Raw genomic sequence first — 72089 nt, 5'->3', positions numbered from 1 at the left:
TGCAATGTTGTGAACGCTGAGGTCTGGACTCATAATACCAGAGCCGCAGCCGTAATGCAAGTAACTGATGAAGAAAATGGAGGTTCGATAACTGACCCCGAAAGGCTAACAATGATAAAGCACCTTTTATGCAACGTGCTCAAGGGTAGCAATAAATCGAGGGAAGCCAAGACGGTGGTCACTCATGGGGCAACTCACACTGAGAGAAGGCTTCACCAGATGATGTTTGCTGACCGAGATTACGAACGGATGGGTGAGGATTCAATTGATGAGAAAGAAAGGCCAAATGTGAATGTCATAAATTGGCATGATAAAGATTACTCGGTGGTCACCATTCGGTGCAAGGATAGGCCGAAACTTCTCTTTGATATAGTGTGCACTTTGACTGACATGCAATATGTGGTATTTCATGGAAATGTTGATGCGGAACAACCAGAAGCATATCAGGTATGATGTTTTTCTAACATAAATGGATAAAACTTTGTTTTATCTTAGCCTATGCTCTGAAATAGCTTTTGTTCATGGGTTCGAAGGAATACTGTATAAGGCATATCGATGGATCCCCTGTAAAATCGGAGGCAGAGAGGGAAAGGGTTGTTCAATGTCTGGAAGCAGCAATAGAGAGGAGAGTATCTGAAGTAAGTATTAATCTCATAACATCTTAATGCAGTTTCTAATGGTTTAGATTGTGGCACCTTTTGGTTGATAAATATACCGGCTTTTGTCCAATGTTACAGTGACTCATGCCTGATATTCTGGATGTGCCTTGTATGTGCTGTTGGACGTCGTGTAATTTGTGTATTCTTAAATGTTTGATGACATTTATTTCATATTGTAGTTTTGTCTAGTTTCTATATCATCCTGTTGCTAGGTGAAGTTACAGAACTTGGTTTCGGTTCGAATTAATGTATTTGTGCCAATCGGTGCGAGCCACTAAAATATTACTAGAAAAATACTCTTCACCATAATTTATGTTGTTTCTTGCGTGAAAATGGTTCGTTTACTCTTTTTATCCGCAGGGCTTGAAGTTAGAACTATGCACGACTGATAGAGTTGGGCTCCTATCTGATGTGACTCGAATCTTCCGCGAAAACAGCCTATCCGTAACCCGAGCCGAAGTGGCAACAAGAGCAGGCAAAGCTGTGAATACGTTCTACGTCCGTTGTGCATCAGGACATCCTGTTGATCCCAAGATAATAGATTCCATTAGGCAAACGATAGGACGAACTATACTCCGAGTGAAAGATTCCCCTCAAGAGATGAATCAAGAATCTCCAACAAGGTTCCTCTTTGGTGGCCTTTTCAAGTCCAGATCATTCTGTAACTTCGGCTTGGTTAGATCCTACTCGTGAATCGCAAATCCAATCAAATATTGTCCTTGTAAATCCGAAATCCTTCTGGCTTTGTTCTTGAATCTTTACCTGAGAACAGAAAGCCTTAGATATAGGCGCGGGATATGTATATACAAGCTCTGTATGCTCGTGCTGCATTATACCGGTCCGCAGCGTCGTCCATGGAGTCATTTGTAAAGTATATGTTCTGCATTCTACTCATCATCGCTCAATGGAATCACTAGTGAGTCTACTTTACATCTACCTCCCCTAGTGTGGCACCTTGACTCAATTACGCTCAATAGTTGTTGAATCTTGATAAGATTTATTTTCGTGTGTTTCTATAGAAATAGAAATGGTCCAAACATCTAATCGTAGCAGCCAAATTGAAAAAGTAAGATGATTTAAGTTTCTTTTTGACCAGACTCAAAATCCAAAATGTGAACAAAGATGAAGGATATGGAAAAGGGGAGAAAATTGCTTACTTTTCAAGCCAAAAAGGCAGCTGGCCAGTCTAGTAGTCAACTACTGTATTATTGGCCACCTTTTTTAAATCAATATAAAATAAATAAATAATACTATATTATTTGGTATATTGTCATAATTGGTCGGTGGACAGAGATGGTGACATGGGGTGCTGCCACTTGGATAATTCTTATCCCAATTCTACGAGTATATTTGTCCAAATTTCTCATCAATGTAAATTCTTTGCACATATACATACACATATATATATATAATATACACACACACATATGTGTGTGTGTGTGTGTGATCTAACATAATACATAAATTTTACATATATTTGAACCACCTACTGATACATAGGTGTAAAACATGTTGATATTGCATAAATAGGGAAGAAAGTATGCAAATGGATGATATGCGTGAAATGAAGTAATTAAAACATATTTGCTCATCACGACAAATACATCGTTACTACTGAGCAAATTCAACACGCATCCCTTTTATTTCTTTATCTTGGACAATCCAAAATAAACTAAAATCAATTTAAATATTAGCAAAATAAACTAAAATCAATGAAAAGTTTATTAATCATAAGTAAAATTATGTCTTTTCAGACAAACACCTTAAAAATCTTTTAACCTCTTTTGAGAAACAATAAACACAAATAAATAGAATATTCGTCTACAAAAATCGATTCGTGAGCCTTTCTCATAAGATTTTTTTTATTTTGTGAGAGTATGATACCAGCAAACCAAGTTTGTTGGTCTACCAATTCAATTTCTAAAGGCATCTCTTCTCCAACTAGAGTTGCGCTATTTGCAAAATAATCAGCTCCATTTTCCTACTCGCCAAATTTGGCGTAGGAGTAGCTTTTTTTGTTTTTGTTTTTTTTTTTAATTATAAATATTTATATTATAAATAATTTATAAATTTTATTTATATAATAATATTACTATATTATTTTAATTATTATATATTTTAATAATTAGGTGTAATTATTTTCGCAAATATTCTTTTTTAGAGTAAGATTTGAAATAGATAGGTTGGAGATGAATATTGTATTTGGTGTAGAAACTGCACTATTTTAAAATAGAGCTGCTTTAAAATAGAGTTTTGAGTTGAAGATGACACCAAATAGGTTGGGCTACCAATTCAGTTTCTAAGCGGCTCTCAGTCTTAATAAAATAGGAAAACGTGATGAAGATAATTAAAATTATACAAAAGTTTTTGTGAGACGGTCTCACCAGTCAATTTTATGATATAAATCTCCTATTTGAGTCAACAATGAAAAAAAAATATTTTTTATTTATGTAAAAAATATTGTTTATTATTCTAAATATAGTCACAGTTGACTCGACTCACGGATAAAAAAATCTGAAAGTCATATTCAAACGGCTTATGAAATAAGTAGTTAAAAATTTCTAATTTAATGAATAGCTTGTCCAGTACAAATGGAATAAAATGGTTTTCTATACTTATATTATGGTTAGTTGTTGCAATAAAAAATTGACCCTGTAAACGCCGTCGTCGTCTTTTTTAGGTTAATTAAATTCTCTGTTCAATCAGATTCCCCATCCCCAATTTCAAACTTTAGGGCTTCAAATCTCAAGCCGTACGTTACACGATTTTCATCCATCCCTTCCGCGCCTGTGAAGTTTTTCTCATGTATTGGAAATATTGGCAGTTAAACATTTCGGGTTTTCGCAGGTAAATTTTCGATGTTTTCTCGAATTTATGTAGTCTGTATTGCCGTGTGCTTCTTAGTATCTTGATTTTTTTGGGAGTTGGTATCGATCAAATACGTGTGTTGGGTGTACAAGGGTTTCCGGATTGGATTTTTGAAGGCGGTTAGTGGTTGATTAGTGTCTGAGCTCCAATTGATTTATTAATGATGATGAATAGATTTTAGTTTGTAAAGAAAATTTGGGAATCGGGAGTTGATGGCATGGCTTATCAGCTACGACATAATTGGTGGTTTTGAATTTAATTCACTTTTTCCTGATCACTAGTCCTTAAGTTGCGTGGGTGATTTCTCTTGATATGTAAACTTCCTCTCCTTATGGATTGGAATATGACAGATAGAGATCGACATAGGTGGAGCTGCTATTAGGGCCGTGGAATCATATTAAGAACATTATTGAAGTGTACTGTGTATTAATAATCCCTCTCCCCATAAGCATCAGCACCGATTCCCATCTTGTTATTTGCTAAATGTTGATTTAAATCCACTCTGAGTCTGTCTGAAAAGTAGTAAAGTTTGTCCGAGTTTCTTTTATGCTAATGATCTGTAACATCTCCTCAATTTTATTTCCTGGAAATTACTTGAATGACGCACTGACTAGTTTTGATTCAGGAAGTGAAAAATGAGAGGAGCATTTACCGGCCATTCACATTCTAGACCCTGTTTTGGGAGGAAAACATTGAGAAGGTGCAGGAATAGTGAGGAAGCTGATGATGTTATTCTGATTGATGTTGACTCTGATCACTTCGACAATGTCATTATCATCGACGTTCCTGATTCTTTGCCGAAGAAAGGGCAAGGTTCAAATATACTCAGGAAAGACAAAAACGGGCCATTGCAGACTATAATATACATAGATGATGATGATGATGGCCCAGACAAAATTAATTCTTTTGCTGGTGCCTCTTCTAGCAGGAGTTTTAAACCTCCTGCGGAAGGCTTTGAAGTCGTGGATGCCGAGGAAAACCCATTTATTCAAGATAATGTAACTCCAGTTAGGTTATCAAAATGTAAGCGTACCTATTCAGGGAAAGCTTCTGCTGGAAAAGGATATGGTTTGAATCTGGACTCGGAAAACAAGTCATCTGCTAACGATCACCCTGATTGCGAGTTAATGGAAGATATTTCTGGAAAGGTTCAAGAACAGTGGGAAAAGGCATTCTATAGGAGAAAAAAAGGTATTATTAATGATCAATTGGGCATTAGAAGTCAGAATGGAGCTTCAAGGATTATGAATGATAGTAGCCATCAAACTGTTGGAAGAAAAGGTGAGAATGATAAACATACGAAGGCTCCATATCATTTCCGTACAGGAAATTTCAGTAATGAAGACGAAGGCACTTCTCCTCCTAGTGAAGAAGAGGATGCATTTTACACCTACGTATCAGTAGATGGTTCAAGTTATAGAGGCCAACATTCTCCTTCCATTCATACTGAGCCGGAAGATCACCAATATTTTGAACCAGGAAGTTCCAGCTGTCACAACGGGAAAAGATTCAGAAAATCATCATCTTATTCTTCTCATAATGAACAGGAAACTAAGGAAGTGGAAAAAGCTAAGTCGTGTTTTGATGGGAACTCTAACAATGGCAAAGCTAGTTCAGTTAAAGATGACGTTGCCATCAGCAAATGTCAAAATTCCGTTGAAGTTGAAGCTGACCCTCTCAATCTTTGCCCAACCCATGAGTTCTCCCAGGTTGCTGCTACTGGATGTGTTAATGAAATGGAGCATTTGGAATCATGTGATCCACATGAATCTGAAAGTGTTGAGAAGACATATAATTTAACATCTGTAATATCTTCGTTTATGAGTTGTACATTACCAGATAAACAAAGAAATTACAGTTTCACTCCTGCTAGTGATGCAGTTGAATCTGTCTCTGCAGAGTCATCCTGGTTCCAAAATTCCTCAATGGGATCAAGAGATGGCATCAAGAAAGGGTGTCGTGGGGAAAATAGGCGGGCAGTTGATGTTATATCGTTATCTGGAAACATACATGTACATATTAATGAAGCAAAAGTTGGATTAGATGAATTTGTTTTAAATTGTGGAGAGGAGGATAAAGATGATGATTTTCATCCTGAAAATGGACACACAGTGGATTCTGTGGAGAGTTGTATGCTTGGCGAACGTGAAAAGTTTAAGGAAACTGATGAATACAAAAGAGCTTTGGAGGAAGAATGGGCTTCCCGGCAACAAGCACTAAAAATCCAGGTTTATATGCTTTTATGTTTCTTATAAATCCTCTTTGCTGAACATTGTTTGCAGATGTTTTTGTCCACTTTTTAGTTTCAACTTATGTTGTGATTCAGTGAATAAAGTTTTACTTGTCCAATAGAGAGAGTTTTGCAGATGATTTACTCTTTCTTCTTTTGTAGGCTGAAGAAGCTCAACATTTGCGCCACTTGCAGAAGAGAAGCAAAGATGAAAATGGACACAATATGGATTCTGTGGAGAGTTGTATGATTGGCGAACGAGAAAAGTTTAAAGAAACTGATGAATACAAAAGAGCTATGGAGGAAGAGTGGGCTTCCCGGCAACAAGCACTAAAAATCCAGGTTTATATTGTTTCCTGTTCTTTATAAATCCTATTTACTGAACATTGTTTGCAGAAGTTTCTGTCCACTTTTTAATATGACATTACGTTATCATTAGGTGAATATTGTTTTACTATCACTATAACGATAGTTTTGCAGAGAATTACACGTTCTTTTTTGTAGGCTGAAGAAGCTCAACACTTGCGCCGGTTGCTGAAGAGAAGAAAAGCTGAAAGTATGCGTTTGATGGACATGGAAAGAAGACAAAAGGAACGTATAGAGGAAATGCGAATTACTCAAAAGAAGGTTTGCGAGATCTTGTTCTGTTGTAAAATTCCTTTTTATTTGTTCACTTGTTATGTTTTTTGTGTGTTGTATAGTAAGATTTATATGAAGATTGTATCTTAGAATCAATGAGGGTTAATTAACTTGCTTTCTAGGATGAGGAAAATATGAACTTGAAAGAGGTAATTCGCGCTAAAGTTAGAAAGGAGCTCAGTAAATTGGAAATGGCATGCCAAGATATGGCTTCTCTTTTGCATTCCTTTGGAATCCAAATGGAGGGTTGGCCTAATCCATCGCCACAAGAGGTACTTTACCTTTATACGACTAGCACATTAACTTGATTACATTTCTGAATCCTTGGGCATATGGATGGTGCTGTGTTGACTTAATGAGTATGTCTTTTCCTTTAACATCATTTTAGTTCCCTTCTTAATTCTGATTGAAAGTTTTTCAACAAAGTTCGCAATATATGCATGCTTTTCAAATGATAAACTTTTGTGGAATAAAACATTTGATTTTTTGCTTTGTAAAATCATCTACTTTTTGACTGTTTTATGTGACAGTTATTTTCTTTGGAAACTTGAATTACTTTGAAACACAGAGCATGGATTTGAAATTTAACTTCAATCCCAAGGGGATTGTGCGTGCATAATTTAGTTGATACTTCCATCAAATAGATTACTCGATGTCTTCAACTTTTTCAGGTACAAACGGCATACAAAAAAGCTCTGCTTGCCCTTCATCCAGATCGAGCCTTACGATCTGACATCCATCAGCAAGTCGAAGCTGAGGAGAAATTCAAGCTTATGAATCGTTTCAAGGAGAAATTTTCATCTGTTCTATGAGACTTCGGTGAGTTTCAAACATGTTTATATTCACAATTCACCAAATCCTTTTGTTTACGCTTTGGCGGTAGGGATTAGAAACACGAGGTTCGATTCAGCTATTTCGGTTAGATGCCTCAAGTTCTGACATCCTTTTTCCAGAAGAGGCTGTATTAATTGTTGTTGCAAAGGTTTTTATTTCCCCTCCTCTGCTTTATTTTCTGTCAGAGTAGTGAATTAATTGAGAAATATTTTGAACTTTGAAGACATCAAACGAGATAAAGTTTTGGTAGTTTTATTGTAACATAATTTTTTTTTTTGCGTAGATTTCGTATTCTATGCAAACTGGTCAAGGGGTGGAAGCAGTTAATAAAAAATCGGAGATAAAAATATATGAAAAACGCAAATAGATGAATGGAATAATTGAAATTCAGTATGAATATCTAACTTAGGAATATAAATAATGTTCACATTATGCAAGCATGGGGTGCTATGTAGGATATGAAATAAAATAATGAAACCAAATGTTCATTCTAATGTCACTTCGTCTGTTCCATATGCTATTCGAAAATATTTCCTGAGTCTATTTAAACTATTACTCGAAAATTTGAAAGTTCGAAAAGATCGAAATATATTTATTTAGTTTATAACTACATTAAGATTATTAAAATATTAAAGTCCGCAAATGTTTTACGAACTATTGCTTAATAAATTGAACATATTCAAATCAAGTTTGGATTCAATAATTTCAAATTCTAATATTTTTCGTATTCAGATCAAATAGCGTTTGAGGCGTAGTTTCGTGCTCCTTTCAGTGTCTTTCATTAGTATCTCTGTTCAACTTGTGAATTGGTTCATCAATTGAGGTTGGACTTGAAGATATTTATTTATAAATATATTTCCAGTTCCTCCATGAGTTCGATTCACAAGTTTTAGATCATAAAATCTAATGAATATGCTTCTTGTACGACGATCTTACGAATCTTTATCTGTGAGACGGGTCAATCTTACCGATATTCACAATAAAAAGTAATAATCTTAGCATAAAAAATAATATTTTTTCATGGATGACCCAGATAAGAGATATGTCTCACAAAATACAATTCGTGAGATCGTCTCACACAAGTTTTTGTCAGATTTAATTTATTTACAAAATCAATAATATAATTTTTATATGATAATAACAATCGTAATATATATATTGATAAAATATTTTTAAATATAATCTAGAGCTGGCGAGTTCATAAACAATAATTTGCTCACTTACGCTTCTATTTGATAGTTTTTACTTGAGTATAGTGATTTGAAAATCATTGCATAAATAAATGACATCCACTCATAATCCACTATGGACTAGGAAAGTAGAAGGAGAAGGGAGTCAAGGGACCTTTTCATTAAAAAAAATCTTAATTTTTTGTTGGACATTTTCTTAGTCTTCTTTGAATAGAAGTAATGCTCAATAATTGTTGCCTATAAAATCAATTTTTCATACTTAATATTATTTTATCTATTATTTTATCAATAGCTCTTTTATATTAGGATTGAATTAGAGTTTAGAGAGTGGCTGAATAAACTATTTAAAAGATTTTAAGATTAAAAGAGCTACAATAGTTTGTTTTTGAAATGCTCACAAATAAATCGAGTACCGAGAAATTAAATCGAGTTTGGTTCTAAAACCAAGCAGAAAAAACTTAAAATAATCCCTCTAAAAACTGATTAAATATTTTGAAAAGTATTTAAAAAATTATGTAAGTTGAAATGATAAGAATGATTTGGTCAAAATATTTTATCAAATATTTTGTATTAAATATTTTGGTATTTGAAAAACACATAAAATTCTTCAACTATGTCTGCCAAAAACAATAGAAAAAGTAAATAAATGCGATAATGAATTTGTTTATGGATGTTTGGAAATTAACAACTCAGACTTCATCCTTTCTTTCCCTTGAAAAGAATCATTAGAAAACTTTGATTTATACAACTATTTGTACAAACTCATTTCGACTTAGGACTTATCTCTTTCCTAATCGAAACTCCTAGCACATTTTTTATTGCAGATCACAACCTCATAATCCGCATAATGTTTAACGTCTTTTATGTCAAAACTACAAACACAATTTTTAATATCTATGTGTGAAGACTATAAGTCAACTAAACTTTGAAACTCATCTCTTTTGTATATGTAAGTGATTTTGCGTGTGAGAAAATTATCTATTACAAAAAGCATATACTATCAAGTGTATCCTCACACATAAGGAGAAAAACTCTCTCAAAGCTAATATATCTATTTAGACTCCTCTTATTGGGCATGCTCTCATTTGAACTAATTTCTTAATGTAGGATGCTCATGTTTTGAATTCCCTTTAAAAGCTTGTATCTGATCTTCAAGATTGTATATATAGCCTCCAATAATGATATATACATTAGTCACAAGAATATGATCGTTAGAAAAAAGGTTCTGTACAGTTTCTGACATTGCAACGATCATATTTGACTTTCTGGCAGGTTGCTTGTGCGGATCCGGTTCCAGGAACAAAACGGTTGAATAAATGAACAGTAGGATGAGCAAAACGGTTGAATGAATAAAAAGGTTAAATGAGCAAAACAATTGAGCAGATGAGAAAAACAGTTGATTGAAACGTGGTTTGGTCCCGTGAATATATCTCCTGATTCATTGATTTATGGGAAAAGTGGTAAAATTGAAAGTTATAAAAATTTTCTTAGCTTTCCACAGAATAAAAAATCACTCAATTTAGAGTTCATATGAGAGAGTTATGCTCAAAATACGGGACTATGTACACACTTGAACTATTTCTACAATCTGTGCAGAACCATTTGGTTCATCACGAGTTATTAGCTTCTTAAACTTTGATTTAGACTAAAATCTTTGAAGATTATTTTGTAGATAATTGTCTTATTTTTCCAATGGATATTAAATCGTTCCATTACGATGATTGAGTTGAGAGATATTGTCAAAATAACAGAGCTGATCATCGAACCGCGAGGCTTGAGAATGTTTGGCCAGTTGAAAATTGCGACCGCCATTTCGCCTCGATAACATCAGAATTCACTCGACCAGCCCGATATAGGATTTCTAAATAATTGAGTTGTCATTCCAACCATTGTGGCCGATAATCATTTGGATTACTGGTTTATGACATATCATCGAAATACTTGATCTCATCAGATTTTCATCTTGACTTCATCTAAGTTCCAACTTGTTAAATCTATCAACTACACAATTGAGTCGAAGAATTTCTCTCGATTATTCCCAATTTGTATCTTTGTTATCTAATTAATATACATAACTACTTTAAAATAATCATATGAAAAAAGACTAGAAAAAACAAACAAAAATGCTAATAAACTTTATTTTGAAACTAAGTTTCACATATGAAACAAACAGCATAGTGTCTTTGTAGATCTTTGCTTATTTTTCTTCTTCTTCTTCTTCATTTGGATCGACGAATCTAATGATATATAACGTTCTCATGCTTATGAATGATGATTTTGGCAAAAACTTGTATGAGACGATCTCACGGGTCGAATTTGTGAGACGTGTCTCTTATTTGGATTATCCATGAAAAAATATAATTTTTTATGCTAAGAGTATTACTTTTTATTGTGAATATGGGTAGGATTGACCCGTCTCACAGATTAGTATCCGTGAGACGATCTTACATGAGACCCACTCGATGATTTTAGCGCTCCTAACATGGCTATTAACGTGGTGAATTCACAAATGAAATATTAGGTCTTTCATAAGATAAAATGTTCGATTTAATTTATTTAAGTAGGAAGTAAAACTATTGAAAAACAAGATATACTAATTATCTCGTTGCTATTTATAAATATTTGCAGGCAATTGTTGTGTGCATTACCTTCATCAAGTTGGAAAGAATTAGATATACCAGGCACTGTTTTGATTCATCGAATATATTAATCGACATGTTTAGTTTCGAAAAATCGTCTTTCACGAATTTTTTTTTTACACATATCGTATTAACTGAGAGTTCCAACTTTGAAAGATCGACTCAAGTGGATTAACAATTTTATAAATAATGATACATTAGTGAGGAATATAAACTAATTATGGTAGGAAAATGCATGTTGTAAATTGTAATATAAAAAAAGAAGTGTATTTTCGTTTGTAACAAAAAATGGATTACTTAACCTTTGGTTCACCTCCAGGGACATATATTTTTTTTAATTAAAAAACCCATTTTCCTTGGTGGACTTTTTTTGGTCTACTTTGGTTGTACCCACATTAAAGCAGAGATGCTCAATAATTGTTACTTAATTCCAAAGAAAATAACATAAAAAGACTTTGTATGACTTGTGCTTAATTAATGTTAAGTTCTTCCATTCATTGGAACAAGAAATTTAATTAATTGAAAAACAGTTTAGAAAATAATTTTAACCATGTTGATTATTTTATAAGAGTACGGCTTTTGTTAGACAGTCTCACGAATCTTTATCTGTGAGACGGATCCACCCTACCGATATTCACAATAAAATTGGATCTTAAATCGGGTCAAAATGATTATTAAAACAACTTAAAATTTTAACGATAAATATTTGACTGTTAATCTATCCTTATTTAATCCACTCAACCAAACACACTCTTAGCATACAAATTAATATTTTTTCATGGATGACTCAAATAAGAGATCTGTCTCACAAAATACAATCCGTGAGACCGTCTCACACAAATTTTTGCAATTTTATAAATAGTTGAAATCATAATAGAACAAATTTAAAATTATTTTTGCAGTTTATAATAAATCATATTAATTATGAAATTATCTTAATTTAATATTTTATGCAGACAAACAAAGATCTTACATTCATGATCAATCCAAAGGATAAAAAGAGGAGACACTGAATCAAACCAAACACGGTATATTACAGCGAGAGGTGATAATCAATCCTCCGTAGTCCGTACCGATTAACACAGCTCATCACCGGGATGAGCCCTCAGTTGGCGAAAATAACCTCTCGGATCGCTCTCGAATGCGCTTCTCGGCATCCTGCAGTTCCTTCCGGGGGCTTTCATCATCCTCACATACCCACGGCGGCGGCAGCAGAGGCGGCAGCAGCAGCAGCAGAGACAGACAACCGCCGTGAGAACCACGGCGGCGATTAGGAACGGCAGGGCCACGTGGACCCAGTGTTGGATCTTCTGTCCTCGAGTGTCTGGCGGGAAGACTTTGTCCAACCAGGCCAGGGCGTCGGCGCCGATGTTTTCTATGGCAAGCAGCGCTTCCTTCAGCTTTTCGAGGAGAAAGTTCATCACTTCGGAGATGCCCATGGCTCAGATCTGCAGAGAAAATGGCTGCTTCTGCTTGGGGATTTGTGATTTCAGAGGAATCGAGTGGGAATATATAAGGAAAATGATCAGTATTTTGCTTGGAAATTTCAGTGTATAGAAGTACAGTGAGTACGTAATGAATATATATATATATATATATATATATATATATATATAAATATATATATATATATATATATATACTCCTAAGAAAATTAAGTTTTAACGATAAAATTATAGTTTTACTCTTATTAAACAAGTATTTTGATATTATATAAAAAATATTGGAAATAAATAATTCATTTAGGAGACTGGTAAAAAAAATAACACTGTTTTATAAAGATTTTAAAAAATATTAAAAAGTAAACTTAAAAAAAAAAATCTCTTTCAGCCTCATTCATTGAATGTTTTTTTAAAAAAAAACATGTTGAAATCATCTGTGTTAGGGAACATGGATTTTTAATTGATGGATTCCAATTATAGTTTAATTGTTTACAGGGAAAAAATTGATCAAATTTTAAATCCACATATTAATTATTTATACATTAGTAATGCAAAGTAGAATGTATGTCAAAAGAAATTATCATTCGGTGAACTTGAAATCCATCCTAATTAATATGTGAGGAATAAATTTAAAATTTATGATCTTATTTCTTTAAACAACAAAAATACATTTGAAATATTTGGATTCGAAATCCGCAAAACAATAATGTATTTAGTGATCTTAATTAATTTAATCTTCACGAATGAATTAGTGTATTTATGCAATGTTAATTCCGAATATCAGATTTTATAGAAAATCGATAACAAAAATTAGATGTTTTATCTCCTTAAAAGAAGAAGATGAGATCCTACCTATGTGAGCACTACTCTCATTTTATTTCAACGGATAAGATCTTGTCACACATACCCTTAAAGATAAGTGAATGCAGTGAACAATATTTTCGAAACTTTGAACCGACTTATATAAGGTGATAGCCATAAAATATACTCGATACTCCACAGTCCAAATACGTACTAGGGAAGTCGAAGTGCTTTTGTCTTCAACTTTTTCAGACCGTATTTCCTAGCAATGGAACATTCAATCGAAAATTGTTGGATATTTCCAACACTAAACTAATAAATATAAGAATTAATAATTTATATTTTCAAAATTGAATAAATTAGTAATAAAAAAGTAAATTAAACAAGAGTATATTTGTTAAAAACAAAGAGAAAATTGCTGGAGTATTTCATGTTCGCACAATCTTGATTTGGATGTTAACAAAACTTGTTATTATATTTCTAATATATTTACTCAAGTGTGAAGTTATTAAAACAAGAAGCAAAGTGAAACTGAATTCTGCATAAACTGAATTTTTGGCAAATTTCGGTATTTTGATGATATCTCTTAACCGGATGATCCAAATGACAATCCGCCAACATGGCTAATCAGAAAACTCAATTTGAAACAAGTCGTATTTCACGTCAGTTGGGCATATTTGGATGTTATCAAGGTCTAACTGATCACTAAATTATCGAACGGATTGCACGAAAACAACAATTAATTTGGTATGAGCAGTTGCGGTATTTTGGTCATATCTTTCAACTCATTTATTAGAATGAAGCGATTCAATATGCGTTGGAAAGATAAGGCGATGATCTACAAATCATCTTCAGAAGTCAAAGTTTAAATCGAAGTTTAAGATGTTGATAAATGACGATGAAGCTACTGGTGCTGCACAAACTGAAATCAGCCAGGATGATTTCAGCACACCAGCTGAACTGAACTGAACCAGCTGCTGACCAACTGAACTAAACCAACTGCTGACCAACTGAAACTGAACCAGACCAACTGAACCAGCTGAACTGAACCGAACCAACAGCTAACCAACTGAATTGAACTGAACTGAACCAGCTGCTAACCAGTTGAACTATACGACCAGTTGAGTTGACAAGTCGGGAAAAATTCCAGCAAGGCGAATTTGATCGTTGCAATCTCAGAAACAGTACAGAAACTTTCCAAACAGTCATATTCTTGTATCTAACGAATATATCATTGTTGGGGCTTATAAATACAACATCTTGAAGATCAAACAAGAGCTTTTGAAGAGGATTCAAAGCTTGGGCAGTTAGCATGAAGAAATCAGCTAGTTGAGAGCACAAACCCTTGTGTGATGATACATTTGAGATGTAAACTGTAAATGATAAATTCCTCACACACAATTACTCACACATATACAAGAAAGTTGAATTTCAAATATTAGTTGATTGAGTTTTTACACAAAGACGTAAAACATTGTGTTTGTAGTCTTTGCATATAAGACATTAAACAATATGCTGATTGTGAGGAGATGCCTACAATATTAAGTGCTAGGAGTTCTAGTTGGGTGATGCCCTTCCGGAGTGGGTTTGTACAAAGAGTTGTATAAATCAAAGTATTCTAGTGAATCCTTCCCAAGGGAGAAGAAAGGGTGACGTTTGAGTATTTGAAGTCCCCGAACATCCATAGACAAATTCGTATCTATTTGTTTATTGCATTACTGTTCATTTCCACTGTTTTAAAAGAAGAATTGTTGAAGCATTTTATGTGTTCTTCAAATACCAAAATATTGCATACCAAGTGTTTGATAAAATGCTTCAACCAAAATATTTTTACTCATTCAGTTTGCATATATTTTAAGTGCTTTACAAAATGTTTAATCGATTTCTACGAAGGATTATTTCGAGTGTCTTCCGCTTGGTTTGAAAACCAAACTCGATTTAATTCATCGGTGTTCAATATTTCAAGAACGAAGCTATTGTAGCTCAATGATGATCCCCTTAACCGATCCATTCAAAAATAATACTAAATATGAAAACTTGAATATTTATTTTAGACGAATGAACAAAATACAACTCTTATATTTGGGATGAATAATATATAATTTGATTAAATATTTTCATTTGATATATGAAATCGACTTGAGATCTATGATATATGAGATACCGGGAAGCTTCTGGCTAATCAAATCATCCTAGGACACAGGTTGGAAATGAGTCGAAAAGATACGGGAAGCCAGGGTAAAAACCAACCTGAAGGAAGGGGGTGCTATTTTATAAGTCATCTTTGGGTTGGCAACAACAAGGGAAACTGACCACAAACAAGCTCGAGCTCTCAGCTTAGCCAGAGCATTACAAGAAGATTTATTGAATCAGAGACCTCGTTTGTATTATCACATTGAGATCACTGCCCAAACATTTCAGAACATGCATCAATCCTGGGCCCACAGATATTGAGGACCATACTTCGAAATATTGGCATGTCATTCAGTGAACGTAAGGTGTAATGTGACAAGACCAGAAATGATATGAGATGTCATTTGTACCAGTGTCAAGGGGCAAGACATGGGCATCCATCCTGTCATGAGGAGTGACCAATATTGGAAACAAGTTCATCATTGACTTATCCCCATATAAACACCCAGATTTACTTGATCATAAAACATTCAATTTACTTAACATATTTGCACAAGTACTTAATATACATTATCTATATTGCACTTTCATGTGCGAAAAACAATTGAATAACTTGAGCGTCAAAATGGTCACGCTAGAAAAACTTATGGCTACCCACTAATATTCTTTGCTCTTAAGGCGTAGATATGGATTCCATCCGAAAATCAGCACGAATGAACTATTTCTGGATGCAGACCACGGATTCATAGGTCCCTCAAGAGAATCCCCCCTCATCACACATTCATAATCAATCCAGAACAGTTAACCCAATAGATAGTTGTTGCCGTTTCGAAAATTATTGCGGAGAAATTACCTCTTGACAACAGTCATATGCACTGAGAAGAAGAGTTCTAGAATAAATCATTTCCTTGGGATAAAGTAAAGCTAGAGTAAAACTCCCAAGAGTGTTTCAAGGCCCCCACTATGGTCAAGGAACTGGAAGATTAAGGAAGAATGTTAAAAAGTTGGAAGGACAGACCGGGTCCTCCCGAGCTCCCCGAGTCTATCCAAGAGGATGTCCTTTCTGCACCCAAATAGTAAATGAGCCTTTGCCTAACAATTAAAAGTCGCCAAAGTTGGAGAATATGATAGGATCGCCGATCTCGAAGAACATTTGGCCTAATTCGAGAACACGGTCATGTTAATTGTTATGAAGACAAAATCAAGTGCAAAGCTTTTTTAACCACGTTGGTGGCCTCAGCTTAATAGTGGTTTGACAATCTCAAGCTGCAGAGCATACATTATTTCTTTGACTTCAAGAGAATTTTCTTGCACCACTTTAGTGGCAGCAAGAGGTACAAGAAAACTGTTTTAAGCCTATTTGAGGTAAAACAAAGCGAGGACGAGTTATTGCAGGTGTACATCCATAAATTCAACAAAGCAGCCCTTGAAAATCCTTCATGTGCCCCGCGAAAAAAATTAGTGCCTTGATGCAGGGATTCCAAGAAAGATATTTATACTGGTCCCTGGAAAAAAACTGCCGCTGTATTTTGAGAATATGTAGTTCCATACGGAGAAGTACATTAACATAGAAGGGGCCCAGAGGCATAAGAGAGAGGCCATGAAGAAAGAAAGAGGTGATCGGCCAGAGCGGTTAGAAGACCAAGCACAGAAGGAAAACCCCTTGGGGCTATTTTCTCACTACACACCCCTGAAAGCTTCGAAAGATCAGGCGGTACAAATTTGTGATGAGAAGAAACTACCTTACCAGCCCTCGTGTTCCTCTAAGGACTCGAGGGTAGCCATGAAATTTTGTACTTATCACTGGGCAAAAATGTGTTATTTGGAAGTAGTAATGGAACATAAATAGTGTAGTCGGAGTGGAGTGTTGCAGAATCCAAATCCGAGGATCCATGAAGGTTCGCTCCAGAGGTGGAATAAGTAGAAGTAGACAGTATAAAAAGGAAGAAAGAACTTACGGCATGGTAAGAGGGGAGAGCTGGCCGTAATTAACGACGTGAGTTCTTCGGAGAAGAATAAAGGACGCTAGAATTGTAAGAACAAGAGCAGGACTGCGAGAGTGCAAAAGTATGAAATGGAGAGAGGCGGTCGATATTTATAAGGGCGAGAGCTTTAATTAGAGTCCTTGATTTAAAGGATAAGTAGATGGTCATGAATAATCAAAAAATGCACCAGGTAGTTGAAAAAATGGGTCCGGAATATGAAACGATGTCTGTCAAACACTTGTTTTTTTGTCTTATATGGGTCATTGGATCATCCTTGGACTCGGGCCGGGGATGGGTCAAAAAGATAAAGGAAGCCGGGGCAAGAACCAACCCGAGGGTAGGAGTGCTCTTTTATAAATATCCTTAAGTTCACAACAACCAAAGAAGCTGACCACAAACAAGCCCGAGCTCTCAGCTTAGCGTAAGCATTGTAAGGAGACTTAGTGAATCAGAGACCCTGTCAGTATCCTCACATTGAGATAACCGTCCAATCACTTCTTAACAATCATCCATCTGGGCATATAGGTATGGAGGACCATTCAGAAATCATTGGCATGCCATTTCAACACACATATGAGTGATGTGATAAGACCAGAAATGATATGAGTTATCAGTTGTAATAGTATAAAAGGGCAGATCATGGACAATCATCCTGCCATGAGCCATAGCCGTGCACTGAAAATAAGGTTTCTCATTGACTTCTGCCCTATAAATACTCGTGTTTACTTGATCATAAAACATTCAACTCAATTAACATTTTTGCACAAGTACTCAAAATACATTCCCTATATTGCATTTTCCTTTGCGAAAGCCACTTGGGTGACTTGAGTATCGGAATGATCACGTCGAATAATTATCTGGAGCACCACTAACATTCTTTGCTCTTAAAATGTACATATTCTTCAGCTCAGATATCATCTCTCCGATCTCTAGTGTGCTCGAGAAGAACCTACCCGACCCGATAAATCGTCCATCCAACTCAACCGATTTATCAGGTAATCATCAATATACACTTATATTTTTGCATACACGTTGCGTATACAAAACATTGGTTAAAATATAAATTTATATACTTGATTCATATTTTTTTTACAATCTAAATTAAAATTTACAAATTATTAATAAAAAATATATACCATAAAAATAAAATAAAATTTTAGATGATAGATTGTTTCAAATAATTATTAACATCTACTCATTTAAAATAGAAGATGAATTTTAAAAATATTTGTATGATTTTAGGTAAAGCAAAAAACATTTTACGATTCACATCCCTCCCTTAATTAATAGTGTCAGTCCATATGAAACTATAGCCATACATGGAACTACAGCCTGTGATGGATCCCACCTATTTTGAAGTGGGTCCATTCCAAAAACAAGCCTATCCAAAAGCTGGAGTCCCGAAACTTTGGTTTAGGTTGGTTTTTAATCTTATAAATTTCGTCACAAGGCTAATATGATGTTATATATATCATCCATTCTAATGTCATATCAGTATTTTTCATCGTCATAATTATATTCCTGACGAAAAAACAAAAAAACTAAGTTACATGATTAAAATACGATTTTGACAAATTAGAAAACCAAAATAAAAAACATAGAAGACTAAAAATATTATTTTTTCTATTTGTAACATATAACATATATGTGTGTTTTTTAAAAAGTATTAATGTATACATTTTTTTTATTTTTCTTATCATGTAATTATGAATGGATTTAATTTTTGTTCCAGTCGGACCCCTCAATTTTTTAGGAATTAAAATTTAGGTTTAAGAATTTAAATATTTTATAACTTTTTTTATTGAACCCCTCTAAAAAATTCAAAAAGTACAAAATGTTAACAAACTCTGATATAAAATATCTAATGCCTTGAGATGCTTATTGAAAAATGATTTTTTTAAAAGGAAGATAGCACACTGTTTGCAAAAAAAAAAAAAAATTCAATAATTAAAATATTATTAGTTAATGTCATTGATGCGACGAGAACTCTGATCTTATGAAATAGCAAATTAAATAAATATGTTGGTGCAATAATTGTTTCTACTGGAAAAAGTGATCGAACCGTGGTGTTTGAGTTGTTGTACGATTTAAAATATTTGAGTTAAACAATTACCACCAGCTATAACTTTTGGTAAAGCGGCAAGCGCTCGATCTTACAATTGATATCAAAATCAAGGTCATGAGTTCGATTCTCATTGATTGCAAGGAGTGCAATTATTGGGATAAAGATTGTTGATTGCAATAATTTTCCCTGCTGGAAAAGGCGATCGGATCGTGATACTTGAGCTGTTGTACGGTGTAAAAGACTTGAGTTACACCATTACCACTAGCTATAGCTTTTGGTAAACCGACAAGCGCTCTGTCCTACAAACTATTTAAAAGAAAATTGTGTCAAAAAGTTGTGAGGATGTCTCGATGAAGTCCAAATGATGCTCAAGACATTATATTAAAAAATCATATAGGTAACCTAATTTGTCTCTCCACCGAAAAAATTTCTCCATTTGTATATAATAAAACTTTATCCTATTTCTTAACTTATCCTATTTCGGAAAAAAACTCATTTTTGTGCGTGCAAAATATATTTATGAACCAAATGGTAGCTAATTTAGTAGCAGAGATTTTATTTATAACTTTTCCAAGTTTCAATATTGTTTTGTTCAACAAACATCTAATATTCATTTATCATGAATCCATAATTTTTAGAAGGGCACAAGATTTGAAACACAAGGGCAAGAGATGGGACTCAAGGGAAAACAATGGTCATAAAATCTTGCCTTTAAATGCTTGGTGCATAGGTAAAGAAAACAATCAAACCAAATGTCATGACTAAGATTAGATTGAGAAATAATGGGATATGAAGACACATGCTAGGTTGGCAATATTATAAGACGACGACACATGTCCGGCATCTATTGGTCGATGAAGTGATTGATTCATTTTAACTAGTCAAGTGATAATCTCATGTGGCAAGTTAAGTCCATTATGTTTCCTCTTGGTTAAATCAATCTAGATAGTCATTCTTGGAATCATTTTGTTCTAAGCAAGTTATGTCTCTTAGCTTATTATACATTTAACTTGTGATAATTTGATAGAAACGAGTAGAACAATAGATTACTCTTAAGAAAAGAATTTATTAGATATCACATCTCAATTCTAGGTGCTCCCTTGGAAAAATATGTTAAGATTTTCTTTTAATCAGAGTTTTCTGGTCATTTATGTTTGCCTGCTGGAGATTTTGGTAATTTATGTTTTTGAATTTCAGTCTTACTCGGTTATCTTTGTTTTTTTTCTTTTTCAATTTAAGTCATTTTTCGATATGAGACCGATATAGCATTATTGTAGCGCTCACTACAAGAAAATTGATCTATAGTGACGGGAAATGTCGTCATTAAATGTCCAAAACCCGTCATAAATTAATTTTAATGACGGGAAATTTCCCGTCATATACCTTCATTACTGCCCTCCTAGGTAAAAGTAATTAATGACGGTAAAGAGATCCCGTCATTATTGGTATAACATATTTAGCGATGGGATTATACCGTCATTAAAATGAATATAAATGACGAAATATTTCGTCATTATACTACAATTTGCCTCTCATTAAATAATATTTTAATGACAACACATCTCCTCATTATATCATTATTTACCTCTCACTATAAGTTATTTTATTGATGAAATTTACTATAATTATTAGTTATTAACCCCTCACTAAAAATAGATTTAACTATGAAATTATCTCTCATTAAATCATTAATTACCCTCATTAAAAAAATTTATAATTGTGATATTATTATTATATTAAAGATAACATTATTAATAAAATATGAAATATTGAACAAGTAAGTTTTTTGAACAAAATATTTTATATAAACAACTGCATCCATATCTCTTCATATATTCAAAATTTACAGAATTTCGATTTGTTCCAAAACATGAGTTCCATTTTGATGGATACTTGAAGTGTTTCCTAATATCTACTCCTTGAAGCACAAAAATATTTGAGGACCATAAATGGTGATCACTTAGTAGTTGCTTCAAAATATCATAGACAAATTTCCTAATCAATGCTTGAATTCTTCTAATCATCTTTGAATCACGACATCAGATTAAGGCAGCGTGTCATCTGTAAAACATAAATAGAAAAAATCAATTAAAATAAAGATGTAATTCAAACATAAAGTAAGAGTGAAAACTTTGTTAATGTCGAAGGTTCTAAACAAAACATCTTGAAAACAATGATATATTATGTCAAACACATGTGAAGTAAATTTTTAAATAATTAAAAAATAAAGTCTATATACATGTCAACACAATGTGCCAAAGTTATAAGAGTAGCAGTTTTTAGTCAAAATATCTGGATATGAAGAATTAACTAAGAGCATCCTTCAGCTTGAATCAAAGAGAAAAGAAATAAAACCATAAAATAGTTATACAGCTGATGACATTGTCAACTAAATGGACACACAAGGTAAAGTTAGCTTTCTTGGAAAAAGATTAGGCTTGAAATGTACAACCGCGAGTCACAAATGTCTTGAGCGCAAATAAGAAGGATAATGACTAAACATATGTGTCTATGATTACTTGAAATACATTCGATACAAATTTTACGCTGCAATAAATCCTAAGTGTCTATGTGTGGTTTAAAAATATACCACTGATGCTTTATGGCTTATGTTATTCTTTTCTTTTTTCTTACCAGCACCAAATGTGGAGTTCTATGGTTTGTATTCATAATAAAATATGGAATTCAGACTATAGGAGTATCCAACATGTCAAGACTCCTTGTGTGTTACATTACACATGGATCGGAGCTAAATAACACTTCCCTATTTCTGAATTCCATTATTGATCTCGTAACAGCCCCATTTTATGGATAAATTTTCTTTGCAGGACATCAAAAAAATTATGACCAGATAAAAATACCAGGTTGATTAAGTCATGTAAACTATGTTGCAGAAGCAAGAGGTTTCAGCATACTGTTCATGCATGCTTCTTATCAATTTCCCAAACCTAGTTACTGTTCTAGTCGAAGGGTAAACGAGGAACTCAAATTGACTAATATTCCATATATATATTTCATAAAAACAGACTGAAATTTTCTCATATTCAAACGCAAATGAATCTTCAATCCTTAACATTAGGAAAGCAACAATAAAGAACGATTTCCCACTACAGGAACATAGATTCAACAGACTGTCAAACTCACGTTTTTAAGTCCAAATAGGACTGCTCTTCAATGGAGGTAAGTTTTTTCTCTGAAGATTCTGGAAAAGAAAAACATGGAGTGAGTGATGCCGGCAATATTGGTCTCTTTTAAGTATAACCATTTTAAAGTAACAAGCCTATATCTACCAAAAATAATGATAAAAAAAGTAAAGAAATAAGTTCTGGAATGCATTGTAGAGAAATAAATATTTTTTTTAAAAAAAAAACAACACATATTAGAGAATACATATATACGATGTCTACCAGTTTCTTCAAAAAACTCCAGGAGGTATATGTATAAACTCATAGCCGTTTTTGATAGCAAAGGAAGACTTCAATATGACAAAGCTCATAAAACTTCATTAGGACTTCATATTGTTATGTTTCATGAAAAATAAACATGATTAGTACAGAATGAACACAACCATTTTCGTAGACAAAATATCATCAAGCGCATGTAAATTTATTAGGATAAATTTCCTTAAAACTAACGAGTATAATCTTCTAGAAAAACAACTCATCTGTGAGAATTCAGATTTATCAAATATAGCATTATTGTAGCGCCAGCGCTGGTGTGTGCAGTCACATCAGCACTTCCAATCAAAATTGCCAAAAATCGGAAGTTATGATATTTAGATAAGATAATGTGAATGACCAAAATATCAAAGTGGAAAACATATAAGACCAAAAATATATGTTCCCTCGAACTTATATAGAAATTATTCAACTTCACTATATCATCAAAATTATTATTCAACTTCACTAAATAACCATTTTATTTGAAGAGGGGTCACATAGGAACAAAGTTGTCCAGCTATTTTGATGAAATAATTCATAAATTTTCTTTATGAATGAATCAAATTCACAGATGGCTTGCATGTTTTCAAGCCTTTTAAGTTGTTCCCTTAGCTAGGGTTGATGGCTCCCACTTAAGTGATCAGGCTCTCTCTATGTTCCACTGGAGGTCATAAAGGATAGGATATCTATAACCAAATTATTTGACAATCTTGTCATACATATTACATTTAAAATAATAATAATAATAACAATAATAAGAAAAAAATATGATACGAAAACACAGCTTCCAAATTTCTTGTTTACACCCATTTAATTAATTAATAATCTATATTATTGAGATTTTTAGGACTCGACGTTTATCATAATACCAAAAATTATATATTCTAATTATAATACTAAAATTCAAATATTTTAAATCGTTAATAAGTTAAACATCAAGTTTCAATTGTTCTAAATGTAGCATAGACAATCTTCTGACAATATCTTCCAAATAATTATACCAACTTAATTGTAAGTTATTGGAATCGAACAAATAACATAGTTACTGATACTAATTGTAAAAATAAAATTAAATAATTTCACTAAAATTATAGTTTACATAATAATGTAACTCAGATCTGATAAATTATACATCATGTTTTGATCAGTTTCAAACTGAATTATTTCTCCGAACATAATTTTTCGGTCATATCGAGCTCAACTATCTCGTTGAACTTACATAAATTAAAATCTCTCTAACTAAGAATCATATCAAGATAGAATTTAAAAAGCGAATGATTCGTGCATGTAACCTTATATCATATTGGAATCTCAATAATTTATCCAACTTTAGCTCGGGAATAAATAATAAAATGACAATAGGTCAAACTAATATTCTTAACCTCCATCAATCAAGCTAAGAATATGATGTAACAAAAAATTTATCTTGGATTCGATCTAGTGTGTAATGCCCGAGATTTTATGTCGTGTTAAATTACGATTATTAATTTTTAATCGAGACGATTATGAAAGGGCTAACCGAAGCACGAAATGAGATCACGTGTGAAAATTGATGTGCGAGGACAGTAGCATCGGCGCACATGCGTGACTGTATGCGCGCACATGCGCGAGAAGTCCAGAAAGGTTCGCGCACATGGGCGACTTGGATTCGCGCACATGCGCGAGACAACCCGAGAGTTGTGAAGAAATCCTCGCGCATATGCGCGGAAGAGGTGCGCGCATATGCGCGAGTCTTCGTGAAGCTACGCGCCGAGACATATGGTCTCGCGCATATGCGCCGAGATAGGTCGCGCATATGCGCGAGACGTGTTTTACAAAGAATGAGCCACTCGTCCATTTGCATGTGCTGTGTGTGTATATATATATATATATACAAACGTAATCTTCGGAAGAAAAAGGGAAAACGAGAGCTTCGGGGGAAAAGTGCTTTTGATTTCAAAATTCGATTTACGATCAATCCGTCTGTTAGATTTTAAATCCGATTTCGGTACTGTGTTCATACCGACGTAGACTACAACTGGACGTAAGTTTTGCTACGTTTTGACATATTTGGAAATTATGATGTTGTTAGAATTGAATACACGTCATATATGTTGTTCTTGACATGTTAGACAGCGTAGAATCGAAGTCAGATTAAGAAACAGACTGATTATGGAATTGTTATGAATTTCAGAATGAAATTGACTAGAATTGATGTCAGATTTGTACGGTGGTTGATTGTAAATTATTGGAATCAGTAGATATTGGTTTGGTATCACCGATATCGCAGGATTGTCCTATTGTACTGCCAGAATTCGATAAAACAGAGATATCGTGATTTGATTAGAATATTGATACAAAATATTGATATTGTCATTGCCAGATTGAACAGTGACAGACTTTGAATCAAGACTTCGATTGTATCAGAGCGACAACAAGAAAGGTATAAATTAATTTTGATTCGGGATTGCACAACTCGAGTTAGGTTTGACTTGAGTTTCCCTAAATCACATACTTTATTTTATTGCATTGATATTTGCAGATTATCAGATTTGATATGTTTAGTCTATTGAATGATAGCAGAGCCAGAGTTTGAGTCTAGGGCAGATCAGCCTAGCTAGGGCAGAACCGCCGAGTCTTTCTCAGAACCGATAAGACTCTAGACTTACGGTGTATCGATGAGCTTTAGATGTAGATCGACGTCTATTGTAGACACTCGATACAGCATACCAAAGTCTAAATTTAGATCGGGATCCCTAGATTAGAAATGAGTCCTAGATTTAGGTACAGATTTGTATCGATTCATGTAGTCAGATTTGAATACATGTTTTTAATGATTGTTTATGCTTTTATATATGTTTTATATGATTGCATTGATACATTGTTTATACTGGGATATTTATATCTCACCGGAGTTATCCGGCTGTTGTCTTGTTTGTATGTGTGCATGACAACAGCTGGGACAGGTACAAGGCCACAGAGGTGAAGACAGATCGAGATTAGAGTGGTGATTCCGGACTTGGAGATAGATAGGTTTTATTACTTGATTGTAGTAGTTGAACCTAGTTTGATTTAGATGGTTTTGATTTAGATGCATGTTATACAGGATTTATATTATTATACTGGTTTGTATAATAGATTGATTCCATTACCTTCCGCATGTTAAAAAAAAAATTTAGACCCTGTATTATAATTGATTAGATTAGTCCCAATGACGATTTAAAAGATGATTAGCGTCCGGGTCCCCACAACAGGTGGTATCAGAGCGATAGATCCTTTAGATTGAGATAGAAGAGGCTAGTGAGCGGGGTAGATTGAGGTTTTCTTTCCTGCTTTTGAATGATAGCATATCTTACTGCTTTAATACATGTTACTTGTTTATCTGATTTTATATAGTAATATGTTTTATTGAGATAGGATCAGTATTGATTCTAGATCAGCAGTAAGATGATCAGAGGAGGATTGAAACCGAATGGTGGTATTTGTTACTAATCTATTTGATTATCAGATATGCCTCCGAGACGAGTACCAGAACAGGGAAGTACATCAAATCCTCCAATGGATGTTACTCCGACTCCAATGGAAACGTTACTGAAACGATTTCAGTCATTTCATCCGCCGACCTTGAAAGGAACAGAGAACGCTGTGGAGTGCGAGGGTTGGCTTGATGATATAGAGATGTTGTTCGAATCATTGGAGTATACAGATGAGAGGAGAGTGAAATTGATTGGACACCAGTTACACGATGTTGCAAAGGACTGGTGGATTACGAGAAAAAGAGTCATGGAGAATAGAGGTACGAATATTACCTGGAATATATTTAGAACTGAAGTTTATCAACGATTCTTTCCAGTGTCGTATCGAAAGGACAAGGGGGCGGAGTTTGCCAATCTAAGGCAGGGACAGATGAACATAGAAGAGTACGTGTCAAAGTTCTCCTCCTTGCTGAAATTTGCTCCACATGTGGCTGACAGCGAGGAAGCTACTGCTGACCAGTTCATCAATGGCCTGAACCCCGACATTTTCACATTGGTGAACACAGGGCGACCAAATAATTTTACTGACGTCCTGAACAGAGCTAAGGGAGCAGAAGCCGGTCTGATGAGACAGAAAGGGGCTTCATTTGTGCCTCCAGCACCGAGATCACAGCAACCACCTCCCAGATTTGAGGGTGGCAGTAGCAGTGGAGGAAAGAAAGAATTTTTGAAAGCCAGAGGAAAGAAATTCCAGAAATCTGGCAGCAGTTCTTCCAGCTCCGGTGGTTCCAGACAGAGCCAGAGTTACACTGGAGTTTATTGCAAGACTTGCGGAGGAAGACATGCTACTGAGCAATGCCAGGGAGTGACTGGTAGTTGCAATTTCTGTAAACAACCGGGACACTTTGCTAAAGTGTGTCCACAGAGAGGTTCCCAAAGATCTCAGGGAGCCGAGTCATCGGGATCAGCAGCACAGACTGAGAGACGATCAGTTGCTGTTCACACATTCCAGTCAGCGCCAGCTCAGTCACAGCAGAGGCCAGGAGGTAGCCAGACTATTAGCCAGCCTCCGAGACAGCAGGCCAGAGTATTCGCTTTGACAGAGGAGCAGGCCCAGGAAGCACCAGATGACGTTGTGGCAGGTAACTGTTCTTTATGTGGTTACTCTGCTTATGTATTAATTGATACCGGTGCTTCACATATATTTATTTCTGAACGATTTGCATTAAGTCATGCATTGCCTGTAGAGTCTTTAGCTACTGTAGTGTCTGTTTCTTCGCCTTTGGGGACAGGTTTGATATCTGTAAATTTTGTAAAACATTGTGTGCTACAGTATGACGGGCATGAGATTGAGTTAGATTGCATCGTACTTGGGTTGTCTGACTTTGACTGTATTATCGGTATTGATATGCTGACCAAGTACAGAGCTACAGTTGATTGTTTCCACAAGATAGTGAGATTCAGACCAGATATGGCTGAAGAGTGGAAATTTTACGGGAATGGTTCTAGATCGAGAATTCCTTTAATATCAGTATTATCTATGACTCGATTGTTACAGAAAGGAGCAGGGGGATTACTTCTATATTCAGTAGACTTACTGAAGTCGAGTCCAGCATTGGCATATCTGCCAGTAGTACGTGAGTTTGCTGATGTCTTCCCAGATGAGATCCCGGGATTACCTTCAGTCCGAGAGATAGACTTCAGCATTGAATTGATGCCAGGTACAGTACCAATTTCTAGAGCCCCGTACAGAATGGCACCAGTTGAATTGAAAGAATTAAAAGATCAGCTGGAAGATTTACTAGCCAAGGGGTACATCAGACCGAGTGTTTCTCCTTGGGGTGCTCCAGTACTGTTTGTAAGAAAGAAAGACGGTTCGATGTAGACTCTGCATCGACTACCGGCAACTGAACAAGGCAACGATAAAGAATAAATATCATTTGCCTCGTATTGACGATTTATTCGATCAGTTGCAGGGTTCTTCAGTATATTCCAAAATTGATTTAAGATTGGGATATCATCAGCTGAGAGTCAGAGATTCTGATATCTCAAAGACGGCATTCAAAACCAGGTATGGACACTATGAATTTATTGTCATGCCGTTTGGTCTGACGAATGCTCCCGCTGTATTTATGGGATTGATGAACCGTATATTCCAGAAATATCTCGATGATTTTGTGATTATTTTCATCGATGATATATTGATCTATTCATAGAATATGAGTGAGCATGCTGAGCATTTAAGAACTGTGTTGCGAATTTTAAGAGCTGAGAAATTATATGCTAAACTATCGAAATGTGAGTTTTGGTTAAGACATGTAGTATTTCTGGGTCATATTATATCCGGAGATGGGATATCAGTGGATCCCAGTAAAGTGGAAGCCGTGATTTCTTGGCCAAGACCGACATCAGTGCCTGAAATTCGCAGTTTTATGGGTTTAGCAGGATATTACCGTCGTTTCATTAAAGATTTTTCGAGTATAGCTAAACCAATTACTCAGCTGACTCAGAAGAATACTCCATTTGTTTGGTCTGAAGAATGTGAGACCAGTTTTCTGGAGTTAAAGAAGAGGTTGACCAGTGCTCCGATGTTGACTATTCCATCCGGTACTGGTGATTTTGTGGTTTATTGCGACGCTTCTCACAGAGGGTTGGGATGTGTTCTGATGCAGCGAGGGCATGTTATTGCTTATGTCTCAAGACAGCTTAAACCACATGAGACCCGTTATCCAATTCATGACCTTGAATTGGCAGTCATTGTCTTTGCATTAAAAATATGGCGACATTATCTTTACAGGGGAGAAGTTTGAGATATATTCTGATCATAAGAGTTTGAAATATCTGTTTTCACAATCCGAATTGAATATGAGACAGCGAAGATGGCTTGATTTGCTAAAAGACTTTGATTGTGAAATCCAATACTATCCGGGGAAGTCTAATGCAGCAGCTGACGCACTGAGTCGAAAGGTATGTTCTTTATCCTTGTCGATGATTGGTGTTTCGAATTTGATAGAAGACTGCTGTTTGTCTGGATTAGTATTTGAAACAGATTATAGACCGTTGAGACTCTATACGGTGCAAGTAGAACCAGAGATGATTATGAGAATCAAAGCAGCTCAGAAAGTTGATCAGAATTTACAGAAATCAGTATCGATGGTTAGAACAGGACATCGATCAGAATATCAGGTACGTGATAACGTCTTGTATGTGAATAATCGTTTGGTTGTGCCGAATATTTCAGATTTGAGACGACAGATATTGTCAGAAGCGCACAACAGTCGATTCAGTATTCATCCTGGTGGCAGAAAGATGTACAACGATTTGAAAAGACAGTTTTGGTGGAACAAATGAAGACTGATATTGCCGAATTTGTTTCCAAATGTCTGAATTGTCAGCAGGTGAAAGCGGAAAGAAAGAAACCAAGAGGAATGTTACAAAGTTTGTCTATTCCTGAATGGAAATGAGATCACATTTCCATGGATTTTGTGACGCAGCTACCGCGTTCCTCCCGAGGTTGTGATGCGATTTGGGTCGTGATTGACAGATTGACCAAATCCGCATGTTTTATACCGTATAAGATGACGTACAGATTTGACCAGATGGCAGAGATCTATGTCAGAGAAGTGGTCAGATTGCACGGAGTGCCGAAGTCAATTGTATCAGACCGTGATCCACGATTTACTTCGCACTTCTGGCAGAGTTTGCAGCAGGCTCTCGGTACTAAGTTACATCTGAGTACCGCATATCATCCACAGACCGACGGACAGTCAGAGCGGACTATCCTGACACTGGAAGATATGCTGAGAGCAGTAGTGCTTGATTTTAGCACTAATTGGCAAGATGCATTGCCGCTTTGTGAGTTTTCGTACAACAACAACTATCAGACGAGTATTGAGATGGCACCATTCGAAGCGTTGTACGGAAAGAAATGTCGATCCCCTCTATATTGGGATGATATCTCTGAAGTACCTGAGATTGGACCTGATATGATCAGAGATATGACAGAAAAAGTGAAGCTAATTAGAAAGAAAATGAAGGCAGTACAAGACAGACAGGCCAAATATGCTAATGTTCGACGTAGACCATTGGTATTTGAGATAGGAGACCGAGTATTTCTAAATATTTCACCTTTCAGAGGAGTTGTCAGATTTGGCAAGAAAGGGAAATTGTCTCCACGATACATTGGGCCTTATGAGATTCTTGAGAAGATAGGAGATCGTGCCTATCGACTTGCTTTACCGCCTTCATTATCTAGGATACATGATGTCTTTCATGTATCGTTATTAAGGAAATACCTTCCTGATGCTTCACATGCTATCCAACCAGACGAGGCCGAACTGGATGAGACGTTGAGCTATGTTGAAAAACCGATTCAGATTATTGATCGTAAAGAAAAACAGCTCAGAACGAAAACTATTCCACTAGTAAAAATTCAATGGACTCGTCATGGCACTGAAGAAGCAACCTGGGAAACTGAATCAGATATGAGACAAGAATTCCCAGAGTTATTTCGATGATGTAAATTTCTTATACAGTTTTGTATATATATACTCCTTACTAATACGATTGAATGCCTGAGATTTCGAGGACGAAATCGTATCTTAGGGGGGGAGAAATGTAATGCCCGAGATTTTATGTCGTGTTAAATTACGATTATTAATTTTTAATCGAGACGATTATGAAAGGGCTAACCGAAGCACGAAATGAGATCACTGTATGAAAATTGATGTGCGAGGACAGTAGCATCGGCGCACATGGGCGACTGTATGCACGCACATGCGCGAGAAGTCCAGAATGGTTCGCGCACATACGGCGACTTGGATTCGCGCACATGCGCGAGACAACCCGAGAGTTGTGAAGAAATCCTCGTGCATATGCGTGGAAGAGGTGCGCGCATATGCGCGAGTCTTCGTGAAGCTACGCGCCGAGACATATGGTCTCGCGCATATGCGCTGAGATAGGTCGCGCATATGCGCGAGACGTGTTTTACAAAGAATGAGCCACTCGTCCATTTGCATGTGCTGTGTGTGTATATATATATATATATATACAAACGTAATCTTCGGAAGAAAAATGGAAAACGAGAGCTTCGGGGGAAAGTGCTTTTGATTTCAAAATTCGATTTACGATCAATCCGTCCGTTAGATTTTAAATCCGATTTCGGTACTGTGTTCATACCGACGTAGACTACAACTGGACGTAAGTTTTGCTACGTTTTGACATGTTTGGAAATTATGATGTTGCTTAGAATTGAATACACGTCATATATGTTGTTCTTGACATGTTAGACAGCGTAGAATCGAAGTCAGATTAAGAAACAGACTGATTATGGAATTGTTATGAATTTCAGAATGAAATTGACTAGAATTGATGTCAGATTTGTACGGTGGTTGATTGTAAATTATTGGAATCAGTAGATATTGGTTTGGTATCACCGATATCGCAGGATTGTCCTATTGTACTGCCAGAATTCGATAAAACAGAGATATCGTGATTTGATTAGAATATTGATACAGAATATTGATATTGTCATTGCCAGATTGAACAGTGACAGACTTTGAATCAAGACTTCGATTGTATCAGAGCGACAACAAGAAAGGTATAAATTAATTTTGATTCGGGATTGCACAACTCGAGTTAGGTTTGACTTGAGTTTCCCTAAATCACATACTTTATTTTATTGCATTGATATTTGCAGATTATCAGATTTGATATGTTTAGTCTATTGAATGATAGCAGAGCCAGAGTTTGAGTCTAGGGCAGATCAGCCTAGCTAGGGCAGAACCGCCGAGTCTTTCTCAGAACCGATAAGACTCTAGACTTACGGTGTATCGATGAGCTTTAGATGTAGATCGACGTCTATTGTAGACACTCGATACAGCATACCAAAGTCTAAATTTAGATCGGGATCCCTAGATTAGAAATGAGTCCTAGATTTAGGTACAGATTTGTATCGATTCATGTAGTCAGATTTGAATACATGTTTTTAATGATTGTTTATGCTTTTATATATGTTTTATATGATTGCATTGATACATTGTTTATACTGGGATATTTATATCTCACCGGAGTTATCCGGCTGTTGTCTTGTTTGTATGTGTGCATGACAACAGGTGGGACAGGTACAGGGCCACAGAGGTGAAGACAGATCGAGATTAGAGTGGTGATTCCGGACTTGGAGATAGATAGGTTTTATTACTTGATTGTAGTAGTTGAACCTAGTTTGATTTAGATGGTTTTGATTTAGATGCATGTTATACAGGATTTGTATTATTATACTGGTTTGTATAATAGATTGATTCCATTACCTTCCGCATGTAAAAAAAAAATTAGACCATGTATTATAATTGATTAGATTAGTCCCAATGACGATTTAAAAGATGATTAGCGTCTAGGTCCCCACATAGTGTAGTCAAGTATTTTTTGCTAATCTGGTGTGGGAAGAGCAAAGGTTTGTTGTGGATTTGTCTGGTTGAACAAAAGATAGAGGGTGTTAGAGATGTTTCCAGCATAGACTTTATGATGCTTAAATCAATATTGAGACAAAACTTAATTGTGCAATAAAAGTAGTGTTGAACGACAATAATAAGTGACTGCATTGTTAGAGTATGTGCCTAGCTAGCAAGCCAACATGTGGCTAGGGTTTTATTGACTATGATGTAAAAATGTCCTGACATTCATATCATAAAAAATACTTGGTATTCATAGAATAGAGAAAAACAAGATAACTTGTAGGAAAAGAACTCTAATAAGACAAATTATTTGAAATACGAGATTTGTGATAAGATATGTACTGATCTGATCTGATCTGATCTGATCTGATGTTTAATATGTTATAAGTTTTTACTGTATCCGGATATCTTTGAGATTATATCCTTGTCATAAAAGATTGATATGTGTATTTTATGTTTATGAGATTTTATCTGTACTTACCGTAACACTCGAGTGCCCTTGGCTCGGTTGAACATGATATATAAGCTCGGTTATCCGGGCCTTCCCTTCTTGCAATATTTTTCCCGAGCAGATACCTTTATAAATAGGCTATGGTTTCACTATTTTGGGTCGGACTCAGATCTAATCATCTATTCGGGGTATCAGAATAGTATTGTTCTTGTATGAACCTCTCCCACAAAATACAATTATTACCAAAAAAAAACAAATACGGAAAAATTCAAGATCTTCTTGTTGTCAATTTTGTGACATAGTAAATCCGACAGTATTTTACTAAGGAATGTTCAAAGACAAAACTATATATTCCTGGTTCGATAATTTTCCGTGTTAACTTTCTTTCGATATCACGTGCACTCATGCTTTAATTTTATTTATGTAAGAGAATGTTAGAATATGTTTGAGCTTAATGATTTGAAATTAATCATATAAGACAACGAAAAACTCGAACGGAAGAAACGAGAAAGAATTTGTGCCTAAGAGCTACCTGGGAATTTCCCAGGCACCACGGGAGGCGTTGGGGCACTTATTTTGGGCGCCTGCCCTTACTGCTCCAACTACGGCCTGGACATTTGCCCAGACACACTGGAGGCACCTAGGCACCTAAGGCCCTGTTCACGAATGGCTGTGAACCATTTTAGAGTTTTCTGCATTTTAAGCAAATGATGTATTTTAATGTTTTTCATCGTACTTTTAGATCAAAAGACATCTCGTATGTTAAAACAAGATATCCTTGCAAGCAAATAACACAAATGGGTGAATCAAACATAATTTTAATAGACAATTCAGATTCTCAAAAATATAATACTCATATTGTTATTGAAGTTCTTCAATTTTCAAACAAATTTTTTTATAATGTTTCTGGTTGTGGAACTTGTCATTTATTGTGCTATTATCACAAGTTAAAGTTGTATCTTGACATAAAATTGACAAATTCCGAAAGCACAAGGAGCGATATAAAATCTTTTTAAGAAAATAATATTCAACATTAGTCTCAACTTTTTCATTACTGTTCATTGTCTTCTAAACTTTTTCATTATTGTTCATGGCCTTCTTCAAATATTCATAATCCAAAATCACACCAACGTACATGAGCTTCTTGTTGGGGAACTGTTTTCTCGCACTCAAGACGCAACATAAGTTTTAAAAATTTTATTTCGGCATTCGAAACTGTCCTTGGGTATCATATGATACTAAACCATCTATATGGTGTTTAGTTGTTATACATGCACGTATATAACGCTGGACATCAAACCAATATGGGGTTAGCGAAGATGGTCGTCTTGTATATCCCTATGAACGGATCTATATCCTCTTGATCGTCAAATCCAGTCCAAGATCAGAGACTGTGTACCTTGTTTGGATTGCACTAGAAATCGCAAACAATTTCTTTGTTGAGACTAGATCGTCTGAATTTCCACAATCTGGAGTCGATGCAGCAGCACGGGACGCGGGCATGGAAGACAAGGCTTAGCCGAAATTTTTCACCAAATTTGATGAGATATCTGAGACTTTGAATGGATGTGGGGAGGAAATTTTTGTGAATTTTAGGTGCAAAAACCCGAGTTATGTTTTATGTCCTCTTATGGTATATTCATAGAATGCAATTCCCGATCCCATCAGGAATCCATATCCTATCAGGATTCCTAACCCTTGTCTCACCAGGACTCTTTAATTTTCATTAAAATAAAATTCTCATGTTATTATTATTATATCATGTATTTATCAACTTTTGATAATGCATGATATATTAATATTAAATATACACATATTTTATATCTCCGTATTATATATATATATATATATATATATATATATATATATATATATATATAAACATTAATATATCTACACATGTACATTTAATACGTCATATACATATTAATTAAATTAAATAACTATTATTTAATTTATATAATTAACTTATTAGTTAATTAATTATTGACCCCTCTAGAATATTTTATGAGAATTTTTATATATTATTAATCAACACTACTAGTATGATCATTTAATCAGTAAATTATAAATTAAATAAATAGATGATTCCGAACTTATTATAACCCACATCGACAATCCGACATCGTCGATATACCAATGATACAAGTCTTGTTCATATAACGAAAATAAAATATTTAAAAGATCAAAAATTGCATTTATCATATTGGGCAACTATCAGTTTAGTGAAATCTTTCACCAAAATAACCAGTCTCACTTTCCTTCCTTAATTAGCAAAGCTAACTTCAATTTCTTCCACAATATGGAATCAACTTATAAACTCATTAATAAGCATCATGTTTGATCTCCATCAAACTATAGTCGCCAAATTCAACTACTTGAACTTTGACTTTCTCAAGAACAACACATAGTTTAATACTTGTGTGACCCTCAATAGCTCAGGGATACAGCTAGCCATAGGCTCATATCTCCATGTGATTCGGAATAATATTTATTCTTATTTAGGCTTACACTAATTACCCCCATTATTTTCATCAACACCTTGATCAAGAATGCCAAAACTTTTTTCTGATTGTACTCATCGGATCATGGTAAGAGCGTCTAGTAGCATCGCCCCATGATCCCCTAGGTATCACCGATAGTGTCTCAAGAACCTTAAGTCATGGTTAGCGTACAATACGGTCCCTTCAACACATATATCCTGATTGAATATGTAACGATTGGTGTATCGAGAGTTGCATATGAATTTGATGATGATGTGATTTATCTTTGACTACTAATAGTGGCATGATATGTGCAAATAGAAAAACATCTTTCCCTAAAGCATATTTCTTGCTGTAACAAGATAATCGTTGCATTATTAATTCATCATATCACATATGATATATTCACTTGTAGCCAAACAGTGAATCCCCGACTACAACACATTTGCTCCTACGTATTTCAAAACTACACTCAATCTCTCCAACTGATGACCCTTAATGGAGTCAATATACAGATCAAAGCACATGCTAATACGTATAGCCCCTACATTGTCCTGGGTCAAAGGACTAATGATGTACAACCATAACCAGTGGACTATTCCACTCGACAAGTGAAGACCACTTGGACAGTCCGAGGGAGGGTTGTTCAATGCATCATCATATGATCATCCATCTGTATGAATGGACAAACATGGCGTTTACATCATAGATGCTAGTCTCAAGCTCAAGCGACCTTTTATCCTTATTTTAGGCATGTGATTCGACTATGAACTAGTTTAGAATATATAGTGCACTTCCTAATGAGTTTTATGATCTTACGTTGCGAGACAAATCTCATGGTACCTATTGTATATTCGAGACTTTACTTATGCAGCATGCATTAATATACAGATAAAACAGAATGTCATAATCCAATAAAATCGTAAAATATTATTAAAAAAAAAATCGTTTTAAATTAGAATCAATAAAAGCTCAAGTCACAAATTGACTTACCGAGCACTTACTCTGGCACGTGTATCACCGTCAAATGGTTGAATAAAAGTATCTGAATGATTGTTCGAAGAAACAAATCAATATCCTACATTATATGTGAGATGTTGAATATTTATATGTTTATAATATCTATTGCCTATATATATCTATATAGAGTGAGTCTCATGTGAGACCGTCTCACGGATTATAATCTGTGAGACGGGTCAACCCTACCCATATTCACAATAAAAAGTAATACTCTTAGCATAAAAAGTGATACTTTTTCATGGGTGACCCAAATAAGAGATCCGTCTCACAAATAAGATCCGTGAGACCGTCTCACACAAGTTTTTGCCATCTATATATAAAGAATGAGAGGATGTAGTAATTATTTTTTGAGTCATGGTGTAAGTTTTAACACACAAAAAAACTTCTCTCAAATTACAAAAATATTTCATCTTCATTCAATAAAATAAATATCTTAAAAACATATTTTGATAAATTTGTATCTCATCTACAATGACTTGATCTCAATAAAATATCTCTTTATTTATCTAAAATTTTGAAATTTTAAATAATTATATCACCCATAAAATAAGAAATCATTATAAAAACTACTTTTTAAAGTTTTTGATTTCAATAGAATCTATATATTTTTTACTCATAAATTATTTGACACAATTTTCTTAACATGTATACACGCTCATGTGCTAATGGGCGCTATTTATTTTATCATAATAGATGAGCAACATAAAATAACTTGCATTTACTAAGTAAATATATCAGCTACATAAAAAAAATATATATTATGAACTATAATAAATTTTAAAAACTAACACAAAATTGTTCTACTTAAATATTTTTCATCAAGTATGAAAATTTTTATAAAAAATATCTAAATTATTAATTTTAATTTTTTTTACATGGAAATTGTAACACAAAAAAACAAAAATAAAAAAATTGAAACACTTTGTATGCATGCACACAATGTGTAGGTAGGATTACTAATAAATGTTAGGATGTGGCCCATTTAAAAGATTTATCTCCTTTTTAAAGATTCTCATCAATAATCAATTTGAAAAAAAATTCCAACAATTTAAAAATAAAAATTACACTTTGTAAAGTGATATAAAAACAAGTGCACAACCACAAGCCAAAATTAAAGGGATTGACAAGTTAAATAAATCTCATTGCCCACACCACTTGAAAACTAAGCCCTACCAAATGAAAACAGGTACTACAAAGGATAAGCATCTAAGAAAACACACTTCTTTGCTCCCCATCAAACACCACACACTTTATTGTCTTGCCCACTTTCATCATTTTTAATCCATTCAATCAAAATTTTATGCATATAAAAAAATTACAAATATTCAGGGCTAAAAAATTCGCATGTCATACAGAAATATAACATATAAGAGTCTGGAAACATTCATTTCGAACTTTACGAAAATCACAACTTCAATAGGATTAACACCATCGAAAAGTAAACGGTTTTGCGCTGTCCAAAGACAATAGATAGTGCATAACATAGCCATAACTCTCATTTTGGGGATCTTGATGTCGCGAAAGGCCTTCTTGAACGACTTATATGTATCCTTAAAACATAGAAATAACAGATTTTATCACAAAGATTCCTAGCAACTGAACAATGGAAGTAAATATGCTTAATGAATTCTTCAACTGCGAGACAGAACAAATATAACTTCTCTGTCACAAATAGAAGTGTATCCCTAGACAAGACTACGACAATTTGGCCAGTAGACAGTTCATTGCTGGATATTGTGATATTTTTGTTAGTTCATACGTACAATGTCATGACTAATATTTGAATTTAAACCTAATAAATTGCAAATTCTACATGTTTACTAAAAGCATTTATGCCGTCATGTAACTAATAAACCATATATAATTGGGAAAATTGCAATTTTCGTATGGTATGTTTCTCTCTTTACAGTTTGGCAAAAACTCGTACAAGACGGTATTGTATGTTTCTTTCTTTATAATTTGGCAAAAACTTGTGTGAGACGGTCTCACGGGTCGTATTTTATGAGACAGATCTCTTATTTGGGTCATTCATGAAAAAATTTTACTTTTTATGCTAAGAGTATTACTTTCTATTGTGAATATCGGTAGAGTTAACCCATCTCACAGATAAATATTTATAAGACCGTCTCACAAGAGACATACTCCTACAGTCTTTGTCATTTAAGTTATCATAATTAATTTTTTAGTTATACAACGTTCTATTTTTAGCAATTTTTCTTCTTTTTCGCTAATACGACACAACGTACGTGAGATTTATGTAGGTAGACCATGACCAAAATTGCGAAAATCACAAAGATCATGATCAAGAATGAAATTTGATACATAGATGACCAAAATCGCAAAGAGACAAATATTCATTACCAAAATTATAAATCTTCATGTATAATTATTGATTTGCAATAAATAAAAAGACCCTTTACACCATTATTCTCCATCATTTCAAGCACCTAAATGATTCTCCATTTTATATGCTTTATTATTTATTTACACTTCGTGTTATCTTGAATGGTCTCCAAACATCATCGTACATTTCCACTTACACCATGTCCGTTGTCAAAGGCATTTCTTCATCAGATTCTTGCAGGAATCCATTCCAAAGGAGGAATGATTCCGGCGAACTCGACGTTTTCGAGGCGGCTCGGTATTTCTCCGGTGCCAACGAGAATCCAGCTTATGTTTACGCTGCAAAGTATGATCAATATTTCATCAGAAACGGTACACGACTGAGCCCCGACATGCCAAAAAAAGGTTCATCGATCACACGTGATCATTCCCTGGAAAAGCAAATCATGAAGGAAAACAAGATATACAAGCAGCCAAGCTCTCCGGGAGCAAGATTGGCAAGTTTCTTGAATTCTTTGTTCAATCAGAAGTCTCTGAAGAAGAAGAAGAAGAAACAAAAATCCAGCGGCAAGATTACTGATATCGAAGACGAAAACCCCGGTGGATTGAGGAGAAAAAGAAGAAACAGTTTGGGACATTTTCCTGTCACAAATGCTGCAAGTTCTGGTCCTGATTGGAGGTCCATTTTTTCAGCCTCGAATTCTGGTTTTAACACACCTCATGCTAAAACTCCCACAAAATCATGCAAAGAACTTGTCAAGAGTGATTACTTCAGGCCTGGTACTGTGAAGATTAATGAGCTACATAATGAGAAAAGAAGCACAAACTACGACTGGATCGATGAGAGATTCAGCTTCAGAAATGGGATTTCGGAGAAAACTTCAAGAAATGGATCAAGCTTTGAGTTCTCAGGGCATGGTATAAGATTTGCCACAACTTGGGGATTCCACGATTCTTCATCAGAAGGAAGAGAAATCAGCAAATTCAGCGATGCTGATGATCATGGCGCAGAAAGCGATTCAAGTTCTGATCTGTTCGATCTACCGAATTATGGCTCAAATTTCTGCTCAAGAACTGGTCTGCCTGTTTATGAAACAACCAAATTGGATCGCATCAAGAGAAGTTCACTCATTGCCAATGCTGCCACGGTTCTGTAACTATTTGGTCGACGAACTAATCCGGCGATATTGTTCAGATTCCGGTTACATCAGATGTACATCGGAATGTGTTCATGTTAAAAAAAAAAAGTTACCAGATTGAGGATTCTGATAGTATATAGTGTGATTTCTTGAGATCATGCTTTGTATTATTGTGGTAATATCTGTTACTTTTGTAAAGATCAGGCCAAATCAAGATTCTGAGATATATTTTTGCCTTAAAATGGTTGTGTTCACAAACTTCTGATCTTAACATATAGTTCGGAATATGTTTGGTTGCCTTTCTATGTTTTTTATACCAAAAAATAAGAATTCATCACAATTACTCGAAAAATAACTATTTGAGATATGAAATCCTTTCTCCAAACAAACCATGAAAGTTGAGGGAGTCGAGTCACCCCTTGTTCTAATATAATGTTGGTAATATAACGCAAATACCATGAAATTCCATGTAAGCTAAAACAATAAATTGGATTTAAACTAAAAAAACGAATTAGAATTTTTTGCAGCAAAGAAAATGAGTTATACCGACGGAAGAGACAGAGCAACCACAGCGAATATAGAAAAGCCAGCACAGCGAGTTGTTTGATACCAACACGACACACCAATTTCATGTCAGGAGAGCTGTTAAATGTGGTGTTCTGACTATTATACCACAAACTATATTTTTGGGGAGCGGTTTCGATTATCACAACTTGCAAGGTAATGCAATTATTGTCACACAATAGATTGTTGGGAAATAATAATTATCCTACTAAGATAACAATTGAAATATCTTAAACTATTGTAATGTTTAAAATGTATGGCTCGATCATATACTTTAGATACGCACTCACAGTCGTATAGACAGATTCCAGGCAAGGCTTTTAATAAGGACGTCTTGCAAGAACATCGGTTGAGACTTGACGTACTCCGAGTAGTAGGAGCAAGGCTCTGCACATCCTCAAGTTGAGGATGTGCAGAGCCTGGGTTGAGTGAACAACCTCGCTCTTGACCATTTCATTTGAAACTACCCACGAAAATCAACGATTTTCGGTGCAAATCTTGCATCAATCAGTTGAATCAACAAGTATACTTTTTTCCTCCACAATGGATCAATTCGAAATTGTAGAAAAGAAATACTCAACTGGATTCCATGACAATAATTGCAAGACATAAGACACGTGAAAAAAATTTGTCTAATACGCATTGAAAACAAAAATGACATGACGACATGGAAAGGAGAGAAAAAAAAACAATCCTGAATCATAAAAATACTCTCTCAACTTGAAGTTTTAAATAATAAGTAAATACTTGCTCAAGATGTATGAAATCTATTTGGCAACGTCATTTGGAAGATTAGCAGAGTCGCCGGAAGGGTTAAGCTCATCCCAAGCTTCTATCCACGTAACCATAGCATCCGCTAACTTAGTGAAGTAGGGATCGACAGCTGAAAGTTTGTCCTTCACTTGTTTAGCCATTTCGATGTAACAGTGTTGCACGGTCGTGCATTCTTTAGGGAGCGATAAGTTCTGGAAGAACGGGATAATGTCCTCTTGCCAATAAATTCCTTTGTACTCTTTCTTCAGATTGACAAACGGGTTGCTGGCTTTGCTGTGCCAGATATAAGGCAGGCCAGTCTTGACACCGTAACCCAAGTGATCGCAAATCACCTGAAAGTTACATGACTAATCAACTTCCGCTCCACAACCATAGAGACAACTACTATTCCAAGAATCGATTGATGTAATAAGATCATTAAAAATGTAAAAGTAATGTAAAGCAACCTTGGTGCACCAGCCAGCCCACATGTCATCGTATCGCCCAATTGGCTGACCATCCCCCATGAGTCCAAAGTACATTGCTGGTCCAATCAGGTCACGGTTGAATCCCAAGTTCATACCACACATAGGGAAAATAGTACCCTTTGGAATGGTCATAACAGCATCTACATATCTGGGACGATTGCAAAATGAGCAAAACTAAGGTTAAAACCAGAGAATGCATTTTTAAGAAACTTTTCACAGTTTTAGCAAGTTTCATCATACCTGGTGTTCCTCTCACGGGGCTTAACAAGCTGTGTAGGTGCATCATAATCAGGGATATTGAGCCAAAGACCGTGAGAAACAGCAGTGGGGACACCCTCACGGAGGCTGAAAGGATACCCGCGAACAAAGTCTGCACCCTCCCTGTATGGGTCGTAAAGAGTGTTAAAGAAATTTGGGGTTGATGGAGTTAAGAGATTCTTGATGTGCTGCTCGAGGGCATTGATATCTTTCCCAGATGGGTCTTTGGCAACCTGCACATTGATGAGGAAAAGACACAGTAATTGCAGATCAGAATACAAGATTCCATAATACTAGATGTCTGCTCCTATAGGTAAAAAGTTCACTAAATTAGGGATGAATGTAAAAAAGGGGAATTTTTCACCTCTTAAAACTGACATAATTTGAAACCATAAAAAAACAGGACTATGACCTGTTCAACTGTTTAGGACCTTATTGGTGCAGTTAAAGACACAAACACATAACAACCTTCAGATGTGACAAAAGCCAGGATACAAATTTAAGACACTCATTGAAGGATGCGATCTAAGAATTCAGAGTTAGAAGTTTATGCAACTTCAGATTCACAATTCTCAGATATTGAGCAACAGGTGGATACTACTTGACTGTCGCTCATCTATGCACGTTCAGATATCAGCCTTGCGATCAGCGCAAATATACGACATGTCTACAACAACATATATCCTATAAAAACATACTTACGCTAGGCATATACACTAATCAAGATCTATATATATTCGAACAATAAGACAACAACAAAAATCCGGAAGGGAAACATATGCTAACTAATGATGCACTAGCACAAGGAAACAAAAGGTGACATATAGCAGATCAGGTTGACATATAGCAGATCAGGGGCACCACCAACATCCGCTCTGTTCCCTCAAATCGAAAAAATATTTCAAAACGTAATTATTATATAATTGACCCCTCCAATCCACTAGGATCACCCACTATCTTTAATCAGAAATAACTATATCAATTACTTCACCAAAATTCAAATTTAATCATTCCTACATCGAATCAAATTTAAATTTAAACAGAAAGACCGCCAAAAAATAACACCACCTCAAATTGAGATATGAAATCTACTTAAATCCAAATACCCAATTCTAAAAAATCCTCCAAAATCCAATATTTCCAGACTCCAAAACCCCACACCACATAAAGATCCAGTCTTTCTCTTCAACTGAGACAGAAAATCTAAACCCAACAAGCAATTTTTCAAAATAAAAGAAACCAACAAGCCAAGATCAAACTTCCAACACCAGAACCAGCGTATAAAACAAAGATCCAAAACACAGGATACTTACAAAGCAATCATCATCAATGGTATAAATATACTTCTTCTTGGAAACCATGTACCCGAAGCACCTGCAAGCAGAATCCTTGAACGAGATGCATGATGCCTTGGGACCCAGAATTCTGTTGATATCGTTACGATTGTACAGTTCGTAGTCAAAGCCATCGGGCACTTTGATGGTCTTCGAAGGGTCGCCATCTTGAACTATAATGAGATGGTAGGCCTCAAAGAATGGTCTCCACATCTCTAAGAAATCGAGGTTTCTTATGGTGGGAATCACTATATCCAACTCATCCTTGAGAAGGGGGGTTATTTTTTGAGCAGCAGCCATTGATTCTTGCTCGGCTCTCTCTGCGTGGGCGTGAGAGAGAGAGACGGATGAGAGACAAGGGTTTGCTGCTGTTGGATTTGAGGCAGAAGTCCGAAAATTTGGAGAATCAGTCGTGTGATTTATAGGCTGGGGAAGATGTAGAGTTCTACTAATCTTCTACTACGATTTGAGCCAATAACGCCTAAAGATTTGATAAATTACATGTATCGAATGTTATTATTTCAATAAATATATATATATATTGTATATATATGTGTGTAGATATTTTGATTATATTCTTTAAAATTTTAGATTATTTCACCACGAACTTAGAGATAAATTAAAATTTCGATATCTTCTGATTTGCAATGTTATTTTTTGTATTATATGATAACTCTTGTGAGATCGTCTACAGATAAATATTATAAGACAAAGTTCTTACCCAACTCTATTCATGATACAAAACGTATTACTTTTAACTTCGAATATGAATTAGGTCGATTTGTTTCACGAATATAGATCTATGAGTTCATCTCAGAAGACCTATTTTTTTATTATTACTAGTATTTCACATGTTTCATGCAATTAGTATTAAATTAAGATTAATAGGTTTGTCGTTTTAATAATTGTATAAAATTATCGATATAATAAATATATTTAATTAGTTTATAAAGTTTTTATATCATCTGAGATCATATTCAAATAATGACAATAATTTTGCTGTCAATTTGAATCATTTATCATTGCATACATTGATTGATTGAGACTTTATTAATAAAAAGATATTAAAGTATATTATTTGTCTATTAAAATTTAAAAATAAATAATATTTTTTTCAAAAAATCATTTATTAGATAAAAATTTTGATTAAAATTTTAATTATTTATTGAACATTTTTAAAACATTATACTAAAGTTTTAATTAAATAATAACAATAATAATTTGATGTATACACAATCAATATATCAAAAATTCATAATGACATTATCCACTGAAAAAATTGAAAAGTGTAATATTATACACATAAAAAAATTTATAATTTATTTAATATTTTAGAGAGTACGAAGAACTAAATATATAAAAAGAACCTAAAACTGTAACTGAAGTTAAATAAAACAATATCATCAACACAAACATTTAAGAAAATGTTATCTACACTCCACTTTTTTAAATACAATTCATATTTATTTTTTACTCTAAAATCCTAATAGGTCCTCAAATGATTTTTTTTTTTAAATATTGATGTAAACAAATAATGTTTATATATAATATATAAATATAATATATATTAAATATAAATTCTTATGAGACTGTCTCATGAGTTAATTTGTGAAACGGATCTTCTATCTAAAAATGTTCATTAAAAAAATATTATTTTATATCAAAATTATTATTTTCACTTAATATATGAATCGAATCAACTCGTCTCATGAATATAAATTTGTGAGATCGTCTTATATTAGACTTACTCAAACTAATTTAGGTAAATTTATTTTTTTGAGTAGGTCTCTTCTGAGACGATCTCACGAATCTTTATCTATGAGCGAGTCAACCATACCGATATTCACAATAAAAAGTAATATTCTTAGCATAAAAAGTAATATATTTTCATTAATGACCCAAATAAAGATCTGTCTCATAAAATACGACCCGTGAGACCGTTTCACAAAAGTTTTTGCCTAATTTTTTCTACTTTGAGTAATTTTTTGTGAATATATTGACAAAAGGTTTAATTAGACTATTGATTTTTAATATTTTTAAAATATCATAACATATTATTGTAAAATAATCAAGTTGTTAGTATTTTTTTCTTTAAAAATATATTTTTATCTAATTTTAAGATAATTTCTTTCTTTTCAAATAATTATTTTTTTTTTATTTATAATATTTATTCATTTAATTTAACAAATATGAAAAAAAAAATAGTAAGTATGTGTATAGTTCGTAATTATCACGTATGTCATTATAGATTTAAGTTTATCGAATAAATTTATCTTTACATAATTAATAAATATTTGTAATTTTTTATTTATTTTAATGTAAATTATTATTTTAATTGCATATATAAAAATATAAATATATTTTTATTTAATCTATTTCAAAATCAATACATTTAAATAATTATATGAGAAATAATGAGAAAAATAATATTTAAAAATAAATAAATTAATGATATTGGAAATTGAAATATTGTTAAATATATCACTAATTCACATTTATTTTCTTTTTAGCATGAAGTTTTTGGCGGAATCAACGGCAACTTTATTTTTATATATATACTTTTATTTGTTTAGAGATGAAATTTATTAAAAGAATTATTTTAATTTGATCAGACATTTTCTTTGTTATATGTTTGCTTATTTGTTTCAATATATATTGCCAAAGAAAGTTATAGTGGGATTTAATGGATTTGAGTGAATATCCTTTTTCTCAACAAAGAGTTAAAAATGGAATTATTTTATTAGTAACTATCAATCATTAATTGTTGAAAAATAATCAAAATATAGTGTTTGGACTGTTTTATAATTTATGAGATCTGGGCTGAACTATTACCAAACTTATACGTTTTGATAAAGATACAGCTAAAATAAAAGATTCCATATACAAGATTGAACAAGTGCAAATAGTGAAAGAAAAGTTAATTAACGATAAATATACAACCAAAATCAAAGATTCGTTATAACGAGGGATTTGGATCATCTACTGTGTTGAAAACACAGCATTCAGTGTTGTGCATTTTTTACACGAGATGATCACGTGATCATCTTGTGAGCATCACAGTAAATTTAAAAAATTGTCATATTAAACGAGATGATCATATGATCATCTCGTGTAAAAAGTGCACATTACCAAATGCTGTATTTTCAACACAGTAGAGGATCCAAATCTTATAACGAGCACTCTACTATTTAAAAGATCAAAATATGATGTTCGATCATTTTATGATCAAAAGATTAATGTTTCACAGGAAGTCGTGTTTTTTTAGTAACCTAGGTTTCTGGTCTTCGTCTAACTAATTATAGGAGATGGCGATCTTCTCCTCTAGTTTATGTGCAATCTGGATGTAGTTATAACCAATATACACTTGAAGCTGACTAGCTCTCATTTAGTTATTTTTTATTTTTATTAAGTAAAAATTTGTGTGAGACGGTCTCACGGATCGTATTTTGTGAAACAGATATCTTATTTAATTTGATCATCCATGAAAAAATATTATTTTTATACTAAGAATATTACTTTTTATTGTGAATATCGGTAAGGTTGACCCATCTCACAGATAAAAATTCGTGAAACCGTCTCATAAGAGACCTACTCTTTTTATTATTATTATTATTATATGATACTCCAAATTCTTTAATTTTATGACATGCATGTGAGATACTATAAATTTTATTAAATTGACAACGCTTGCTCCTGCAGTCGATATAATATTAAACATGATTCTATAACTTTTTTTTTCGTATTTCATCATATAACAGTAAGATTTGATTGTTCAATTAGGCATAATTTCTAAATCAGATAATAAGTATTAGTTTACCATTATGTTAACGTTGTCCAAATGCTTAAATTTAGAAAAAATGGAAATTGTAAAATAATTATATTATAATAATACACAAAAATATGTCTGTCACATTAGTAATAACATATTTTTAAAAAAAATATCATAAAATCTTCATTTCCAGTCAAATTAAAGGAAACGAGTGAGACATGTGAATGAAAAATCAATAAACTGATACTTCGGGACAATGCAAATAAGCTTATGTTAATATATTGTAGAACCGAGCGTTTTCTATTTTATAATTCAAATTTTTTAAGCCTGTATAGTAGCTCAAACACTACGTTTCGATTGCTTTATCCAACAAAGACAATTATTACACTCAATATATATTTTGCAAAGTCATTGAATATAAAATTATATAAAAAATAAAATTATATAAAAATACAACGTACACTTGGACCCAATACGGTACGCTACTTTCATTATTCTATCATTTTTTATTTAAAGTTTCACTTTAGAAGCAAAATATCTGTTATGTGCGCTAGTTAAAGTTTCACTTTAGAAGAGGAATATCTATTATGTGCGATTAAGTTATACGTGACATGTGTGTGTAAACAAATTATATTATATTATATTTAAATATATTAAATTTTTATAAATTTATAATCATGTTATAATAAATTTTTCATCAATTATCATATTCGAATTTAATTTTGTATTGCATTTTAGTTTTCGTTCAGAAGGTGTAATGTAACATTTTTCACTTTATTATTTATTAAAAAACAGTGGCGTGGGAGGGGCAAATCTGATAAAATAAAATTTGGCATGTTTTAGATATCAAAATTAGTTAATATATATGTGTATGATCGTATAGTTATTGAAAATAGTGCAACTCAAATATTTTAGATCATATGATTCCCTTTCTTTTCCTCTATTTGTCTTGTGTATCAATTTTAGTATAATTAGTATAATTATGTTTTACAATTTTGCTCCCCTTATTTTGCATTCCCTTTAGCTCCGTCTTTGGATTCTCTATTGAATAAAGTTTTTCATTTTGTTCTACACATGAAGTGATGGCCCTCAATAAGAATGTAAAGTTCATAGTTCCCGGGCGTCGAAAATTGTAAGGAATATTTCTTGACAGATGTGAGTGTATATAATAGTATTAGTATTATAAGATTCTAATTTGTGTTTTATCATAATTAAGTGTTGTGATGAATGTTATAATATTTCACATAATATGTAGCGGAATATTAAATTTTGTAACACAAATTGACTTTAAATAAATACGATGGTCAAGATTAAATTTGCATTTATACTTGTGCGGTGCCTCAGGGCAACAATTAATAACTATAAAAACCAATGAGTTTACACGAAAACAATACCATGATAGTGATTATTACTAAAATCAATGTTTTCAACATGTTAGAAAATAAATACTTTTTAAAAACAAATAACCAGAATAAAACTTATTCAAGAAAGCAAAAATGTGATGCCAAAAAATGGAGCAACAAAAATGATCTTCAACCAACTTCGTCACAGATGTTGTCTGTAGATGTCCCCAACACTCAAGACAACATGTGGTATCAACACTTCTTCAATCAGCAGCGACGTTGTGAATTAATTTTATCTGAAAGGTTTGTGTCGTGCAAAGTACGTGAACGATCAATCCAAGAGCCCCGAACAATGTCCTTGTTTCTCTTATTTATAGACTTTATCTCTCTTAGAGTTTATCTCCATAAGGAAACCTAGGCAAAAAATTTTGCGAGACAGTTTCACGGGTCGTATTTGTGAGACGGATCTTTTATTTGGGTCATCCATGAAAAAATATTACTTTTTATGCTAAGAGTATTACTTTTTATATTGAATATGGGTAGGGTTGACACGTCTCACATATTAAGATCTGTGAGACGGTCTCACATGAGACCCACTAGGAAACCTATTACACAAGGAAAGTAGGAGTTTAATTAGGAACAAACTCCTTTTGAACATTGATATCATATCATGATAATATTTGCATAATTATTTCATTATCTAGAAATGCAACCTCTAATTCAATATTATACTCAATCAAATCAATAAGAAAAAAATAATATTAGAGAAATAAATTAAATTAGGAAATTATATTTGCCTTCAAAAATGAAATTAGGAAAAGACTAACATGGTTCATTTTCTTTATGACTTTCTTTGTGTTGTTTTAGATGGAAGAACTCACGGAGCTTAATATTCGTTTCTATGAGATAAATATTGAATTAATTCATTGTGTGGGTTGTGAAATGCCTTAATCCTATGGACTAATCTTCTGATTTCAAATAGGAAAATCTCATCAGTTTGCTCAATTTATATACATACGATCTTGTGTTACTTGATAATCAACTTGAGAATTATATTATTTATGTGCGTACAAGCAATTCATTTGCAGTAGGGATGTAAATGAGCCGAGCCGAGCCGAGCAGTAGCTGGCTCGGGCTCGGCTCGTTTCATTATTTTCTCGGCTCGAGCTCGTTACGAGCCTCGGGTTTGAAGCTCGGGCTCGGCTCGTTCGGAATTTATGAAGCTCGGACTCGGCTCGAGCTCGGCTCGTTTATCTTGTTTAAGGAGCCTGGCTCGGGTTCGCCAATAGCGACGGGTTTTGATTAAAAGCGTCGCTAATAGCGACGGGTATTGACACAAACGTCGCTAATAGCGACGGGTATTTACAAAAACGTCGCCGATCCAGATCGGCGACGTTCTTCTTAAACCGTCACCAACGGCGACGGTTATACATAACCGTCGCCGATCTGATCGGCGACGTTTTTCTACAACTGTCGCAAATAGCGCTAGTTACAGACATCGTCGCCAAAAAGCGACGGTTATTTTAGACCGTCGCTATTATAGCGACAGTATGTCAAACCTGTCGCCATAAAACCCGTCGCTAATGTCGTGACGGTTTGAACAAAAACCGCCGCTAAATGTTTTTTTTTAAATATTATAATTATTTAAATCTGAAATAAAAATATATTGTGCTGTATAATCGAAAAAAATTAACAAAATTTGAGAAATGTAATCATATTATTAATCTGCAAATAATAATACAAGTGTTTCATACAAAATTAATCAGCCATGTAGCGCTACATCTCCTCCTGTGATGTTGATTTAAAATGAATCAAATTGAATTTTCTTAATGTAACGTTGATGAGAATAACGAAATTTAATAAACTTACGTGGAGCAGGCGGGATCGCGTGTCAACGAAAGATCCATGTGCATGTCGATGTGTGTGAACGTATAGCTCCCATGACGTTGGATCTCTTCCATGTCGTGCTCGATAAATAAATTCAATAATTGTAAAACATTAACATTTATAATTAATGAAATATATATTTTTTCCAAAGTACAATTCAATAAATGTCACGAACATCGTCGCTCGAATATTGAACTTCTTCTATTTCACTTTAAGTTCAAATCAATTTCGTTGTCGTACATAACATTAACATCGACTAGATTTTGAGACGATAAAAGAAATTGAGTTGAGATGTCATGAGGTCCACTTTCGTTGTTTTGAAATGCATCGTTCGCATCTATTTGATTATGCTCAGTATTTTGCTCAACATCAGTGACATAAGCTCGCCTACGTAGAGTACTCACATGCATCCAATCTGATTCTGCTCTCTTCGTTGTTGGATAAGTCAAATACACAACTTGCGAGGCTTGCGAAGGAAACACAAATGGTTCGTAGTATCCAAGACTCTTTTTTCGATTGACATCAACAATTTGTACTTTTTATTAGGAAACACAAATGATTTGTAATTTCGTCTAAATATGGTTTTTTCTGACATTTTTTTCGATTGTAAGGACAACGGATATATCTATTTAATAAACACTCAGGATGACTAAGTGCAAATGTTACAAACGACTCTAAACGCGACAATTTATAGACAGTTTGCTAAAACCCTAAACCCTAAACCCCAAAACCGTTGCCATCAGCGACGGTTTGCTAAAACCGTCGCTTATATTAATCGGCGACGATTTATTCATAACAGTCGCTATTATAGCGACGGTTTATATAAACCGTCGCTATAATAGCGACGGGTTTTAATAAACCGTCACTAAATTTAATATGCGACGGTTTTAATGCAGACCGTCGCTATATAACGACGGTTTATTAAAAATCATCGCTGATATTTCCGTTTTTTATCGCCCATCAACCACTTAAACGAGCCGAGCTCGAGTTCGAGCTCACGAGCCAGCTAAACGAGCCGAGCTCGAACTCGAACTCGAGCTCACGAGCCAACTAAACGAGCCGAGCTCAATTTTGAGCTCACGAACCTATTATCGAACATGTTCACGAGCTAACGAGCCGAACATCATTAATCTCAAGCTCGGCTCAATAAAATTGTCGAGCCCAAAATAAGGCTCAGGGCTCGGCTCGATAAGCTTAACGAACGAGCTCGAACGAGCTTTTTAACGAGCCGAGATCCGAAAAACTCGCGAACAGCTCGGCTCATTTACATCCCTAATTTGCAGCAGTTGATGAGATTGCTGATCTTGCAACAAAAATGGATCTGTGGACTATTCTATGGTTTATATATTTGATTGTTACTTTGATATTGACTTTGTCAGTTACTGCCAAATTGCATTGGCCATTACACCAAATGAATGTGCCCAATGCTTTTCTTCAAGGGCATTTAGATGACAAGATTTACATGGTTGTTCCCCAAGGATTTTAGAAGTCAGGGGGAGTTGAAGATGTTTACGTTATAGTAAATTTCCTAAAAGCCAACAGTTAGCTAGGGAATTTAGTGGCTCAGTTGTAATAAACGATCTTTATTTTAATATAATTTATTATTTCATGGTTTGTTATTTCTTTATCTGTTTATCCATGTGATCAACATAGATAAAGGCTTTGATTATACTTTAATACAAATGAATCGTAATTCGATGTTGAAATTCATTTGTAAACACTGTATAATCTAAATTTGTTCCTAGTTGATTCAGCCGCCTAAAACATGGATAAATGTCGCTTGAGCTCGAGACTAGCATGTGTGATATTGTGTACCGAGTTTCTTGGTAAGAGCATAGAGGTGTCCAAACATGTACATGAGTAGTCATATGATGATTATACCGAACTACCCTCCTTCGGACTTTCCAAATGGTTATCATTAATCAAGAGGATAAGTCTGTGGTTATGATTGTGCACCATTAATCCTTACGACCCGAAACAACAATGAGGCTCTATATGCTATAACTGTGCTTTGACTCGTTTACCGACTTCATGAGAGTCGTCAGGTGGAGAGATTGGGTACAGTTGTGACACGTGTAGGAAGCAGTGCATTGTAGTCGGGAATTCACTGCTCACCTACGGGTGTGGATATCCTATGTGATCTGATGAAATAATAGTGCATGGAATCTCTGGCAAGAGTATGAAATGTACGTTAGAGAAGAAGTTCTCCAGTCGTACATGCGATACCACTATTTATTCTCAAATATGTGTCACATAGTTATCCAATTCTTATGCAACCCTCGATAAACCAATGGTTACAGATTTGATCGGGATATATGAGATGAAGGGACCGTACTGTACGTTAATCATAATCGACTGGTTCTTGCAGGCACTATCAGTGATACCTAGGGAATCATGGGACGATGCTACTAGACGCTCTTATCATGATTCGATGGGTTTAATCAAAAATATGAATTCTGACATTCTCATAATCAATTGTTGATACATAGAATGAGGCAAATTAGGGTAAGCCCAAATAAAAGATTATGTCCTGAATCACAAAGAGTTGTGAACCCACGACTAGCTGTATCCATGAACCATTGAGGGTCACACAAGTACTGGATTATTTTGTCCTCGTTGAGATAATAAATTCATGAAGGAGTTGAATTTATATAAAACGTTGAGATAATAAATTCAAGAAGTTGAATTTATATGAAACTATGATATAGTAAATTCAAGGAGTTGAATTTATGATAATTAAATTTTGAGAAAATAAATTCATTTAATAAATAATTAAAGTTCTTAATGGACTTTGATTAATTAATTAAATTTGTTGGAGTAGTCCAATTAATTAATCAAGTCCATTAATGTTAATTAAAAGTCTCGAATATTATATTATGGTAATTAGGTCATGAAGACTTTATTTAAATAGGAAACTTAAAACCCTAGCCTCCAAGACACCATATTTTCGAAAAAAGAGTTCCCTTCTCCTTTCCAATTTTCGGCCTCCACTCCTAGAATTTTAGGAGTTTTTTGTGCCACCTCTATTTTTTATCTCAACGTAAAATCCTTTTATACTTTTTAGTGCAAGTTGGAAGAAGAACAAATAATCCAGTCGTGGACCTGATTAAGAGATTGAAAAAAAGATTTCAAGAACGTACGTAGGATTTACAACAAGAGTTATGTTCGCTTATATTGACGTAGTTGGAGCCAAGTGAAAAATCACTAAGGTAAAAGTTTTAAACATCCTACGTATGTTTGTTGTTTAAAACCATACGAGTGCTTCAAAAAATATTTTGATGGTCAAAATAAAATAAAAATTTTAAAAATTCCGCTGTGTTTTGGACACGAGAAAACAGATATCCAACAGTTTAGACTACTTAAATCCTAATTATATGGCCTCAAACAATGAATGATCACTCCTTGTTCTTCAAGAGAGTTGACATTGTTATCGCTATTTTGCTCGTGTATATGAATGACATAATAACAACATGCAACTGTGACGATTCTATATCAGCGCTTAGGACATATTTCCACACCAAGATCAAAGTCAAGGGCTTGGGACCGCTTAAATATTTCTTAGGTTTGAAGCGGCAAGATTGATGCTACTATGGACAAGCAACTAAGAAAGTGTGGGATTGTTGGAATTTCCGGAGACACCAATTACGAGGGGGACGGAGCAAGAAGTTCAAGGAATATTAATATTATGATTGTGCCACAATGCGACCTTCTTGGCGCGCGACCACGGTCCTGCACCAACCTCTGCGCAAAATGCAACCTCTAAGCGATAGCATGATTCCAGAGAGCACCGATGTGCAACGTTGCACATATTAGATTTTGTTGTCTATTTTAGAAGCCTACACCACTAGAAAACTTTGGATTGTTACTTTTTTGCATATTAAACATGTAAAACTAGAAATTTTGATACTTTATTGATGATTATTGAGATATTATCTTAAAAATTATCTCTGAAATTTTCCAAAGCTTTGGATTTGCCACAGCTTTTGTGTTTGTGACATTTTTCCATCTTTTTTTTCGCGTGGATTATCAAAGACGGGTTCTTTAAAAGTTCACTTGAGATCTATTGTTATTTTCGTGTTATTTGTTTCGTGGTTTAGGGGTTGAATACCGCAATATACTTGTTTCAAATATCTGAACAAAACTAAAGATTCGTTGCGCTCTTGGATTGAGGATTCGTTTCTTCCAAATATTCGAGTTTGTTTGCCATGTTCACCAGGAATCATATCGAAGATCAAAACAGTGAAAGCAAGAGCTAAAGTTTGTGACATTCCTTTGGAGCAAAATTTGAAGTTGACTACAAAAGAATTTGATGAAAGCATTGGTCGGGATAAAGGTCTAGGATCCTTTGCTTGTAGATCCAAGCTCTTACAGAAGGATGATAGGTCGATTAACATACCTAACACTGAGAAGACCTGATATTTGTTTTGAGGTGCAAACTCTAAGCCAATTTATACAAGCTCCCAAGGTCTCTCACATGGAGGTAGGCATGCTTGCCTGTTCTAGGGTTCTAGTTCGGGACCTGGTGGTGCCTGAAATGGTTGGAACCAGTTCGGAACCGGTTCCGGTTCCAAGATTTACCAATCCAATCTTGGACCGGTTCGACGATTTTTACACCGGTTCCGGTTCGGTTTGGACCGGTTCTGTAACGTACCGTACTTTTCATACTCACAATTTGCGGAAAAATTAAAAATTTTCTTAAATACGAAAATAAAATCAATACGGTCGTCACTACATCATCCATTCCCAATAAAGATTTTGTTAAAAGAAAAGTTTTGTCAAAACATCTCGCATCAAACATAGAATCAGAGTAATTTAACTTTTGCATAAACTTAAACATTGCGGTCCTCGAGTTAGCCTCCCGCTCAGTCCAAGCCTGTCCCTTCGTCGCCACCTCCTGTCTCCTCATCAACATACTCACCTGCATCGATCAAGTCTAGTGAGTCTAAAGACTCAACACGTATAAACTGGAATAACGAGTACAACGTAATAAAATCGCATGCAACTTAAAATAGGACATACATAACTTGAAACTTGAGCTTGCATAATAAACTTGAACATACATACGTACATAACTAGACGTGCCATCAACATAAACTTTCATAAACATACTGCATACTTGAACATACATAACTTCATCATTTTGCGTAGAGGCATGTTTCAAAGCAAGTGACCCATAACATAATAAATGCCTGATCAGACAAACCACAGTACTGGGCTGATAGGGACGTATCCACTGCCACATACATGAGATCCCCGTTCATAATTTAACGGGCTGGTTGGTCTCCGTTCATAATTTAACGCTTTCCAATCACGATCTAACACGTTCATAATTTAACGGGGTGGAGAGGTCCTCGGCCACATTCACCGACTTCCAAACCCATTCATAATTTGGTCACAAGACATTTAGCATACCTCAAAAACTTAAAATATTTCTTTGCACGTCATCATACTTACTTGGCGTTGAGGGATTCGTTGGATCTCACTTGGGGCCGCTACTGCACATACTAACATAAATTTTAAATACTTAACTTGCATGTCTTAGACGTAGGTACTCGAGCTGTAGTGACCCGTTCCAGAATCACCTACTAAACAGAACTTAAGCATGCAAAATTTAACATTTAAACTGAATCAGGTAAACAGCGGAAAAACAGTAATACAACCCAATCGAATCTGTAAGTACAAAAATACTTAAACAACCAGATCGAACTAAATACCAAGAACAAATACCAACAACTACAGGTCAACCTCTGCCAGCTCCCTGTCCACTCCCTCCTGGACCGTCCAACCTGAGACCTGCCCCATCGAATAGGGTGTCCAAAACAGAGATAAACCGAGGACGTGAGCATAAAACGCTCAGCACCGAAAGCATGAGTATACAAGACTATGACATGCATGTATGCAAAATGTACTGGATACCAGGATCTGGGTATATCAAAATACTGCTCAGGTAAATGACGTCAAGGTATGTAGCACTCTGCGCCGTCGCACCAGGAGGTGGCTCCCATACCAAATAAACCTGTGGATATACCGGTGACCTGACCACCGTCGGCCAACGGGGTCCAACCATCCACAACAAACGAGGGCTGAGCACCCTCTCAACAGGCTATCTCAAAAATAGTCAGGCTCAACATGATTATGCAAATGCCGCATAATAAACCATGCATCATATGACAGATAATAATGCAACATATAAACATGCAACACATAGTAAAGCATACTCAATCCTGCTATCTCGGATAGTACTTTCGTACCTCAAACCAGTAGATCCTAGCAATCAGTCCTAGAATCAAGTCTACGTCCGTAGTCAGCCCACTGATGCCGCTAGCTCCCAACTAGAGCACAGCTCCGCTACAAAACCAGTAGCTCCCCGCTAGTGCCTAAACATCGGGAAAAGACTAGAAACCCATCAGAAACGACTAAAACGCTCTGGAACACTCGGAATTGGCGAGTAAAAAGTGAAGCCTCGCGCCTCTATTTATAGACAACGATCGGACGATCCGATCCACTTCGGACGATCCGATCCACTGTACACTTCGGACCTTCCGAACCCTTATCGGACGATCCGAACCCTGCATGTCTTCCACGTGTCCAGACACCTGTCTTCGGACGATCCGAACCCTGATCGGACGATCCGAACTCTGCATGTCTTCCACGTGTCCAGCCACCTGTCTTCGGACGATTCGAACCCTCTTCGGACGATCCGAACCCGCTTCGGACGATCCGAACTCTGTTCGGTCCTTCCGATCCCACCGAAATATAATTAATCCAATAATTAACTCAAATTAGGCATCGGGATACTACATTCTCCCCCCCTAAAAAGGATTTCGTCCGCGAAATCGAGTCTGAAGAATGACAATTCTGAACAACAATACATTCAATCTTAAGAATGAATTACAACTGAAAGTACAACTGAAATTACAATCATTACTGAAAATGCTACAACTAGAACAACTCTGGATGCTCTGACCGCATGCGACTCTCTAGTTCCCAAGTAGCTTCTTCAGTACCTCGGCGCTGCCACTGCACTAAGACAAAAGGAATAGTCTTATTCCGCAGTACCTTATCCTTCCGGTCTAAGATCGAAACCGGTCTTTCCACAAAAGACAAATCCGGATTCAGCTGAACTTCTGTCGAATGCAAAACATGAGACTCATCCGCTACGTATCGTCTCAACAAGGACAAATGAAACACATTGTGAACACTAGACAGATACGGTGGCAAAGCTAATCTGTAGGCCAAATCTCCCACACATTCTAAGATCTCAAAAGGACCAATGAATCTCGGAGATAGCTTACCCTTGAGTCCAAATCTCAGAATCCTCCGAAAAGGTGATACCTTGAGAAACACTTTCTCGCCTGCATCAAAATGAAGAGGTCTGCGCTTGGTGTTCGCATAACTCGCTTGTCGATCCTGAGCAGTCTTAATCCGCTGTTTGATCACAAGAACTTTGTCCATGGCCTGCTGAATCAATTCTGGACCCTCGACCTGTCGTTCTCCGACTTCTTCCCAGAACAGAGGAGTACGACAACGTCGACCATACAATGCTTCAAACGGAGACATACCAATACTCCTATGAAAACTGTTGTTGTATGCAAACTCTATCAGCGGCAGATGATCCTGCCAAGCTGGCCCGAAATCCATCACACAAGATCTCAACATATCCTCAAGAGTACGAATAGTCCTCTCTGACTGACCGTCAGTCTCTGGGTGATATGCAGTACTCAAACTCAAGGTAGTGCCCAAAGCTTGCTGAAAGCTGCCCCAAAATCTAGATGTAAATCGAGGATCTCTGTCACTAACGATACTCACGGGCACACCATGAAACCGTACAATCTCCTGAATGTACAACCGTGCCATCCGATCGAAAGTGAAATCTCTGTTATACGGAAGAAAATGGGCAGACTTAGTAAGTCGATCCACTACCACCCAGATAGCATCTCTATTCCCCACAGACATAGGCAAGTGAGTCACGAAGTCCATCGTGATATGCTCCCACTTCCACTCCGGAATAGGAAGATTCTGCAACAAACCTCCAGGTCGTCGACACTCAGCCTTCACCTGCTGACAGACAAGGCATTTGGAGACATACTGATAAACATTACGTTTCATACCTTTCCACCAAAATCGAGTCCTCAAATCCTTATACATCTTGTTGCTCCCTGGATGAACACTCAACTTGCTACGATGAGCCTGGGACAAAATCTCTTCCCTCAAAGTGTCATCTTCCGGTACAACAACACGACCAGATAAGCACAAAAGACCCTCGGACTGATAGTGGAATCCAGAAGTATTATCTTTATCAGCCAACCGAGCTAATTTCTGAACCTTAGAATCAGACATCTGAGCATCTCTAATCCGAGAATACAAAGCTGGCTCGGACAAAATAGTAGCTATACGGATACTCTCTGTTCCCTTCCGATGCTTACAATTGAATCCCATCGAACAGAAATCCTGAATAATCCCAGATACAGCACAAGTCTGAAGAGCAGATAACCTCACCTTGCGACTAAGAGCATCGGCCGTGAGATTCGCAGATCCTGGATGATACTTGATCTCACAATCGTAATCCTTGAGTAGATCCATCCAACGACGCTGACGCATGTTCAACTCAGCCTGAGTGAACAGATACTTCAAACTCTTATGATCGGTGAAAATCTCAAATCGCTCACCATACAGATAATGGCGCCAGATTTTCAAAGCAAAAACGATCGCTGCTAATTCCAGATCATGAACAGATACTTCAAACTCTTATGATCGGGTCCTGAATGCAGTCTTCGATATATCTCCCTGATTAACCCGAAGCTGATGATAACCAGACCTTAAATCAATCTTGGAATACACAGAGGTACCTTGCAGTTGATCAAATAAATCATCAATCCGTGGCAACGGATACTTATTCTTTATCGTCGCACGATTCAACTGCCGATAATCTATGCAGAGCCGCATAGAACCATCCTTCTTTTTGACAAAAAGAACTGGTGCTCCCCACGGGGACACACTGGGTCGAATATACCCCTTGTCAAGAAGATCCTGCAACTGCTGTTTCAATTCTTGCATCTCCGATGGAGCTAAACGATAAGGAGCTCTAGAGATTGGTGCCGTGCCTGGCACTAAATCAATGCCGAAATCCACTTCCCGAACGGGAGGAAAACCAGGAATCTCCTCGGGAAAAACATCCGAAAAATCGCAAACCACTGGAATGTCACTGATACCAACACTATCTGCGGACAAATCAATAGCATAGATAAGGTAGCCTTCCCCGCCCGACTCTAAAGCACGACAGGCTTTCAGAGCAGAAACCACAGGCATCGGGGGTCGCGCTCCCTCTCCATAGAAAAACCAACTGTCGCCCTCAACTGGACGAAACTGCACAAACTTCTGATAACAGTCCACAGTAGCTCTAAACACAGTCAGCACATCTATTCCTAGAATGCAATCAAAATCCTCCATCACAAGAATCATCAAATTAGCAGTTAAAACATTACCCTCAAACTCTAGAGGACAACCCAAAACTAGACGTTTAGCTAGCACCGAATGACCCATCGGCGTGGAAACAGATACCACAACGTCCAAAGAAGTGAAAGGTAACTTATGACGCTTAGCAAATCTCGCAGATATGAATGAATGAGATGCACCAGTGTCAATGAGAACGTAAGCAGGTAATCCACATAATAAAAACACACCTGCGATAACTCTCTCGTTCTCCTCAGCCGCCTGATCCTGGTTAAGAGCAAAGACCTGCCCTTGAGTACGCGGTCGGAGGTTAGAACCCTGAGTAGACTGTCCCTGCTGTGGCCTCTGATGAACTGAAGCCTGAGAACCAGATCCTGATCCTCCGCCCGTCTGTGGACAATCTCTCTTCATGTGGCCCATCTCACCGCACTTGTAACAAGCACCCGCAACCTTGCGACAACGCTCCGTCGGATGATCCTTCCCGCAATGCTGACACGGGCTGTGGGGCCCTTAACTCCTAATCGTTATTACAATGCAATCTGATTAGGGTTTAATTAATCACAGCGGAAAACGGGTTTAAAATTTCTTTACAATGAGCCCAAAATATCTCTTCTGATATTTAAATACTAAAAATAGTATCTAAATTCAAATCATAAAACACGCCCACACATAATCAAAACCAATCACATACAAACAACTCATATTCTCGGGACATGCCCCGGTATATAGATACATATACATACATACTGGGAACAACATATAAAAATCTCAACTCAACAGTGGCTCCTTCCAGAAGTACCCTCTCCGGTCTCCGGATGTCCTGGAGTACCTGCCATTGTCCACACACAAAGACAACAACAGCCCCCCTTGGGGGTGAGCAAAGCTCCGTATGGAACAACCACAATATATACCACAAGTATCTAAACAATGATATATGGTATGCAATGCATGTATGTCGTGGAGGTATAGGGTCAAATGCCCATCCACTGAGCACATGTCAGAATCAATCGAATCGCTATCAAATCAAATCAATGCTCGAGCTGGCACACCGGCCGATATGGGAATACACATATGACAACGTCGACGAAGCGTCGTCAATCCCACATCTCATATCCAATCATATGGGGCCACAATTGTCTATGCTTTACGGGTCATATAATACCGGCATAGCGATTGTGTTCACAAACCCCGGAATCCAATCAAATCATATCAGGGTATCCAAGGATCATAGCTCAACGTGCATGTCATGTATCGATGTATGCATAAAATGATGTGTGTTAACAAAACATTTATTTAATACATCGATATCTCAATCTCAATGTCATGTATGCCACATCAAATCAACAAATAGGCATTTAGACACGTATTCCAATCCAATCCAATCAATCCAACATATATCATATAATACAGATACCTGTCGTATGTTACCCGGTCGCAACATACCTCAATTCTTCGTTCCAATTGATGTAGCTTGAAGATACACTTTATCTACATCAATTACATATTCATTTCAATCAATAACATACTCCAAAATCAATAATATGAGTTTCAAATATCATTTGAAACTTCAAAAATTCATATCAAATCATAATCATATCATAATTCAATTCCGACTTCGATTACGAGTTTATTGTCGGTTATTCTACTACATATCAGAAATTCAACTTCAAATACATAATATTCCAGCACCTTGATGTTTAAAGCTGATGGAACTGGAAGAAAATTACCTCAGTCAGAAGCCCTCGATGCGCAGATAACAAATATATAATTTGTTTCGCGTTTAGACGGCGTTTCAAAGTCGATTCGGACGAAAGAAAATCAAATTCTCTCGGTTATCTTCGTAGGAAATAAAAGGGAAATGAATGAAATGAAGACAAAACCCGTACTTATCACCTCACCGATTCGGCGCTCGGGCGGTAAACTTCTCGCGCTCGAGCGTGAGAGGTTCTGCCTCGAACTTTAAGTACACCGCGCTCGGGCGGTCGAAAGTTACCGCTCGAGCGCGGAACTTTCTGCCCGAGTATCAAGTTTTCATTCCTTGGCGCTCGGGCGGTAATTTCCTACCGCTCGGGCGCCACCTGTTCTGTACAAAATATTGGTTTTGTACTATTTTGGTGTCCGGCTTCTCAAATCAAATTCTTACAACATCAATTCATATACAATATTCATTTCTCAATTCCATTGTCATAAGATACATCAAATACCTAATCATATGACAATTTCATTAATTATCGATAATCACGTAGGATTTACGATAATACGATGCACGGTCCTTACATTTCTCCCCCTCTTAAAAGATTTCGTCCCCGAAATCTCAAACATTCTTATATACATAACATGGCAAACATACATATGTCACCAGTTATAATACATATCAAAACTAAAATCAGAATACGGATCAGAATACATAGAATACAATGGAATAGATGTCGTAGAATCAAACAAATGAGGATACGAATCTCGCATCTTGCTCTCCAATTCCCACGTTGATTCTTCAACTCCGTGTCGTGTCCATTGCACTCGTACCAAAGGGATCGATTTATTTCTTAATATCTTTTCCTTTCGATCCATAATACGAACAGGTTGTTCGATATAGGAAAGAGAAGGATCGAGTTCCACCTCATCAGGTGCAAGTACATGTGATGGATCTGGTTCATATTTCCTCAGCATAGAAACATGAAATACATCGTGAATGGCAGATAAAGCTGGTGGCAATGCCAGTCGATAAGCAAGATCACCAACTCGATCCAGAATCTCGTATGGCCCAACATATCGAGGAGATAACTTTCCTCGCATACCAAATCGAACAGTGCCTCTAAAGGGAGATATTTTCAAAAATACTCTGTCACCTTTCTGGAATTCCAAGGGTCGTCTTCGTTTATTCGCATAACTCGTTTGACGATCCTGAGCAGCTTTCATCCGCTGCCGGATTAACTGAACCTTATCGTTCATTTCCTGTATCATTTCAGGTCCAGTCAATTGTCTCTCACCAATCTCATCCCAGACTAACGGTGATCTACATCGTCTCCCATATAGAGCTTCAAACGGTGCCATACCGATACTCGTCTGAAAGCTATTATTATACGAAAATTCAACCAATGGTAAGGCATCTTGCCATCCCATTCTGAAGTCCATCACAATCGCACGTAACATATCCTCTAGAGTCTGAATCGTACGCTCGGTTTGGCCATCAGTTTGAGGATGATAAGCAGTACTCATAGCCAAACGCGTACCCATCGCTTCCTGAAAACTACCCCAGAATTTAGAAGCAAATCTGGGATCACGGTCAGATACAATTGAGACTGGCACCCCGTGCAGTCTCACAACATTCTCAATGTATAAACGGGCCATTCTATTATAAGGATAAGTCCGTTCATACGGAATGCAATGCGCAGATTTCGAAAGTCGATCAATAATAACCCAAATAGCATCACAGCCCTTGGGCGAACGAGGTAAATGAGTCACAAAATCCATAGCAATATGCTCCCAATTCCATTTCGGGATTTCAAGACTATGGAGTAAACCTCCAGGTTTCATTCTCTCGGCTTTCACTTGCTGGCAGACAAGACATTTCGAAATAAATTCAGCAATGTCCTTCTTCATACGTCTCCACCAGAATTGAGGTCTCAATGTCAAATACATCTTCCGGCCTCCCGGGTGAATACTGTATTTGCTACAATGTGCTTCACGAAGAAGGGCAGATTTCAAATCAGAATCATTAGGAACTACCAGCCGACCGTTAAGTCGTAAAGAACCATCAGAAGAAATCTGAAATCCAGACTGATGTCCAGCAGATACCAGTTCTTTCGACTTTTGGATCTGAGCATCGCTTCGTTGGGCCTTTCGAATCTTCGATATCAAATTTGGCTCAATTTGCAATGCTGAGACAGTGACAGAATTCCAATTCGAGTGAAAAGTCCAACCAGAAGTACATATATCCTCATGTACCTTGGCGACACTAACAGAAGCTAGAACAGAATCATAAACTTTACGGCTCAGGGCATCCGCAGTAACATTCACCGATCCAGGGTGATATTGAATCTCACAATCAAAATCTTTCAGGAGATCCATCCACCTGCGTTGCCTCATATTCAAATCAGATTGAGAAAAGAGATATTTCAGACTTTTATGGTCCGAATAGATAACAAACTTTTCTCCGTACAAATAATGGCGCCAAATCTTCAAAGCAAACACAATGGCGGCCAATTCGAGATCATGAACAGGATAACGTGTTTCATGAGATTTCAATTGACGAGATGCATAAGCAACCACTTTGCCATGTTGCATCAGAACACAGCCCAACCCTTTACCAGACGCATCTTTACAAACCACAAATCCTCCGGTACCTGAGGGAATAGTAAGCACAGGTGCTGTGGTTAATCTCGTCTTCAATTCAAGAAAACTAGCTTCACATTCATCTGACCAAATGAATCGCTGATTCTTCTGTGTCAGTTGAGTGATAGGTTTAGCTATCTTCGAAAATCCTTCAATAAAACGACGATAATAACCAGCTAAACCCATGAAGCTTCGGATCTCAGGAACATTCGTAGGTCTTGGCCAATTCAATACAGCTTCGACCTTTGAAGGATCAACAGATATACCATGTTTCGAAATGACATGGCCCAAAAATACCACCTTGTCCATCCAGAATTCACATTTGGACAATTTGGCATACAAATGACTAGTACGAAGAGTCTGAAGTACCAGTCTCAGATGTTCAGCATGCTCCTTCTTCGATTTCGAATACACGAGAATATCATCGATAAATACAATAACGAATCGGTCTAGATAATCTCGGAAGACACGATTCATTAAATCCATGAAGATAGCAGGAGCATTCGTAAGACCGAAAGGCATAACCAGGAATTCATAATGGCCGTACCTCGTACGAAAAGCAGTCTTGGGTACATCTTCGTCTCGAACACGTACTTGATGATACCCAGAACGAAGATCAATCTTCGAGTAAACAGAAGTACCCTGAAGCTGATCAAATAAATCATCAATACGCGGAAATGGGTACTTGTTCTTCACAGAAACCCGATTCAGCTGTCTATAGTCGATACACATTCGCATCGTACCATCTTTCTTTCGAACAAATAAAACTGGAGCTCCCCAAGGTGATACACTCGGTCGAATATATCCCTTATCGAGAAGATCCTGTAATTGTTCTTTCAATTCTTTCAGTTCCAGTGGTGCCATGCGATAGGGAGCTTTAGATATAGGCGCAGTCCCCGGCACAAGATCAATACCAAATTCAACTTCTCGATGAGGAGGAAAATCAGGAATCTCATCGGGAAATACATCCGGAAATTCTTTCGCAACAGAAATCTCAGATAAAGAAGACTCCTTCTTCGAGATATCAATAGCGTAGATAAGATAACCCTCATCTCCGCTATTCAACAACCGAGACATCTCCAAGGAAGATACCAATGGAATTTTGGCTTGGGAACCCTTGCCATAAAAATTCCACTTGGGTCCATCAATAGGTCGAAATCGAACCACTCCGTGACAACAATCAACGGTAGCTCGATTTGTCATCAAGATATCCATGCCAACAATACAATCGAAGTCGTGCATAGGGAGGACAATCAAATTCAGAAATATCACATTATCCTCATATATCAATACACAATTATGCACAATTTTCTCAGACAAAATAATCTTCCCTGCTGGCGTGGCTATCGACAAAGTATCATACAACGGGGTACATTCAATATCGTGAGATGCAACAAATGCATGAGATATGAATGAATGAGATGCTCCTGTATCAAATAAAACACGTGCAGGATAGTCGCAAAGCGTGCAAATACCTGCAATCACACCTCCAGGAGCTTCTCTCGCCTGATCCTCAGTCATGGCGTACACTCTCACTTGAGGAGGAACTTGGGCACTCTGACCACCCGGTCCTCGATATCGTGGGACACTCGACTGCTGAAAAGATGGAACAGGAACAGCAGGTCTCATCGTACTAGGGCCACCTCTAAATCCTGGCTGGGGTTGAGCAGAAGTCGTACCCCTGTTCGGACATACTCGAGAGAAATGGCCTTCCTGCCCACATTGATAACAAGTACCAGACATACCTCGACACTGATCGATAGTATGTTTGCCACCACAATGACTACAATAGGGAGCAATCACAGGACTCCCTCTCTGAGATCCACTAGAGCTCGAAGAAGACGAAGAAACAGAACCAGTCTTCTTGAACTTCTTACCTCTCGGCCTCAAAGTAGGCTGCTGAGTTGACACCGGAGGTGGAGGAGTATACTGTGGACCTCCTCTCCTAAGTCCAGCTTCGGCTGCCTTGGCTCGTTCAACTGCCTCTGCGTAGCTGGTAGGCAATCCAGAAACAACATATGTATATAAAACAGGATGTAAACCATTTACAAACCTGTTATATTTTGCCCTCGCATTTCCAGCTACGTGAGGTGCATACTTCAACAGAGTAGAAAATTTTGAAGCATACTCCGCAACAGACATCGTTCCCTGCTGCAGATTATTAAATTCATTCTCCTGAGCAGTATAATAAGAAGGAGGAGAATACTGCTCCAAAAACTGGGCCTTGAAGACATCCCATGTGACTTCAGTCCCGGCCTCTTTCAATCCAATCTCAGCGGCTTCCCACCAAGATTTAGCTCGGTCTTTCAGCTGATACAAAGCAAGTTTCAGTCTCCGAGCCTTGGAATACTCAACAATATTAAACAAGTGCTCGATATCCTTCAGCCAGGCCTCAGCTCTTTCAGCACTCTCGGTGCCAAAGAACTTCGGTGGTTTCAAATCCTGGAATCGAGCCATCACCACATCCATGGACAATCCTTCAAATTGTCCAACCACCCTCTCAGTATTACTACTCGCAACTTCATCTGTGTGATCCATCTACAAATCAATGATGAATATCACAGATCCATATTAATCTCATAATCTCATCATTTCATATCATCAATCTCATCATATACTTACTCAAATCAAATCAAGTAAGAGCAAGTAATACAAATAAATCAACCACATACGCACAATTCATTTGTGCCTATTCAAGTGTACACAAGACTCAATAGAGCATTCCCAGCTATGCTCTGATACCACTCCGTGTGGGGCCCTTAACTCCTAATCGTTATTACAATGCAATCTGATTAGGGTTTAATTAATCACAGCGGAAAACGGTTTTAAAATTTCTTTACAATGAGCCCAAAATATCTCTTCTGATATTTAAATACTAAAAATAGTATCTAAATTCAAATCATAAAACACGCCCACACATAATCAAAACCAATCACATACAAACAACTCATATTCTCGGGACATGCCCCGGTATATAGATACATATACATACATACTGGGAACAACATATAAAAATCTCAACTCAACAGTGGCTCCTTCCAGAAGTACCCTCTCCGGTCTCCGGATGTCCTGGAGTACCTGCCATTGTCCACACACAAAGACAACAACAGCCCCCCTTGGGGGTGAGCAAAGCTCCGTATGGAACAACCACAATATATACCACAAGTATCTAAACAATGATATATGGTATGCAATGCATGTATGTCGTGGAGGTATAGGGTCAAATGCCCATCCACTGAGCACATGTCAGAATCAATCGAATCGCTATCAAATCAAATCAATGCTCGAGCTGGCACACCGGCCGATATGGGAATACACATATGACAACGTCGACGAAGCGTCGTCAATCCCACATCTCATATCCAATCATATGGGGCCACAATTGTCTATGCTTTACGGGTCATATAATACCGGCATAGCGATTGTGTTCACAAACCCCGGAATCCAATCAAATCATATCAGGGTATCCAAGGATCATAGCTCAACGTGCATGTCATGTATCGATGTATGCATAAAATGATGTGTGTTAACAAAACATTTATTTAATACATCGATATCTCAATCTCAATGTCATGTATGCCACATCAAATCAACAAATAGGCATTTAGACACGTATTCCAATCCAATCCAATCAATCCAACATATATCATATAATACAGATACCTGTCGTATGTTACCCGGTCGCAACATACCTCAATTCTTCGTTCCAATTGATGTAGCTTGAAGATACACTTTATCTACATCAATTACATATTCATTTCAATCAATAACATACTCCAAAATCAATAATATGAGTTTCAAATATCATTTGAAACTTCAAAAATTCATATCAAATCATAATCATATCATAATTCAATTCCGACTTCGATTACGAGTTTATTGTCGGTTATTCTACTACATATCAGAAATTCAACTTCAAATACATAATATTCCAGCACCTTGATGTTTAAAGCTGATGGAACTGGAAGAAAATTACCTCAGTCCGAAGCCCTCGATGCGCAGATAACAAATATATAATTTGTTTCGCGTTTAGACGGCGTTTCGAAGTCGATTCGGACGAAAGAAAATCAAATTCTCTCGGTTATCTTCGTAGGAAATAAAAGGGAAATGAATGAAATGAAGACAAAACCCGTACTTATCACCTCACCGATTCGGCGCTCGGGCGGTAAACTTCTCGCGCTCGAGCGCGAGAGGTTCTGCCTCGAACTTTAAGTACACTGCGCTCGGGCGGTCGAAAGTTACCGCTCGAGCGCGGAACTTTCTGCCCGAGTATCAAGTTTTCATTCCTTGGCGCTCGGGCGGTAATTTCCTACCGCTCGGGCGCCACCTGTTCTGTACAAAATATTGGTTTTGACTATTTTGGCGTCCGGCTTCTCAAATCAAATTCTTACAACATCAATTCATATACAATATTCATTTCTCAATTCCATTGTCATAAGATACATCAAATACCTAATCATATGACAATTTCATTAATTATCGATAATCACGTAGGATTTACGATAATACGATGCACGGTCCTTACACGGGCCCTTCTTCTTCCCAAAATGGTGAATTCCTCCAGATCCAGAGGAAGAAGAAGTAGATCCAGCCTTCTTAAATGCTTGGGCGCGGGGACCCAAAGAACTAGTAGGACGAGCAGACTGCATGGCTCGACCTCTCAGCAAACTGCCCTCAGCTTGGCGACAACGATTCACAAGACCCTCATACGATGTCGGATCATCGCAGACAACAACCCGATCATAAATCTCCTGATTGAGGCCCTGAAGAAAATGGTTATACTTGGCCATAGCATTGTCACTGACATGCGGAACATACGGAAGCAACTCAAAGAACTTCTGCTGATACTCATCAACAGACAAACTTCCCTGCTTCAGATTGATCAACTCAATCGCCTTGGTCTGCAGAAGAGCTGGCGGAAAGTAAAGCAGCATGAAAGCGGCTCGGAAATCGGCCCAAAGAACTCGACCCTGTCGCTGAACTATCGGTGCAGAGGTAGACCTCCACCACTTGCGCGCACCACCCTCCAGCAAGAAATCAAGGGTATCAATCTGCTGCTCCGCCGAGCACTGAAAAGTCTTGAAGCAGCTCTCCATCCTCTCGAGCCAGTTCTCCGCAACATCCGGGGTCTCACCGCCTGAAAGAGGTTTCGGCCCCATCTGCAAGAATCGATGCATACTAAAACTCCGAGGCTCATCACGACGGTGTTGACGACGTTCTCGATGCTCTCGACGACGCTCCCGATCGTCGCGGTCTCCCCAGCGTCCAACGCTGCCATGACTACTAGCATCGTCGTCAAAACCAGACATCTCTTAGCTACAAAAGTTACCAGAGATTAAACCCAAAAGAACAGTTCTAAATCCCAAAATCTTAATGCCTGCTCTGATACCATAAATGTAGTGACCCGTTCCAGAATCACCTACTAAACAGAACTTAAGCATGCAAAATTTAACATTTAAACTGAATCAGGTAAACAGCGGAAAAACAGTAATACAACCCAATCGAATCTGTAAGTACAAAAATACTTAAACAACCAGATCGAACTAAATACCAAGAACAAATACCAACAACTACAGGTCAACCTCTGACAGCTCCCTGTCCACTCCCTCCTGGACCGTCCAACCTGATACCTGCCCCATCGAATAGGGTGTCCAAAACAGAGATAAACCGAGGACGTGAGCATAAAACGCTCAGCACCGAAAGCATGAGTATACAAGACTATGACATGCATGTATGCAAAATGTACTGGATACCAGGATCTGGGTATATCAAAATACTGCTCAGGTAAATGACGTCAAGGTATGTAGCACTCTGCGCCGTCGCACCAGGAGGTGGCTCCCATACCAAATAAACCTGTGGATATACCGGTGACCTGACCACCGTCGGCCAACGGGGTCCAACCATCCACAACAAACGAGGGCTGAGCACCCTCTCAACAGGCTATCTCAAAAATAGTCAGGCTCAACATGATTATGCAAATGCCGCATAATAAACCATGCATCATATGACAGATAATAATGCAACATATAAACATGCAACACATAGTAAAGCATACTCAATCCTGCTATCTCGGATAGTACTTTCGTACCTCAAACCAGTAGATCCTAGCAATCAGTCCTAGAATCAAGTCTGCGTCCGTAGTCAGCCCACTGATGCCGCTAGCTCCCAACTAGAGCACAGCTCCGCTACAAGACTAGTAGCTCCCCGCTAGTGCCTAAACCTCGGGAAAAGACTAGAAACCCATCAGAAACGACTAAAACGCTCTGGAACACTCGGAATTGGCGAGTAAAAAGTGAAACCTCGCGCCTCTATTTATAGACAACGATCGGAAGATCCGATCCACTTCGGAAGATCCGATCCGGCACACTTCGGAGGATCCGAACTCTGATCGGACGATCCGAACCTTGCATGTCTTCCACGTGTCCAGACACCTGTCTTCGGACGATCCGAACCCTGATCGGACGATCCGAACTCTGCATGTCTTCCACGTGTCCAGCCACCTGTCTTCGGACGATTCGAACCCTTTTCGGACGATCCGAACCCGCTTCGGACGATCCGAACTCTGTTCGGTCCTTCCGATCCCACCGAAATATAATTAATCCAATAATTAACTCAAATTAGGCATCGGGATACTACACGAGCTCACCACCAAAGTGAATAAGTAGCTTAGGACATTCTAGTTCGCTCCTGGCTTGACCTCGTTTAATCATCGTACTAAACCATGACGTAAAACCACAAAACAAATCTTATATTTTTTCATAAATAAATTTTAACCATGGTGCTAAACCATGATATAGAACCCCGAAGCAAATCCTAAAAAAAAAAAATTTAATTTTAATTTTTTTTAAAAGGGTGTACACGGACCCCGTGTAGGGGTCCGTGTACGGGTCCGGGTAGACTCTGGAAATTCGTATTTTTGAAGGAAAAAGGACAGGGACTCCGTGCCAGGATCCGGGAAGGGGTCCGGGTACCCTCTGTCTTTGCAAATTCACGAAAATTCGCTCACTTAACCTTTCACCCATTCAATCCAAGCCTAAGGACCATGAACCAACACCTCTAGACACATCCTAGGATGTTATTACATTGATTCAAACCCATAAAAACGCCCCAAACGTCCCTAAGCATCAACAATTAATTCCAACACAACAATAACTCGTAATTAGGCATCATTTCGCTTCCTACGACTTCTATTACATCCCAAGCCAAACCCGACCCGAACGAACCACCAAATAAAACCTAAATACATCTCGTAACATATATAAATGCAGTAGCACAAGCCCGGCGATGTCCAACGAAGCCTGCAACAAATAACTTCAAGAACACATTTTACATAAAAGTCGCAGCTTGAGCAGTCCCACGAAAAACGTCATAACTCACTCAATTGTCATCCAAAAATCTCGAATTTTAAATCAAATCGAAGGCATCGAAAAGTTCTAGTATTTTTTAACTGAAAGTTTTCTCAAAATCCCGACAGAAAAATCGCAGTTTTCAACAGAACAGTAAGTTACGAGATTTCATATCTAAAAATATTTCAAATGCATTCAAACCATTTTTCGCTCAAACGACGAACGTCACATATGAGTTTTCACGCATAAAAATAACCCAACGCATACTATTACAAGATCGATGCAGAAAGA

General features: G+C 36.3%; 4 protein-coding genes and 1 long non-coding RNA gene across 7 annotated transcripts in view; 3 read left to right on the top strand and 2 right to left on the bottom strand.

The window, feature by feature from the left end:
* Positions 1-1589, top strand: part of LOC140837200 (ACT domain-containing protein ACR4-like) — a 3455-nt gene extending 1866 nt beyond the window's left edge. For both annotated transcript variants that reach the window (XM_073203267.1, XM_073203268.1), the window contains exons 6-8: positions 1-447; positions 534-638; positions 1020-1589. The exon at positions 1-447 is cut by the window's left edge and continues 147 nt beyond it. In XM_073203267.1, coding sequence (XP_073059368.1) covers positions 1-447; positions 534-638; positions 1020-1352 — 885 coding nt within the window. In that variant the 3' untranslated portion in view covers positions 1353-1589. The remainder of the gene's footprint in view (positions 448-533; positions 639-1019) is intronic.
* A 1717-nt stretch (positions 1590-3306) lies between these two features.
* LOC140837199 (uncharacterized) lies at positions 3307-7512 on the top strand. 2 transcript variants are annotated; one of them, XM_073203266.1, is made up of 6 exons: positions 3307-3506; positions 4157-5755; positions 5920-6099; positions 6262-6384; positions 6519-6668; positions 7068-7512. In XM_073203266.1, exons 2-6 carry the CDS (start codon positions 4163-4165, stop codon positions 7206-7208), a joined length of 2187 nt encoding a protein of 728 aa, XP_073059367.1. In that variant the 5' UTR covers positions 3307-3506; positions 4157-4162; the 3' UTR covers positions 7209-7512. The 2 variants fall into 2 exon arrangements, with proteins under 2 accessions (XP_073059367.1, XP_073059366.1); XM_073203265.1 differs by having other exon boundaries at positions 4153-5755.
* A 31696-nt stretch (positions 7513-39208) lies between these two features.
* On the top strand, positions 39209-40494 carry LOC140836124 (protein BIG GRAIN 1-like E). Its single transcript, XM_073201532.1, has one exon. It carries the CDS (start codon positions 39255-39257, stop codon positions 40284-40286), a length of 1032 nt encoding a protein of 343 aa, XP_073057633.1. The 5' UTR covers positions 39209-39254; the 3' UTR covers positions 40287-40494.
* A 956-nt stretch (positions 40495-41450) lies between these two features.
* On the bottom strand, positions 41451-44119 carry LOC140837198 (probable UDP-arabinopyranose mutase 2). Its single transcript, XM_073203263.1, has 4 exons — positions 43645-44119; positions 42314-42564; positions 42053-42221; positions 41451-41938 (listed from the first exon to the last, which is right to left on the bottom strand). Exons 1-4 carry the CDS (start codon positions 43963-43965, stop codon positions 41600-41602), a joined length of 1080 nt encoding a protein of 359 aa, XP_073059364.1. The 5' UTR covers positions 43966-44119; the 3' UTR covers positions 41451-41599.
* Positions 44120-49125: 5006 nt separating this feature from the next.
* Positions 49126-49524, bottom strand: LOC140836233 (uncharacterized). Its single transcript, XR_012119042.1, has 2 exons — positions 49383-49524; positions 49126-49191 (listed from the first exon to the last, which is right to left on the bottom strand). It is a non-coding gene; the product is annotated as an uncharacterized lncRNA (long non-coding RNA).
* Positions 49525-72089: the final 22565 nt, after the last annotated feature.

The sequence above is a fragment of the Primulina eburnea genome, chromosome 7, assembly GCF_022965805.1.
Source record: "Primulina eburnea isolate SZY01 chromosome 7, ASM2296580v1, whole genome shotgun sequence".
NCBI lineage: Eukaryota > Viridiplantae > Streptophyta > Magnoliopsida > Lamiales > Gesneriaceae > Primulina > Primulina eburnea.
Note: the sequence above shows the minus strand (reverse complement) of the source record. Positions and strands in the feature narration are given on the sequence as shown.

What these genes read in the sequence shown, in the direction of transcription:
- LOC140837198 (XM_073203263.1), bottom strand. Translation starts at nt 43,965, where the DNA reads ATGGCTGCTGCTCAAAAAATAACCCCCCTTCTCAAGGATGAGTTGGAT. An exon ending in CCATTGATGATGATTGCTTT is followed by an intron (nt 42,565 to 43,644) that starts GTAAGTATCCTG and finishes ATCAATGTGCAG; the next exon opens with GTTGCCAAAGACCCATCTGG. An exon ending in GGGCTGGCTGGTGCACCAAG is followed by an intron (nt 41,939 to 42,052) that starts GTTGCTTTACAT and finishes TGTAACTTTCAG; the next exon opens with GTGATTTGCGATCACTTGGG.
- LOC140837199 (XM_073203266.1), top strand. Translation starts at nt 4,163, where the DNA reads ATGAGAGGAGCATTTACCGGCCATTCACATTCTAGACCCTGTTTTGGG. An exon ending in AACAAGCACTAAAAATCCAG is followed by an intron (nt 6,100 to 6,261) that starts GTTTATATTGTT and finishes TCTTTTTTGTAG; the next exon opens with GCTGAAGAAGCTCAACACTT. An exon ending in TGCGAATTACTCAAAAGAAG is followed by an intron (nt 6,385 to 6,518) that starts GTTTGCGAGATC and finishes CTTGCTTTCTAG; the next exon opens with GATGAGGAAAATATGAACTT.
- LOC140836124 (XM_073201532.1), top strand. Translation starts at nt 39,255, where the DNA reads ATGCTTTATTATTTATTTACACTTCGTGTTATCTTGAATGGTCTCCAA.